The 72,089-nt window shown below is 36.1% G+C and overlaps 1 protein-coding gene across 3 annotated transcripts; it reads right to left on the minus strand.

Annotated features, from left to right (window-relative positions):
• Positions 1 to 22,945: 22,945 nt before the first annotated feature.
• LOC107838999 lies at positions 22,946 to 58,094 on the minus strand. Of its 3 annotated transcripts, none has more exons than XM_016682322.2 (15): positions 57,787 to 58,094; positions 57,072 to 57,159; positions 48,689 to 48,741; positions 48,523 to 48,592; positions 48,312 to 48,442; positions 47,920 to 48,090; positions 47,534 to 47,833; positions 46,593 to 46,640; positions 46,407 to 46,447; positions 45,274 to 45,361; positions 44,998 to 45,193; positions 44,744 to 44,875; positions 33,581 to 34,261; positions 33,254 to 33,442; positions 22,946 to 23,670 (listed from the first exon to the last, which is right to left on the minus strand). In XM_016682322.2, the coding sequence occupies exons 1-13, from the start codon at positions 57,953 to 57,955 to the stop codon at positions 33,664 to 33,666; spliced, it is 2,085 nt and encodes a 694-aa protein (XP_016537808.1). In that variant the 5' UTR covers positions 57,956 to 58,094; the 3' UTR covers positions 22,946 to 23,670; positions 33,254 to 33,442; positions 33,581 to 33,663. The 3 variants fall into 3 exon arrangements, with proteins under 3 accessions (XP_016537808.1, XP_016537809.1, XP_047251301.1); XM_016682323.2 differs by having other exon boundaries at positions 33,235 to 33,442; XM_047395345.1 differs by lacking the exon at positions 22,946 to 23,670 and having other exon boundaries at positions 33,131 to 33,442.
• Positions 58,095 to 72,089: the final 13,995 nt, after the last annotated feature.

Genomic DNA, 72,089 nt, shown 5'->3' on the forward strand with positions numbered 1-72,089 from the left:
TTTAGTAGATATTTCATCAAATACTTTATAATTAACAATAATAATTTTAAATTTTATTACATATTTATAAAGAGAGTTGAATTATATCTTACATCAGAGGATGGACTTCATTTCAATGTTGGGATACGTATTTACACATATGATATTTACTAATTATGTTCAGTTTTCAGTTTTTTATACAAAGTTGATGTAGATTGAATTCTTTGGAAATGGTTATATTCTTAGAATTATATTAAAGTCCTCTACTTCAATACTTTGATACAATCTATTTGTGATGAATATCATTTCTCATGTTCTTTTAGCTTACTTGAAATATATCTACTTTTTCGTTAATTTCCACTTACTAATTTTTAGGGAGCAAGACACATTTTTTTTCATTTCTAAAGTACCATATGAGATGTCAAGTCTATTTTTTCCCATTAACCATAGCAATAATTTTCAAAATAGATTGAAGGGTCCTAGAAAATGTTTAATATAATTTATTCAAGATCATTACTTCGGTATATTTTATTTTACAAGGTAAGAAGCTATATATTAGAAATAGGATCAGCTCGGTAGTAATGTACCAGTATTCTCTAACAGTTAAAATAGCGCAGAGAAAATTTAAGAAGAGAGCTGCAGAATTCGATAAAAGACTATATGTCCATAGAAAAGGATCAACTCTAAAGCTATACCAGGTTACTGCATCTGAAAATGTTCAAGAATTCCTACTCTTCCTTATCCCAATAAAAAAATTAATTTTATGCGATGATGCATACGTGTGTACTATGAAGCTATACAAATAACAGTTACTAACTACCATGATCAATCACCAAAACTAAGCACCCCACGCTAGAGCGACCTTTGTAGCAACAATACTTCTATTTGCTGGACCATCTTTCTGTAACTCAACCCAATAACAGAGAATTTTTTACCAAGTTTCTCATTCCTTTATTTCTGATGTCTTATTTTAACTTTTCCTATTAATTTGTTCTCTTTCTAAATAGATAGGTAGAAGATCTCAAGTTGCCTACATAATTATAAAACACTTGATCCTGTGAAGAACCTTCAAAGTATGTCTTAAATCAAGAGCCTTTTATTTTATTAACATGTTGGGTTTAAATTCTTCTGCTCTCAGAAAATCTAAAAGAGTAGTGTCGTCATTAAATCAGCATACATAAATCATTTGTCCCTTAACATGTTCATTTATTCTTCATTAGTGTCATCTTAGATAGAGTTGAAAATTTACTGCATAAGTTGAATACGAACGGAAGAAAAGTGTGAGCTAAAAAAGATCAAATTATCATATTGTCCAGAGGGACATTTATCCACTAAAATTTTTAGGGACAAATCTTCATTCACCCTTTCTTATAAGATAATAGTTTGTCAATATTCGATTGTAGAGAAGTACTTTTCAGTTGTAATTGCAGCTTCTTCTCCCTGGGCACCCTCTCCAGGAAAACGTACTCTTGATTTTGATTCATTCGATTATTTCAAACTCCATTGTAGTTTTTAATTAAAATTGAATATTTAGGCGATAATGTTCTCTAATACCATTTTTTTGTACAACCTAGCTTCTTCTATTCTTTTTCATATCTACACACTTACTCTATAAATGGTTTTGTTATACCTAATATTTTGTCCAACAAAAACTGAATGAAACTCTAGTTTTGAATTATAGTATCCAATGATATAGCTATAAAAGAAAATTATATGTGCATATACAAAATTCATCAAAATATCTATCTACCTAATGCATCAGTAATATTACAACATAGTGACAAAAATAAAGCATACAACAAAGAACTTAAAACACATATTGAAAAATTCTCCCAACTACAAATAGATGCATGGATAAATTTTTTTGATAATAAACAGATTAAAAGGATAAAAAGGAATTAAATGAAAATTACCATAAACAGTAAATCAATATAAGTAATAATGAAAAAAAAAAATAAAACAAAGAAAAATCAGAACAATAGAAAACAACCAGTACTTCTTTTTCTTAAAATAGTAGATTTAGGCATATTATCAAATACCCTAAATACATTAGTATGAAAACTGAATATCATTACCTGACTGCATGTGAAATCCAATCAAAAAAAATTATGATACAAAAAAACAAACAGATCCCTAAAATTATGTCATAATAATTGCATGTAAGAAAAAATAATGGAGAAAAACTTACCAAAAGCATAGCTAAATGGAAAAAAGCACACCATCGAGACTTTTTTAAACCTAAAATTGAGAAATTTGAAAAAAAAAACTCTCAAATACATATGCATGCATGTGCAAAATTTTTCGCAGGAAAAAAATGGTACAAGGGACGTGCATTATTAGAAAAATAGGAAAAAAGCAGAGAAAGAAAGAAGAGCAAGAATCAAAACTCTAGGATATCACTTGACTTTCAAAAAGCAAAAACTTGCAAATAGCATTTCTTTTTATTCCATCTGAAGATTCTAATATATGTATAATGAAAAACATAAATAAAATCATAAAAAATAAACTCTCCAAAATTGTCCCCTAATTTAAAAGCAAATACATATAACGTTAAAAACGTCAACAATAAAATTCACCAAAAACATCAAACATGAAAGAGGAAGAAGATTGTACCACGTGCTTTAAGGACTAAGAACAGAAATTAATTTTGTAAAAACAAATAAAAGCAGAAAGCAGAACTCAACAGTCACCGAGAACAGAGCGAGCAAGGAAAAAAATGATAGGAGTCAGTTTTTAGAAAACAAAATAATGAAATCAAAATTTGGGTGCACAAGTGTACAAAAAAGAGGTAAAGTTTCCACATAAATTTGGGGTGAAGTAAACACCGAAAAGGCTAGAAAAGCAAAAGAGTATTACACAGTAATACAAAAGTTTGTTCACTGAAATACCCTTAGTAGTACCAAGGATCTTTATTTATTATATATTAGTAATTCATTATGTTCTTTGTTACTTTTATAATCAAAGTCAAGAACATATGAAGAATACATGGATGATCAAAGTGAATTCAACCAGTCTATCAAAATTAGATTTTTGATGGGTTTCAAAGAACATATAAAATTATGTGAAAAAATAATAATTATAATACTTAAAAAAAATTCTTGATTCAATTTGGACTGACGGTGCTGATAAAGAGTTATATTATTATAAAAGATTATCAGTCAAATAATAAAGTTATCTAAGCATCAAATATAATCATTAGACATTTAAGACTTAGTTCAGTCATGTAATTTTCTTCATTATGAATAAATTAAAGATGCATTATTACTGATATTTTCTCTCATATTTCATAAGTTAAGTAGTAATTCTGAAATAAAAACTCATTATTCTCTACACTTTTTATTTTGAATAAGTCAAGCTTTTGATATGTTTTCGACTTTAGTTTTTAAAGTTTAATCCTTCATTTGATATTTAAATTTGAAGCCTTGATTCTTCGATTTAACTGAGTATCCAATTGAATTTGCATCCAATTAATAATGCTTGAAGTACTTTCGGCCTCATTATATTTGATAGAATGAGTTTTGCATAAAGCCAGTATAATTTATTCAATTTATTGAGTTTTTGACAAATTCCAACAATTACTATTCGAATGAAAGAAATTTTAATATGATATATTTGGTTAAATGTTGTGCGAATAAATTTTTAAAAGGCATTTGGATTAATTTTTGACTTTTGACTTTTTAGCAAAATATCATAAGTTACGATTTTAACTTTAGCTTTATTTTTAAGAGTTTTGGCTTATTTATATTCTAAACACTACAAAATTACTTAAAAGTTTTATTTCCTTAAAATAAGTCAAAACATAATCTTATTTATTGATTTTATATTTTAGAATATCAGAGTAACCTTATGTTTATTTCAAAATAAAGGTCATATATACCCCTGAACTATTGAAAATGATACGTAAATATACTCCGATATACTTTTAGGTTATTTATACACTGGCCATTTAACTTTGGATACGTATATATCCCTAAGCTATTGAAAATAATCGTATATACCCTTCAGTTAGATGACCCATGTAACGAGGCTTTATCCTAAACTAATTAACCCATTTTCCCCTATAACTTTCTCCCACGACCTGCCGTCAAATTGTTATGTGGCCGAAGTTTGAAATGAGTTTTGCCCATGTCTATTTCTTAGCGAACCCAAATCAATGCGGTCACATAGCTTTTCTTTAGAAAGAGGAAACGTAGGTGAAATTTGCTTCCAATTTCGGCCATAGAATATTTCGCCGACAAGCCAAGGGATAATTTCTAAAGAAAAATGAGTTAATTTCTTTAGAATGAGGATACGTGGTGTGCGCCATCTAACTAAAGGATATAGACGTACCATTTACAATAGCTCAAGAATATATACGTACCCGAAGTTAAATGACAAAGATACAAATAACCCCAAAATATAATTGGAGGACATTTGAATATTATTTTCAATAGTTTGAGGGTATATATATGAGCTTTTTCTCTCTTTATTTTTTTTTTATATTTGGTAAAAAGAATAAGTTTAAAGTAATATAAATAGTGAAAAAAGTCCTAGAAAGTTGAGTACAACACTTTGAATAGCCAACAATTGGTGATATTAAAAGATGGGTAAGCACTAACAAATCAACCTCAATGGAATCATAGTTCAATAGTGTTGGTTGGTCAGAAGAAAGAAAATCTTATGTCCATTAATTTGACAAATGTGTAAATTTAATATTCTTTTAATATTATCCACACATCACTCAGATACTAATATTAGTTATAAGTAAAACTAGTATACATACCCGCTCGGATAATATTCAAATATTATTTCTAATCATTCCTATTGAAATATCTTGTTCAAACATGTTAAATCATATCACCTTACACAAAATTGAACTATCATATTATATGTCAATGAAATGTGAAAAAAAAAAAAAAAACTACACTCTCACCCCTACCCAACCTCCACGTCCATGTCCATTCCTAACACCTCACCCCACCCTCAACTTTTTCAATAAAAATTCTACCTCCCCCCCAACCCCAAACCAATCCCGTTATCTCAAATTAAATCTATACAAAAAATAGTAATAATCATTAGCCGTATGAAAGAAATTATTTATATTTTTTATTACATTATTTATAATTTAAATCTAAACCCCCCCACCCCCACCCCGCCACCCTCTCAAATCTCAATATATATTTTAAAATTAGTTTTTGTATTACATGCATAAGCAGTTGAATTTTTTTATCTCTTATCTCAAAATATAGAAAGTAGAATTGATAAATTTTGTTATGCATAACAAAATACATGTAGATTAGAAGAAGACTCCAAAATAATCTTCTTTTCAGAATCTGTCTCCATTTAAAATTAGTAACACTTTCACATCTTTCGAAATATAATTTAGTCTCATATTTAATTTTAATTCTTTTTACTCATATTCAGGAAAAAATATTTACTTTTCCTAATAATTAAAGGAATTTCGTAATGATTTTAACATTTATTGAGTATTAATGTTGAATTAAAATCATAAATTCATGAAAATATAAGAGTTTACTCGTTGTAGTTAAAAAAACACTTTCAGAAACTTAATTTATATCTTAGTTTCTATTCATTGCCCATGATTTTTTCGTTGTTAAGATGTATCTTATATTTTATTTTAAATTATAATTTCTTATCAATATAAAATATAATTCCATCTTGTTTCATGCTTTATTGTGAATTTGTTTATTATTCTTTGTCTTGAGCCGGGGGTCTATCGAAAACAACCTTTGTACCTCTCCGAAGGTGGTGGTATGAACTACGTACATTTTACCCTCCCCAGACTCCACTGCGTGGGAATACACTAGGTTTGTTGTTATTGTTGTTGATCAATATAAAATATAAACAAAGATACTAGCTGTTTATTTAAATTATAATTCTATATTACTGAAAATATAAATAAAGATATTGATTAAGTATTACTTACTTACATATTTAGTCTATGATTTTTTTTGTATTTTTTACTTTCTTTATCTAAATTATGAAATTAAATGATGACTAAAATCACTAAAAAATTTATAAATAAATTTAAATTTTCAAGTACAATTAAAAGAGAATAAATCAATCAAAATATCTACATGTCTATAAATTTGTTTTTAATCCTCCTAACAAAATAAATATGTGGATGTGATACTTATTAAATACAAAAATCATATAATCAGAAATTGCATACAATTGAATGAAATATTAAAAAACTATGAAATAAACAACATTAAAATGTGGAACAATAATATCCGACACATATTTTAAAAAAAAAAAAACTTAACCTTTGTCAACTATACCAACAGAACTCCTATTTTTATAATTATATGTCATTTTTTTCTCTTCACTCTCCTTTATCTCTTCTTCAAGTCATAGTAGTGACAAAATTATCACTAAAAATCATAATAAGCTCTCAAGAATACTTCTTCACAAATTAGACAGTAGAAATTGTATTAGTATAAAATTGATTTACCTATGAATCTCTTACTTATCGAAGTCTTTGTTTCAATTATTATCAATTTTTTTTCTTATCTTCTGGGAAGGTATTATCATTTATAGTAAGAGACAAATTACCCTAAAAAGTAGATAGATATAACATCAATGAATGTGGACTGTTGAGGAAGATAAAGATGAAAAGTCATATCATTTCTGCATATAAAAAAGAAAAATATTAAATTAAATATAACTCTTAAAATAAAGAATGTAAACAATGCAGTAAACAAATTCACCAATAAAATTTATGATATAGGGGTACATAAAAGAGAGGCTGAGAAGCTCAAACCCTCTTTCAAATCACATTCCATTCAAATTCAAATTTCAGATATCATATTAATCTGTCAAGAAGATTAGTTTGTTATTGATTCTTATCGTTACTTTTTTTCAAATGTGAGATGCATTTACCTAATAATTTATATATTTGAATTGAGATAATAATTTGAAACCATCGAGATTATAATATATTACTACTGCCACCTACTAATATGTATGTATTATTGTTGTTATTGTTGTTATTGCTGTTGTTGTTGTTGTTGTTGTGGGCTTTACTGGTCAACTTCGAGGCTGGTGGGATAATTTCTAGACGATGATAAACGCGAAGTTATTTTTAATGCCACTAATGATAAACCAGGAAAAGACAATTTAGGTCGACCGCTTCGGGCAGGATGACCAGATGTTGTCTATACCCTTATGCTTACAATTATTGAACATTTTGGAGGTAGATTTACCAATCAGTATGAAAACATTAGAACTCTTCTTAATGGTTTAAAATGCAAATATTTAGGAGAATTTAGATGGTATAAAGACACCTTTCTTAGTAGAGTTATGGATTTACCCGAAAGTAAGTATGACCATTGGAAAGCAAAATTCATTGATGGTCTTCCTCCTTTATTTGCTGAAAGAGTTAGAAAAACACTTAGAGGATCTTATGGTGAGGTCCAGTATTCAGAAAAAACTTATGGTCAGCTTATTGTAGCTTGTACTCAAGAGGGTTTAGCCCTTTGCAATGAGCTAAAATTAGCCAGACAGATTAAGCTTGACAAACTCAAAGAAAAATCTCAATTAAGAGATTTTTGTGAATAATTTGGTATGGATAAACCGTTAGCAAGAAAAATCCAAAGATATTCTAAGCCTGATAAATCCTATAGAAAGAAACGTTCTAGGCATAGAACCAAAGAAGAGCGTGAAACAATAAAATCCTATCGTAAGTCTACCAGATTTATGAAAAATAGATCCAAAAGAGAGTTAGCAAAAATCAAGTGCTATAGGTGCAACCAATATGGTCATATAGCTCCAAACTGCAAGTTACAAAAACTCAAGTCCTTAGGACTTTCTGAGGAAGTGCATGACCAAGTCTATGGTTTATTATATTCCTCTGGTTCTGAATCTGATATGATTCTATATCTGAAAATGATTTTGAACTATCTAATTCTGGTAGTGAACCCGATCAGGTTAATAAATGTAGTGATTGTGATAATGATACTTGTAATTGTGATGAAATGATGTATAAACTTCAAGCGCAATTGGAAGATCTTGATTTAAATATTCAAACTCTTACTGCTGATAATGTCCTTGAATTGCTGAAGAAAGTTACAGATGAAAAACTACCTGAAAAAATCATTAATTTTTCTACTCAAAAAACTTCTACTAATACTGCGAGTATTTCTAAAGATAATTCTTATGATAATTATCATATGTTTTATTCTTTAGCTGAGGTTAATCGACGTCTTGCGTTGAGTCAAACTCCAGGTAGAGATACTACCTTTGATGATTTAAAAATAGAAGTTGAAAAATTAAAGAAAGAAATTAGTTCTTTAAAACAAAAATAGATGATCTCCGATCATAGGATTTTGAAAATTGAAGAAAAGATTCCTGACATTCCTGAAAATACTATTTCTTTTACTTCAAAAGGAAAAGAAAAGGATTTTGAAAATTCTGAAAATTCTGAAATAGATAAACTTAGTCTAAAAGAGGATTTGAAAAGGGATTATTTCTTAGGTATGATGCAACTAGTTACTGCTCATAAATGGTATATAAATTGCACTATTCTGATTAATAGAGAATTTTCTATCACTAATATTGCTATGATTGATAGTGGTGCTGATGTCAGCTGCATTCAAGAAGGTTTAATTCCAACCAGATATTTTGAAAAAACTACTCACATAATTAAGTCTGCATCTGGTCATAGTCTTGACATCAACTATAAATTGTCTTATACTCATCTATGTCGAAATAAAGTCTGCATTCCACATTTCTTCTTTTTGGTAAAAATCAGTTATATCCTCCTATTACTTTAGGAATAGCTTTTATAAATGCTATTTATCCTTATACACATCTTGATGCAAATAGTTTTAAGGCTACCTATAAAAATAAACAAATCTCTTATCCTTTTATTACTGATCCTGTAACAAGAGATATAATGCTCTTATTAGTATGAAGCAAAAGCAGATCAATTTCTTACAATTAGAAATGATGAGTATTAATATTCTTGATACACTAAATTCTGTAAAAGTCCAAGAAAAAATAAAAATAATTTCTAATCAGTTGATTGTTGATATTTGTTCTGATTACCCAAATGCTTTCTGGAATTGAAAGAAGCAGATTGTTTCTTTTCCTTATGAAGATGGTTTTAGTGAAGAAAAAATTTCCACAAAATCTCGACCCTGTCAAATGAATACAGAGTTAGTAGAATTCTGTAAAAAAGAGATTGATAGTCTTTTGTAAAAGGGTATTATAAAACCTTCGAAGTCCCCTTGGTCTTGTATTGCTTTTTATGTCAATAATGCAACTGAAAAAGAACGGGGTATGACTCGACTAGTCATCAATTATAAACCTCTGAATAAAGTTTTAAAATGGATTAGGTATTCTATACCGAATAAAAAAGACTTACTTTCTAGATTATATGATTCTAACATATTTTCTAAATTTGATTTAAAATCTGGATATTGGTAAATTCAAATTGATAAAGAACATACTTCTAGAACTATTTGTAATGTCCCCTTTGGACAGTATGAATGGAATGTTATGCCATTCGGTTTAAAAAATACTCCTTCTGAATTTCAAAAAATTATGAATGACATTTTCAATCCCTATATGGATTTTATCATTGTCTATATTGATGATATTTTAGTATTTTCAAAAACCCTTGAATCACATTTTAAACATCTAAATATGTTTAAACAAATTGTTATACAACATAGTTTGGTCATCTCCAAACCAAAAATAAGTTTATTCCAGACAAATATTAGATTTTTAGGATACAACATTTGTCAAGGTACTATTGAGCCTATACAAAGAGCTTTAGAATTTGCTAAAAAATTCTCTGATATTATTACTGATAAAAAAACAGCTACAAAGATTCCTTGGTAGTCTTAATTATATTTCTCCTTTTTATAAAAATCTGTCTAGAGATTTAGCTCCTCTGTATGATAGACTGAAAAAGAATTACAAAATACCTTGGACTCAAGTCCACACTGATTTGGTAAAATTAATTAAAAAATGAGTTCAATCTCTTCCTTGTACATCTCTTGCAAACCCTAACTGGTTAAAAATTATTGAAACTAATGCTTCGAATATTGGGTATGGCGGAATACTTAAACAAGTTAATCCCCATACAAAAACGAATGTTTGATTAGATTTTATTCTGGTAAATGGACTGAAAACCAAAAAAAATGCCATAGTAGCCCATGAAAGGCTAACTATTGTAAAATGTGTTTTAAAATTTTAAGATGATTTGTATGACCAAACATTCATAGTCAGGACTAATGCTCAATCCGTTAAATTTATGTTTGACAAAGACTTTAAACATGATGCCTCTAAATTAATATTTGCAAAATGGCAAGTTCAATTAGCCCCTTTTGATTTTGAAATACAATATAAGAAGGGTAGTGAGAACTCTTTTCCTGATTTTCTATCTCGAGAATATTTAATTGCTTAACATGAATTCTTACACGTACTTCCTCTCTGAGAAAACTATAATTACTATTATCAAATGCATTTCTTTAAACGAAGATATTTATTTTCTTATCTTAGAAAATCTGGTTCATGGTATAATAGAAGAAGAATTATTCCTTAACCATGACGAATTTCTTGATAATGATATTTATTAGTTTGATATTGACCTAAGTGATTAATATTTATAGGATTAAAAGGAATAATGAAGCTATTTCTGCACTTCTTCTCTCAAAAATTCTTAATCACTTTTATAAAGGCAACTCCTTTAAATGCGGACATGCACATGCTTATATTACGGAAGGTCATTAATGATCTTATCACAAAGGACACACTTTATGAAGATCTATTCGACTGTATGTTATGGTATGCTGATCAAATTCCTGATTATTGATGTAGCATGGATCCACCCTGGAAAATAGCCAGAGGACGTGGCAGAGATAGACGAAGTCAAAACTCTTCATATTACGGAGGACGAACAAACCCTACTTATTTTGGTAATAGAAATAATTCTGCATATAGCTCTGCAAGTTCTAATTTTCTAGTATTACAACACGAAAATAGAACTTTGGTCAATTCAAAAATTCTCCAAGAAGGATCATCATCAAAAACTCAAAATATTGGTTCCTCAATTCATTTGGAAGATATTCCAGAAGATCATCCTTTGTACAAATAACTTTAATCTTATATATCCGATCAGCAAAAAATTACAGATTTATTTGCATCTATAGTCCAAGAAAACTTCGAAAATAAACCCACATATGAGAAATTGGATGCTAGAGAACTCATCTTACTTATTGAAAATCCGCATATTCCTCGACAAGAAAATTCTGAAAAAGCATGGCGATTACTCCAAAAATACTTAACTACTAATGTTTATTTCACAAGAGAATCAAATAAAACACAAACTTTTATGAAAATATTTTCATTCAGACATTCAGTGCAGATTTTGAGCACAGTCCGATGGGAGACACTACCCCAGGTGTACATGGATACTCCAAGATAATTGTTAAAAGGCTTATTTCTATTGAAGAATGAGGAATTTCATCTATGACTCAAAAATCTATACCTATGGGACCAATGGGACAGTCACAGATAAATTTCACATATTGGGCTCACATATTGGGATTATTATTATAAACTTTTATTATTATTTTTTACTATAAACTACTATTGCTATTTTTTAAAATAATAATCATAATCACCATACTACTATTGCTATTTTTTAATTAATTTTTTATTGTCTTTTTTATTGATGCACAAATTAATTATTGGATCATAAATAAAAACATATTATATATAATAATCACATTTACTTTTCCAACAATGACTTAAAACTATCAAAGTCATAACAATACAACACATGACTATTTACTATTATAACGATCATGGAGCATTACGATCTGTGCATGTAGGTCTTTTGTGGCCAATTGAAACATCCTGGGTTTTGACCCTTACAAAATTTTCTAGAAATCCATTCTCCGAACCCAATACGACTCATGAGTACGAGACGTAAGCTGAGGTATGAGTGGTATGATCCTATCGTATGCTGACCAGTGTTAGTGGGTGGGATGGTTTTGGTCACTAAAATTGGTACAACTTAGGGGTATGAGTCGTAGGTCTTGGTACGAGTCGTATCAAGGACTTGTATAGTGGTCAGTATTTGATCCTCCTGGTATTTTATTCTGCCAGGGGTACGGGTTATGGGTACGGATTGTATGTTATGATTACGACTTGGTTGGATGAGTCATATACTGGACAGTGTTAGATCCAAGGGTTTAGTCTTGGATACGAGTGGTGGATACCGATTGTATAGGAGGGTACGACTCGTATGGGTCAGTCGTATCCTTGTGATGGGTTTTAAGGGATTTAAGAGGGGATATTCTGGATATTTTCCTACATAACCTAACTAGGACCCACGACTTCTAATACACTTTGGAGGCTATTTACCCTATTATTCTATTCATTAACACTTAAAAACTATTCCAAAACATCTCATAATTCTCTCAAGAGCTTTTGGGGCAAGAAGTCTATGGTTTCATCTTGTGGATTGCTTTGAGGCTTGTCTTGGTGATTTTTTTTCATCAATTCTTTGATATAAGGCATGCTTCTCTTCCCTCATCATGGTTTATATGATTAATTTTATGGTTTTACTATTTCATGATTATAGTTTCCAACCATTATTTAGGGGGGTTTGACATTGAATGCTTGGTTATGGTTTTACTTATGCTTTTATATGCATCAGTGGTGGATTTGGACAATGGGATTGCATAGTAATGGTTTAATGGTCCTTGAAATTGATTTTGGTTATATTATGCCACCAAGATGTTTGATAATATACTTATAAAGATATGTTCATGGCATTAAATTCTTTTAATGGAACTCTTGTATGTTTTAAACTAGATAAAGGATTTATGCATGATTTAAATGGTTTGAAAAGGATAAATACTAAATGGTTATGATTGTGGAGAACATGGAAGTCTCCCAAGTGGATTTGATATGGTAATTAGAAGGGCACCTAAGGTCTCTTTAACCTAAATGGTTTGGCTATGGATATTACTTGCAAGTAAGGGGTGGTATGACGATACCACTAATATTGACCTTGGTTAATAAATGGCAAATAGATTGTTTGAACATGGTTTTAATTGGGCATTAATGGCAGAGTGTGTAGCTAAGCCATGGAATGTGCTGGTTCAGGGAGGACCAAAATTGAAAACTCATATTTACCGATATAAGGGGTCTTGATGACCGTGTGCGTTTGTCACATTTTATATTGGGGGATGTACTAGTCATCTGATGGGATATTCCCTGATCGTGTGGCTACACGTATTGGGGCCCTTTCAGCAGGGGGGAGTTGAACCCATATGGCCAGTGGGTGGTTAGAACGACAAAGCTACACAGCCTAGTTATAAAGGTTTTAAATGAATGCTAAACCTGGTTCCCTTTTCCGGCACTTATATATGTATGGTTGTATGCATTATGGATGGTTTCACTAGGTTTTATAACTGGCATTATTTTATCCTTATCCTAAGATTCATGATAGCGATCATTCGCTAACCCCGTCTACTGGCGGTTGTATACCCATGCTATGCAGGAACCGGCCATTCTAATACTCTTGTTTACCATGTGAATTCGATATTAATATTTGGACTGAAGTGGTGAGCTTCCATCCATTCGGAAGGCATCATTTCATGTTAGAATTTATTTAGAAATTTTTCTTTTATTTTGGATATTGGTTTTGATCATGGTTGGGGGCATATCCCAACTGAATTTGTTTACTCTTTTGGATAGAGGCTTTGTGGTACTTTTGGGGGTTGGTATCGGTAGAGATGTCAGCCTTAGCATTGGTATTGATATTGGGGCTGGGATCATCAAACATAATTTCTCACTGTTCCGTCATATTATATTTTGGAATTGATTTTCATATTATGTTTTGGTATTCCCTTTGTATTATGGTCTATGGTTTGGTTTGGTATGGTTGGATAATTGGTGTGGTACGGTTGGACTCGGTTGGGTTGGTGACGGTTGTGACCCTATCCCAGAGTCATAATGAGAACAAAATGCTATCTTGTTAAATGTTCAAAATTCAGCTCATATAAGGTTGGATATAGGTGGTTGGGTTAGGTAACAGAAGGCGGTCCTCGGTCTTGGTTGGACTTGGGATGCCCATTACGATAAGGCCCAGGGTCAGGTCATTTTAAGTTGGTTTCAGAGTCTAGGTTCATGGTCAATTGGGAAGTCCACAAAGCCATGTCGAGTAAAGTCTCTTTTAGGGGTGTGAAGTGAGCCACACTTATAAGAGAGGGGTTGCAAGACATTTAGGAATATTTCACTTTCTTGGTATTCTATCTTCAAGCTTGAGTTCTCAATCCTGAAATTTTCTCTAATTATCGTTTGTTTGTCTTTCAGATCAAGCCTCCTAGATCTAGAAAACAAGGAAATTCTTCCATCCCATCTAGGGATAATGCTAAAGAGGTACGTCCTATGTCTAGAGTACAACTTCGATCTCATGGTCCTATTCTTGATGGTGCTGGAATTTCTTCTATTTTGGATAGTTCTCCTCAGGTCCCTTAGGGCAGCGTGATGAATGCAGAATTTTGTCAGTTTATCTATGTTATTTCCCAATTGGTTGCTGCTTAGGCTGAGCGGGGTGCAGCTAGTGCTTTGTCTGCGGAGGTCACAAGGGTTGGTCAATTTATGAAGATGGGTCCTCCAACTTTTACTGGGGTGAAAGTGGAGGAGGATCCACAGGGCTTCTTGGATGAGATAGAAAAGATCTTTCGGGTAATACAGGCTACTAATATAGAAGGGTTAACTTTTCATCTTATCACCTCAAAGATGTTGCTTATCAGTGGTATGAGGAGTGGGACAGGAATAGAGGCGATATAGAAGAGGAAGGGTTGTGGGAGGCCTTTTCTAATGCCTTCTTGGATCGATTCTTTCCTCAAGAGTTGAGGGAAGCTAAGATGGAGAAGTTTATGAACCTCAGGTAGGAGAGGATGTCAGTAAAGGAATATGCTTTGAAGTTCCATCAGTTATCAAGGTATGCTCCTAATTTGGTGGCTGATATGAGGTCGAGAAGGAGGAAGATCGTTTCTGGGTTAAATAGAGATTTGATTCTAGAGAGAAAGATTGTCTTGCTAATTAAATATATGGATATATCAAGGTTAACTATTCATACACAGCGGGTTGAGGATGAGAAGAGAAAGCAGGCGGAGTTTGAGGATAGGCAGGAAAAGAGAAGCAGGTTTTTTTATCAAGGAGGTGTTCTGTCTCAGGGTGGTAGGTATGGTGGCAAGTGGCATAAAAAGAAGTGGGGGAGTTCTAGCTTCTTTTCTGCTAGAGCACCTTATCAGTAGGGAGATAGGCGTCATCAAGGTGGTGACAATTCTTGGGCATAAGTTGCCCAATCTCAGGAAAGCGAAGGTTAGTCAGTTTCTTCGTGTCCTCCTTGTTGATTCTGTGGTCGTCTTCATCGAGGCTATTTTGAGAAAGTAAGGGGAAAATACTTCAAGTATGGCTAGGTAATCCATCGGCTCAGGGATTGTTCGGTCAATAAGGTTGCTACGGGGGAGAACAAGATTCGTGTGGCTTCATCTTCTACTCCTACACCTGATGGGGTGACATCTCCTTCGGTTACTGCTCCTGATTCTAGTGTTGGTCGAAACAGGTTGTATGTTTTGGCATCCTGATAGGAATCCGAGGCATCACCTGATGTCGTTATTGGTATGTTACAGCTTTTCTTTTGTGAGATATATTGTTTGCTTGATTTAGGGTCCACTCTTTCTTATGTGACTCCATATGTGGCTGTGTCTTTTGGTTTTGATCCTAAAGTTATCTCGAATCCTTTTTTTTCTACCCTAGTAGACGACTCGGTTATTGCTAGGAGAGTCTATAGGGGGTGTATGGTATCTGTTGGTAGCAAGAAGAAATTTACGGATCCATTTGAGTTAGATATGGTAGATTTTGATGTAATTTTAGGTATGGACTGGTTCCATTCCTGTTATGCGTCTATGGATTGTCAGACCCGTAGGGTTATCTTTAAGCTTCCTGGTGAACCGGCTATAGAATGGGAAGGTAGTTCCATAGCTCCTAGGGGGAGGTTTGTTTCTTATCTTAGAGCTCGGAGATTAATCTCTAAGGGTTGTCTTTATAACTTGGTCCGAGTTAAAGATTCTAACTCGAAAGGTCCTTCTTTGTCTTCGGTCCCTTGGTTAATGAGTTTCCAGAAAGACTGGATGATCTTCCTGGTGTTTCTCCTGATAGAAAAATAGAGTTTGGTATTGATTTGCTTCCAGATACTTGTTCAATTTCTATTTTTTCGTACAGAATGGCTCCGGCTGAGTTGAGAAAACTAAAGGAGCAACTTAATAATCTTCTAGATAAGGGGTTTATTCATCCTAGTGTTTCTCCGTATAGTGTACCAGTGTTGTTTGTGCGCAAGAAGGATTATTCCCTTTGGATGTGCATTGAATACAGGCAGTTGAACAAGGTGACGATCAAGAACAAATATCCTTTTCCTCGAATAGATGACTTGTTTGACCAGTTATAGGGTGCCAAGTTCTTGTCTAAGATAGATCTTCAAACCAGGTACCATCAGCTAAATATTAGGGAGGTGGATATCCCTAAGATGGCTTTTCGTACTCGGTATGGGCATTTTGAGTTCTTGGTGATATCATTTAGGTTAACTAATGCTACGACAACATTTATAGACTTGATGAATAGGGTAATCAGGTGGTATTTGGATCTCTTCTTCATTGTGTTTATTAATGACATTTTGGTTTATTCAAAGAGTAAAGTGGATCATACTAATCACCTCCATGTGGTGTTACAGACCTAAAGGAACAACAGTTGTATGCCAAGTTCTCTAAGTGTGAGTTTTGGTTAAATGTTGTGACTTTCTTGGGCCATATTATTTCTAGTGAAGGGATCATGGTGGATCCGCAGAAGGTTGATGTGGTGAAGAGGTGGCTTAAGCCTACGACTCCATCCAATACTCAAAGCTTCTTAGATTTAGCCGGGTATTATAGGCAGTTTGTGGAAAGCTTTTCTTCGATAGCTACTCCTTTGACTAAGTTGACTCAGAAGAAGGTTAAGTTTTCTTGGTCAGATGCTTGTGAAGGGAGTTTTGAGAAGTTGAAGGATAAGTTGACTTTAGCTCTAATCCTAACTTTGCAATAAGACAATGATGGGTTTGTGGTTTATTGTGATGCATCTCGGGTAGGGCTTGGTTGTGTTTTGATGCAGCATGGAAAGGTGATTGTTATGCTTCCAGGCAATTAAAGGTACATGAGAGGAATTATCCTACTCATGATTTGGAGTTGTTGGAGGTTGTGTTTTCTTTGAAAATATGGCGGCATTATTTGTATGGTGTTCACGTGGATATCTTTTCTAATCACAAGTCTTCGATACGTGTTCACTTAGAAAGACCTTAATCTCAGGAAGATGAGGTTGCTTGAGCTTCTCAAGGATTATGATATGAGTTTTCACTACCACCCAGGTAAGGCCAATGTGGTTGTTGATTCTCTTAGCAGGTTATCCATAGGTAGTTTGGCTCCCATGGAAGAAGGCAAGTAGAAATTGGTGAAGGATATTCACACTTGGCTAATCTTGGAGTTCATCTCTTGGACTCTAAGGATGGTGGTGTGATGGTGCAAGAAGTGGTTCGATCATCTCTTGGTGAAGAGATTAAAGAAAAGCAAGTGTTAGATCCTATCTTGATGAGAATCAAGGGTGATGTTGGTAGGCAAAAGGTAGTGGTGTTTGAGATCAGTGGTGATGGTATATTACAGTACCAATGGAGGTTATGAGTTCCTAATATCGATAGGTTACAGCAAAAGGGTTTTGGCTGAGGCACATGAGTCGTTCTATGTTTTTCATCCCTGCTCAACTAAGATTTATCATGAACTCAAGGAGATCTACTGGCAGAATAGCATGAAGAGGGATGTGGATGATTTCGTGGCCAAGTGTATGGTGTGTCAACAGGTTAAGGTTGAGCACACGAGGCCAGGAAGATTGTATTAGGAAATTGATTTGCCCGAATGGAAGTGGGAAGTGATCAATATGGACTTCATTATCAGTCAGTATGATTCGATTTGGGTCAACGTGGATAGGATGACCAAGTCTGCACATTTCTTGCCAGTACGAACTACTTTTTTGGTGGAGGATTATGCGTGGTTGTATCTTTAAGATATTGTGAAGCTTCATGGGGTACCTATTTAGATTATCTCTAATCGTGGTACGTACTTTACGTCTCATTTCTGATGATCTTTTCAGAGAAGGTTGAGGACTAAGGTTAGTCTGAGTACCGCATTTCATCCACAGTCAGATGGGAAAGCGGCGAGAACTATTCAGACAATAAAAGATATGCTTTGGGACTGTGTGATTGACTATGGTGGCAATTGGGTTGAGCATCTATCTTGGGTGGAGTTTTCTTACAACAATAGTTATCATTCAAGTATTTGTATGGATCCTTTTGAGGTGTTGTATGGTAGGAGGTGTAGATCCCTTATTGGGTGGTTTGAGCTTAGAGAAGATGACATATTTGGTTTTAATTTTGTTTATCAAGTGATGGAGAAGGTCAAGATAATTCGGGATAGGCTTAAAGATTCCCAAAGTCGCCAAAAGTCCTATGCGGATATTAGGCGTTGAGACTTAGAGTTTGAGGTCAGGGATATGGTGTTCCTTAAGGTGTCTCCCATGATGAGTGTGGTGCTATTTGACAAAAAGGGGAAACCTATTCCTCGATTCATTGGTCCATATGTGATTTTATGGAAAGTTGGCAATGTTTCTTATGAGTTGGAGTTACCATTTAGCTTAAGTTTGGTTCATCCAGTCTTTCATGTTTCTATGTTGAGGAAGTGTCTTGGTGCTCCTTCTTCGGTTGTCTCTTTGGAAGGATTGGATATTTCGGATTCTTTGTCTTATGAATAGGTCCCGATTGAGCTATTAGATAGACAAGTTCATTGGTTGCAAACCAAGGAATTCAGTTAAGGTTTTATGGAGGAACATAAGGTGGAAAAAGCTACTTGAGAAGCGGAAGAAGACATGAAGTCTAAGTATCCGCATTTGTTTTCTGCTCCTGGGATTTGTGTGGAAGGTATGCGTCTTGAACAGATCTTTATTTCCTGAGTTTGTTAAAGGAAAGATTAACATCTTTGCCTCTTTGTTTTCAAACTTTGTTGAAGGGATATTTGATAATACAAATGACTCTGTGTGTGGTTACCCCTACCTTGTCCTTCATTCGAGGATGAATGTTCCTAGTGGGGGATACTGAAACATCCTGGGTTTTGACCCTTAAAATTTTTTATAGAAATTCGTTCTACAGACCTAATACAACTCATGGGTATGATTTGTATGCTGGGGTACGAGTGTTATGGTCCTATCGTATATTGACCAGTGTTAGTGGGTGGGATGATTTTGGCTACTAGAATAGGTACGACTTAGGGGTATGAGTCGTAGAGCTTGGTACGAGTCGTACCAAGGACTCGTATGGTGGGAAGTATTTGATTCTCCTGGTATTTTATTCTTCCAGGGATACGGGTTATGGGTACAGATCGTATGATGTGGTTATAACTTGGTTAGATGAGTCGTATACTGGATAGTTTTTTATCAAAGGGTTGAGGCTTGGATACGAGTGATGGATACTGATCGTATAGGAGGGTACGACTCATATGGGTCAGTCGTATCCCTGTGACGGGTTTTAAGGGATTTAAGTAGGGGTATTCTGGATATTTCCCTACTTACCCTAACTAGGACCCACAACTTCTAATACACTTTGGAGGCTATTTACCCTATTATTCTATTCATTAACACTTAGAAACTATTCCAAAATATCTCATAATTCTCTCAAGAGCTTTTGGGGCAAGAAGGCTAGGGTTTCATCTTGTGGATTGCTTTGGGGCTCATCTTGGTGATTTCTTGCTATCAATTCTTCGGTATAAGGCATGACTCTCTTCCCTCATTGTAATTTCAACTAAAGGCATTGTTTATATGATTGATTTCATGATTTTACTATTTCATGATTAAGGTTTCCAATTATTATTTGGGGGTTTTGATATTGAATGTTTGGTTATAGTTTCCTATGGTTTTACTTATGCTTTTATATGTATCAATGGTGGATTTAGATAAATGGATTGCATGGCAATGGTTTAATGGTCTTTGGAATTGATTTTGGTTATATTATGCCCCCAAGGTGTTTGATAAAATGCTTAGAAAGATATGTTCATTGCATCGACTTCTTTTAATGAAAATCTTGTATGTTTTAAACTGGATAAAGGATTTATGCATAGTTTAAATGATTTGAAAAGGCTAAAGACTAAATGGTTATGCTTGTGGAGAACATGGAAGTCTCCCAAGTAGATTTAATATGGTAATTGGAAGGGCACCTAAGGTCCCCTTAACCTAAATGGTTTGACTATGGATATTACTTGTAAGTAAGGGATGGTATGACGATACCACTAATATTGGCCTTGGTTAGTAAATTATGTATGATTTGTTTGGACATGATTTTAATTGGACATTAATGGTAGGGTGTGTAGCTAAGTCGTGGAAGGTGGCGGTCCCAGGGGACCAAAATCGAAAACTCATATTTGTTGATATGAGGGGTCTAGATGACCATGTGCGTGTCATATTTTACATTAGGGGATGTACTTGTCATCTCATGGGATATTCCCTGGTCGTGCGGCTACATGCATTGGATCCCTTTCAGCAAGGGGAGTTGAACCCATATGGCCCGTGGGTGGTTAGAACGGCAAAGCCACATAACCCAGGTATAAAGGTTTTAAATGCATGCTAAACCCAATTTTCTTTCCCGGCACTTATATATGTTTGGTTGTATGCATTATGGATGGTTTCACTTGGTTTCATAACTGGCATTATTTTATCCTTATCCTGGGATTCATACTGGCGGTCATTCGCTAACCCCTTCTACTGGCGGCTGTATACCCATGCTATGCAGGAACCGGCCATCCTACCCCTCCTGTTTAGCACACGGATTCGGAATCATCATTTGAACTGAAGTGGTGAGCTTCCATCCTTTTGGAAAGCATCATTTTATGTTATGGATTTATTTCGACACTTTTCTTTTATTTTGGATATTGGTTTTGGCCATGGTTGGGGGCATGTCCCAATCGAATTTGTTTAATCTTTTGGATAGAGGCTTTGTGGTACTTCTGGGGGTTGGTATAGGCAAGATTGGTAGAGGTGTCAGCCTTAGCATTGGTATTGATATTGAGGCTGGCATCATCGGACATGATTTCTCACTATTCCGTCATATTACATTTTGGGATTGATTTTCATATTATGTTTTGGTATTTTCTTTGGTTTATGGTCTGTGGTTTGGTTGGTTTGGTTTGGTATGTTTGGGTGGTTGGTGCGGTACAGTTGGACTCGGTTGGGTCGGTCATGGTTGTGACCCTATCCCAGATTCTTAATGAGAACAATAACTCTATCTTGTTATATATTATAAATTCAGCTCATCTAAGGCTGGATATAGGTGGTTGGGTTGGGTAATAGGGGCAATCCCCAGTCCTGGTTGGACTTGAGATGCCCATTACGACAAGTCCTGGTGTCGAGTTGTGTCACCAATGCTCTTACATATGGAGCACTTATTTTTCTTGATGGAAATGATTCTCAGACTCCACGCCTCCTCTTATATAGCCTTCTTCCCTCCAAAAGCTCAGCAAGAACAACCCAAGAATATTCAGGAGGCACCGAATTAATATTCTCAAAATATGCCATTATATCTTTCCACTAAATAATATGGATATGTGTACTCATAAATTCGAGTTCCATATCGTGCATCATATTGGGCTCAAAGCGCTTCCATAGCACGTGGACAACGTATTTGGTCAAAGTCAAAAACTCTACATGTACAAGATTTTCATTGAAGATCAACCATGACAACATCATCATGACCGTCGAACTGAACTTGTAATTTGCTATTTGATGAGCCAATAACTTATTCCCCAAACTGAGGTTCTTTGATATTTGTTTTTCAATTTCTGGAACAACTCTATTTCTTGAGTTCACAAACTGCATACGGCTTTTGTGAAAAAAATTGGCATACCTCTTGATTATTTCATTAAGTAGCACCACAATAAAAAATTCTCTTTCAACGCCAAACATTGAATCCATGAATTCAATTATGTTTGATGTCATAATACTATACCTATACAAAAAATCACTTAGCACGACATATAATATTATAATAAACATGTAACTTAAACAAGACATTAAATTTGTAACAATGTACCTATTTTCGGATAAATATCTGGCTCCATCTCTCGAAACCGACACGTTAGAGATCCCATATCTGATTGAAATAGTCAAAAAAACTCAATTGTATCATATGCTTTAGTTGCTCTATAAAAAGAGACACAACCCTTTCGTTGTGATAGTGTTTTCGAATATTTTCTCCAAGATGCGTCATGCAACAACCAAAGTGGCCTAAAGGGTAGAAAATTGAACCCATCTTTTGGATACTTGGATTCCTATTCAAAATTATACACAACTCATCTGTATCGTCTACACAGCTTCGCATTTAGTCAAAAAAAATATGCATATGAGGAATCACATTCCTTGTCCACTACGCAAAAAGCGATAGAAAAAATGTGATTATTTGCATTCTGTGCCATTGTAGCTAACAAAAATCCTTGATACTTGATCCTTAAGAAAGTCCTGTCGACGGCTATGACTTTTCTCAAATATTGAAAACCAAGAATCCAAGCACCATAGGATACAAAAAATTACTTTAACCTTCCATTTCCATCAACATGCAACACCATCTTACTTTCGGAATTTGTGGACTCAAGCATGTAATGGTAGGCATCAAAGATTGTTGTTCATATGTCCCCCTAACCAACGACTTGAAAATCCTCATGGTCATATAAATCTTCTAATAACTGACCGTAAAATCCAATTTTGTACGAAGTTATTGGTCATATCACTTGTAGAAGGGTCTTTGTCATTGGAAAATCTCTTTGGAAAATATTTACCAAGGACCTTTGTCGTGGCGTGAGGATTATGACTCGTAATATGCTCTGAACCACATGTGATACTTTTCATAAACTCTAATGACGAATCTGTCAGAACTTAAGTATTTCATAGCCCTCAACCACTATTTACAGTCCAGATGAGCACAACTAAAACAATAAACATTTCCCGAACTAATCACTTTATTTAGTCAAAAAAAAATTCAAACCAGCAATATACAAAGAAGTAGCTAGTTCATCCTTATTCTTGAATGTCATTCCCTTGTAAAAACCAGTCTAGTCATCTTGAAGATTGTCCAACTGTCTTGATTGAGAAGAACTGTCCACTGTATTGCTTGCAATAATGGGTGTAGGTGTTTGATCATCATCTAAACTATTCATGTCCAAATCATCCAATTAATCATCAAACATATCTTGTTGTTCGTTTTTTACAGTCTGATTCTCATTCTCTATCGATTTTTCAACCACGCACACCCTTAACATCAGCCTAGATTAATTACTCAGATAAGCACGCAACCGAACCTGATCGATTATCTTGAAAGGTCGTACTCTCTGATTTTCAAAGGAGTTTTGCATGAAGCTGATAACAAGTTCTTTCGATTGACAAATTAGTCCATTCACCATACAAAACATCACTTCGAACTGTCATTGCTATCGTCTCTAACATTTCACCCTCTTTCCAATGCCAAATATATCGATTGTTCTTCTCGATCCATTCACCATGACAATTCACCCCTATTGTTATTATTGATTCCGCCATTAGTGGTACCTAAAGACAGACATTTGCTAAAAAAGTTAATAATAATATTATAATAAAGTTAATAATGATTGTATAGTATATACAATAACATAAAGAATTATATACACTACATTATCATTACCAATGTTGCAACAGATGGGATGTATATTAGATTAAGCTTAAGATTTTTTTTCTCGAAATAGTAACATGAATCCCAATAGATAAGTTATATGTTGCAACATGTGAGTAATAAGTTGCAACAGATGAGTGATTTGTTGCAATAGATGACTCAACTATTGAAAATCATGTTACAATACAATAGAACCTGAAGTTGATTTCAACAAATGAGTCATCTATTATAACAGTGAGTAATCTATTGCAATAGATGACTGATCTGTTATATCATATCACTCACATGTTGGGATTCATGTTACAGAACTATAGAACCTAAAGTTGATTCTAACAGATGAGTCATCTGTTGCAACAAGTGAGCAATTTATTGCAAAAGACTCTATTTATCGAAACAGATAACTCATTTATTGGGGTTCATGTTACAGTACTTTAGAACCTGAAGTTGATTCCAACAGATGAGTTATCTGTTACAACAGATCACTCGTCTGTTGCAATAGATTACTCACCTGTGCAATAGATGACTCATATGTTGGAATCGGCTTCAAGTTCTATGGTTTTGTAATATGAATCCCAATAGGAAAGTCATATGTTGTGACAGATGTGTCATTTGTTCAACAGATGACTAATCTGTTGCTACAGATGACTCATCTGTTGGATTCATGTTCAGGTCTTATCCATTATTGAAAAACCAAAAGTAGCATTGTACATTGATGAGAAATTCAACTAAAAATCATAATTTAACTTACCAAAATCACCTATGAAGTAATGCCTAGGTAATATATGATCAAAATTAACAGTAGCAGCGGTAACAACAACAATGGTCAACAACAAGAAGAAGATAGTGATAATGAAGAAGATGATCATGAATAAAGCAAGCAAAGCAGCAACAAGAAGCAATGAACAATAATAAAGCGAAGAAAGAGAAAACAACAATAAATGTGAAAAGAGAGAAACACACGTTTCCCCCCTTCTTTTCTAGTTATATTAGGATAATGGATCAAAATGTAAATTAAAAAACTTGTAGGTTATTCTCAACTTTCTTAATCAATAATCAAATAATTGTCACCTACAGTCAATTATTAAAACTTGAGTCACCTACACCCCATTTTCAAACTCTTTTATCACCTTTAACTCAAAACTCCTACTCACTGTCCAAAAAGAAATTGGACTTCGTCCATAGTGTCACTGTGCAAGGGATAATTTTTTATTTTAAAAAAAAATTAAGAATAAATGACATGGCATAACAACAATGAATTCATATTGGCTTAGATTGGCCAATTCTTTTTGGCATCAAATGTCCAATTTCAATATTTCTGGCCATTTGATACTAGAAAAATTCTTTTTTTCTCTCTCCTCGTTTAAAATTTATTTTAATTATTTAATATTTCTCTTTTTTTTTTTAAAACATATTTGTTGAGTTTTTATCCCCAAAATTCACTTAATTATGCTTTTTATTTAAAATACATTTCAATTTTAAAATACTTTCTCTCTATCCATTTAAAATATATTTTAAATTTTAAAATATTTTCTCTATATTCATTTTAAATACATTTTAATTTTAAATATCTTTTCTCTCTCTTCTTAATGAAAAGAGAAAAGACATGATTTCCCCCCTAAATTTGGTCGCTCAACTCACTTTAGCACTTAAACTAAACTTCTATTTATTTACCCCCTTAACATCTTTAAAGTGTATTATTTTTATCCTTCAAAACTGAATACCACTCTCACAGCGGAGAGTGTGTTACACTCGCCTACACATCAACATCACATCAATGCCACGTCATTACCACGTAAGAAATTACTATTTTTCTAAAGGAAATTTAATCCCCCATACATTATTTTTATATATTTTTAAAAAAAAGAAAAGAAAAAATATGTATGTACTATTTATATATATATAGGCACCCCCCACCCCCCATTTTTTTCTTCTTCACACACCCCACCCCATCCGCCCACCCCGCCCTCTCTACGTTTTCTCCTCTTCCAGCCCTCACCCCTACCCGGGAAACGGAAGCCCCACCCCTCCTCCTCTTCCAGCGCCCCACCTCCCTAGTTTTTCAATTGAATCTCAATCGTTTTTTAAAAAAAAAAAAATAAAGTCAAAAAAAACTTCATTTTTTTAAGAAGACAGGTGAGTCTTCTTCTTCCATAGTCTTGGACCAAAGCAAACATAGTGGATAAATTGCAAATATAATTTTGATTGTGAGGGCTGAAGATTTGGTTTTGAAACAACATAATCGCTATGATGATCTCAGACCAATCACATAGTTTGTTAATTATGGTTTCCAAAATCAGAAAAAAGCAAAGCCAAAAAAAAACTTCATTTTTTTTCAAAGCTTTCAGCTGAAGGGTGTTTTTTTTTCTTTTTTTTGGTATAAGAATGTTGAATTATTACATCTTAATTATTACATCTTGTGTCTGATTAATTACCATCTTAAAAGTGTTGATGGAGAATGTGTAAGATTGTTAATGGGGAAATTAATGGTTAAAGAAAATGGGTGAAGTTGTTAATGGAGAAATTAATGGTTGAAGAAAATGGATGAGATTGTTAATGGAGGAATTGATGGTTTAAAGAAAATGAGTATTATTGTTCTTGATCAATTGGAGAAGAAAAGAGTGTAGGATGTGGGTGTGAGTTGCCATGAGGGGGGTGGGGGGGGTGGAGCACTGAAGAAGAAGGATATTTTTTTAATGTATATTAAAATAAAAAGTGGGATTATATTAGTTTTTAATTAAAAAGACACGGTTTTTTTTTCTTTTTAATAAATAAACGCGCCCCTTTTTTATAAAAAAAAATCACGTCAGCTTTAGAGGTCAAACAAATACACTTTAAAAATGTTAAGGAGGTAAATAAACAGAAATTAAGTTTAAATGCTAAAATGAGTCTGGAGGACAAGTTCAGGGGGAAAAGATGACCTCTCTCTAATGAAAACTATTTTAAACTTCTCTCCAGAATTTTTTCCCCATCTTTCTTCCTATAATCACACCATAAACCATAATTATCTTCATCACATATCCACAAAATCTTCAATAAGCTTTTAAATATTACTATATTTGGAAAAAAGAATTCATCAATTTTTTAGATTTTTTACTGAAAAATTATAAAGAATATACAAATTGTGAAGGATTGATATCATATAATTATCGTTATCTACGTATACAAATAATAAGAATGTATTCATTGTAACACATACATTGAGTAAGTCAACTTTAAGTACACATACATATATATAAATGTATACACATTCAATTTAAGATAGACAATTTTATAATGTGATTTAGTTTTTATCCAATAATATAAAATGGTGTTCATGTATGCAATAAGCATATGTATAAGTTCGATTAAGCATGTGAATTATTTTTAGATACATGTGATTCTTGTATTTATAAATAAAAGAAACATTGTTAATTTAATATAAATTATTTATCATAGACATAATGAAATTAATATAAAATAGATAAACTATGTTGTAAACTTTAATTCATACATTGATAACTTATATATATTTATTTGCATTAAATTGCAGCAAAAAATAAATAAAAGAAAAACATTAAGGAGCGAGAGAGAGAATGAGTGACAAAGTAACAAAGAGGGAGAGAGATGGAAGGAGAAAAGAATAGAGAGACCGTGTATGTAATTTTATGGGGAAAAGGTGTAAAAAATATTTATACTTTGGCAAAATTTGTAGTTACGCATCCTGAACTTTGCAGAGGTCCTATGATCCCCATAGATTATTTTTTACCGTATTTAACTAATATATATTTGACACTTGGGTCACTGCATGCATTTCATGATATTGAGTGCATAAGAAAAAAATGTTTGATAAAGGACAAATATATGCCAGTTAAATATGGTAAAAAATAGTCTAGAGGGGTCATAGGACCCCCGCAAAGTTCAGGATGCGTAACTATAAATTTCGCCTAAGTACAGATATTTTTCGCACATTTTTTCCATAAAATTGCATACACGATCTCTCTATTCTTGAGCTAATCCATTGATGTAAGCTGTAAATGATGAACCCATTTCGCTAAGTCCTGGATTTCATCTTATTCTAGAGGTCTAATTAGGTGCCACATGTCAAATGACGTGGCATGCCAAGTGCCGTGGTATGTGAAGTCAAGTGAAGGAGCCAATAGAATCATGTCACATGTTAAAATGATGCAGTATGCCCAACCTAATCCAATGCCAATAAAAACATCTCATGTGTGCAAGTTAATGTGTTTCAATCCATCAAATATGATCATGTCACTTCAATCTGATTGGTTGAAAAGGAACCAAGAATTCTAACAAGAAGTAGGAGAGAGCTCGTGGATCAAACACAACAAATTTCTCTACAAACTACAAATCAAGCATTCAAGTTCATATACAACTCAAGATCAAGATGTTTATTCAAGATCAAGCTCAAAGGCCCTTGAATCCAATTTCATAAGTCAAGAATAAATTCATCAAATTTACAAATTAAGTTCAAATTCAAGATCAGGCTTAAAGCCCTTGAATTTATATTTGAAAAGGCACATAAAAAGATTCATAGATATCGTAACGTATTGAAATCAACAAAATGATTGTTGCAATATTTTTCTTGTCCTGACTATAATTTTCTTGACGTGAATTTTATTGTCTACAATATTCTTTGTAACGTGGGGTAGGACATATATATGACATGACAAGCATACATAAGACTGATGCATGCATGCCAATCCGAGCTCAAGGGTTCAAGAGCTTTGCATCAAGTAACTATTTCGAAAGCTTAAAAAAATCTTGGAATGAAAGCTTAAAGCTCAAAAACCTGCTAAAATGAAAGTACAAGACTCCACATAGAGGAATACTTGGAGCAGGGAGAAGGAATCACTAGCGATGTAAGATCCTAAGCTTGATGTGACCATAAATGAAGGAGTGCAATCGTAAATCAAGTCACATTCAGCTGAAAATTCAAGGCTCACTATCTAGAGCAATAAAACACTTGCCAACGCAAAAAAGAGTGAGACGCCTCAAGCTACATCATATACGATACGAGCAATTTGTTTTGGGTTGTTCTTGCACTTATCAGAGTGCCACTTTTAGGCATTTTTGTAATAGTTAAGTTGGATTATAAATAAATGAGAATAACTCATTTGAACTTGGATTATTTTGAAGAATTATGGATATTCACTTGAATACTAATGCTCTTGAAAGAGTTAAGGTCGATCAAGGTCATTGTTACTTGACATTATTGATGGGATTGCTTGCTCGAGGGATCATTCCTCTAAAGATAGTCTTATATAGAGGATATATCTCTTGAGGTTAATCTTATGATTTGGTGCTTGCTTTTGATTTTTTTACTAGAAAATAGTGAAAATTATCTTGTATATACTTATTAAATTGTTTATTACAAGTTATAGCAATATTTTTTCATAATCATTCAATTAAAGATTTAATTGCAAGTTATAACAATTTTAAAAAAAAAAATTCTAAAAAAAATCATTTATTAATATTTATTAGTCAAATTATCTCCTATTTTTTAATATTTAATAGTCTACCTCTCCATAGTAGTAACTCTTTGATAATTATGGTAACAATAAATTTTAATTTCAATAATTATCTTAATTTATGGAATAAGTAAATTTTTGTGTAAAAGTTTTCCCCATTTAATAGGATTCCTACTTTACAGCAATTAAATGATTTCACTTTATTCATATACACAAGGTTCTATTTTTCCCTAGTTAATTCAAACTTCTTTTATTCAAATACTTTCAGTTCAAGAAGAAACAAGAAAAAATACAATAACTAACAAAGAAAAGAAAACAATGTGAAATCAACGAGAATAGATTTCGATTTTTTTAATTATATATATACGGTATACTGATGATGAAAACAACTTTTTCACCAATTTATTAATTTATTTTTTCAAACTACAACATATGCTAAGATTGCGATCAAGAGTTAAATGTTATTGTATATCAATAATTAGATATTTCTACTCTGAATAGTTGTCACTTTAGAGTATATTTCAAAGAATAATATAGTGAAAATTATCTTGTACATACTTATTAGATTGTTTCGTGTATGAATTCTGTGTAAAATCAATATTAAATATTGATATTCCATTCAAGGTTCATTACCAATTTATATACTCATTTCATTATTACATAAAGTAGAGATATTACCTACAAAATTCTCAATAACACATTTTGCTAAAGACCCAATCTTTGAAAAAATATATTACCTGATGCCTAAAATATCATATTACATACGAAATTATCATTTATATATAATTTCCTCAAAATCAATCAAAATCCTCCACAGAAATTGGCAAAAGTCCTATGAATTTCACATACAATACTCAAATTGCTATTTCATATCAATTTGAAGGGATACAGTCTAGACTTAAAATACCAAAAAAATTTGAAAGATTTGAATTGGAAACATAGATGTTTGTTGATATGTTGCAGGAACAAGTATGAAAGAATTCAAAAGAAGTTAAAGAAGAAATACGTGTGTTTTAAAAAGGAAAAAGAAAACGTTTGAGAAATTGCAGGGTGTGATTAGTATCTCTTATTAGCTGTCATCTATTTTAAAGAAAAAGATTATTTATTTTTGTTATACACAATTTGTTATTTCCTTATTTGATTTGTGTTTGTTTGATTTTTTATAAATCAAAAAATCTATTTTTATTACCTTTTTTTAGATAAAAATTACTACAAATTGCAAACTAAAAAGATTTGCTGCATCAAACAATCTAATGATGTATGTTTAGATTCTTTTTTCCTAGAAAATATTAACTTTAAGATAGCAGTTATCATCTATTAGTTCATTGTGTCTTTCTACTTTCTTTTATTTCTTGATCTTAGAATTTAGGATTTCTTTTTATTTCGGGACGATATTACTAGGAAGAAAGCGTAGCTTCATTTTTCATATACGCGTTTTGATATGCTAGGCATATTATCTATGCTTTATTGATGGTTTTGTTGGAATCAAAAATGATAGGACGCCATGCGGAAGCTATTAATTACAAATAATCGTGGTGGTGATTCAAAAGACACATAAAACAATGCTAAAAAGCTTAATATTATTATATAATTTGACAGATTTGCCTACATATAAAACATAATATTAAAAACATAAGAACTAATGAGAGAAAATCTTCCCCTAAACAACACTCTTAATGACCACATCATCAATGCTATTATGTTTTGAAATAAGAAAAAGCACCTTCAATTTATAGAAGTACAAAATCTTTCCTCAAAAAAAGATATCAGCCAAATATTAAAAAGAATAATATTTTTCTAACAAGAAAAATAAATGATTATGTTATTGCTTTCATTAAAAAAAAAAAAAAGTAAAACTCAAATTTGGTAAAAAAAATCAAAACAAAAACCCTACTAAATCTCTCCTTTTTGACTTATTTTCTTGACAATGGCATAATCTTCATTCTTCACATAATCTTCATCTTTGTAACTTGTCATGATTAAAATAAAACTTAAAGTATTATGATTAAAATTAATATTTTATTTTTATTTTAAAAATGCAGCAACAACAATGTTGAAATATATTTTAAACTTCTTTTCCACATGTAGCTGGACAAAATCTTTATCATCAAATTTGTTACATATTGATTTGAACCAGTCTTCAATCTCGTTTTACCAAACCGTTATACCATTGAACCGTAAGACCCATAGGATCATTGGCTTTGATACAATTTATTGAAATCAAAATAGATAGGGAGTCATGCAAAAGCTATTTGTTGCAAACAATCGTGATGATAATTCAAAAGACACATAAAACAATACTAAAAAGCTTAATATTATTATATGATTTGGCAAATTAACCTACATAAAAAATCTAATATGAAAAATATAAAAACTATCGAGAGAGAAAATCTCCTCCTAAACAGCACTCTTAAGCCCCGTTTAACCATGAAAATCATAATTTTCCAAAGTTAAAGTTGGAGTTGAAGTTGGGATTGTGTTTTGTCATGAATATAAATTTGAATTGCTTTTAAAATTTTGTGAGAAAAATAGGAGTGAAAAAAGTAAAAACAAGTTTTACTTGTTTTCACTTTTCCAAATACAATTTCAAGTTGTATTTGGAATTCTCATTTCACTAAAGTGAAATGATTTTTCGAAAAAAAGTAAATAATTTTCATGCCCAAATGGTTGTAAATGCTATTATCTCTTGAAATAAGGAGAATCATCCTCAATTTACAAAAATACAAAATCTTTCCTCCCAGAAAAAAATAGCCAAATATGAAAGAGAATGAAAAGTAAAAGTAATTATTGTATTACTTTAATTTTCTTTCAAAGAAAATTAAAACTCAAATTTGATTAGAAAATCAAGACAAAAATCCTAATAATTTTTTACTAGTTTACATAGTAAAAAAGCATGATTTATCTTGTAACCGTCGAAGTTAATATATCGATAGTCAACAATATCATCAATAAAAGATTAATGTGTGATGAGATGACGCTAGCATTTGCCAATTGCGGGCCGTACTTGGTTAACCCACAATCGAGTAGCGACCACAGTGGTTTGACTGGTGATACAGTGACGAAGTGATGTTCACTATAAATGGTCAATTGAAACACATAATTCAATACCAATAACGAGCTCTATGGACGAGCTGTGCTAAAACAAGATATCTCTTATTACAACTACTATGTAACCAGATATAATAATTGCGTAGATTTGGAAGTGAGTATTTTCAATAAAATTGAGTTGTTGCATTCGCAGGAGTGCACTAGAGATCATACAAGTTGATTGGGCAATTGATAGGTAGGTGTTCATTTTGGTCGATCTCTTGAAATACATAATTCAATACAAGTATGGTGTGCCCTATGGAAGATGCGTTGCTACACATAGGTAAGATCACGAGGTAACTCTTGTTACAATCACCCTGGACAGACTAATAAAAGGCAATTGATTGAGCTATTGACGGGATATTGTGTCCGTAGGACAATCTATTGAAACGACTGATTGAATGCAGGTAACAGCAGGCCTTGTGGATGGTATATTAAAACACAAATGACATTGGGACTTTTAGATGATTGATCATGTATATTATCACTGCCAACATAATAATTGCACAAATTTGGAAGTGGGTATTTTCAATACACCTTCGACAGTACTTTGTCGTCAATGATATTTCCATGGAAGGTTCTACAAACCCAGATACTTCATGCACCGGGCTGAGCAGGCAGTGAAATCATGGAAGGTTCTACAAGCGCTTATGCATCTCTTGTTCGAATATACTGCATTTAACAACTTTATCATAATTTTATGTTCTACTATTTTAGTTTATTCCGAAGAGCATCTTGGTAATTATTATTTTATTAGTTGATCGATCTAGCTGGCAGCTAGATGGAAGTGATAAGTGGACCAAATTAAGTGAATAGGACTTGAATAGGAACTTGTACCAGTGAAAGGAGTTGAACTTACTTGCGGTAAGCATTAGGAAACCTATACCAAATTCGAGACAGGAAACATACCTCAAATCAGCTTACATACCTTTGTCCACAACGATAGTTGGGCAGCATATAAAATGATCCAAAATACATCTGTAACCAGATGGCTTCTGGTTAAAACCTTTGTCTAGCATCCAGACCTCACACTAAAGAAGTGAAGAGGAGTATAGTTACGGAAATGAACAAAGGTTAATCATGATGTTACTGTCCAAAGGCCAACCACTCTACATATCTGTACCAACAAAGCCAACAGATATTGCAAATTAGATCCTAAAATACCTATGTATTTTATAAGTTGCAGAGACCTATATATTTCCATCATCTATAGGGATATAAGAAAGTTACAACAAGACAAGTTGATACAAAGTACCTATTCAAAAGGAAACAGGAGCCTGATTGATCACCTACATTGATGTATGTGCAATTCCATTTACAAGTTTACCAACATTACTCTCAATGAACTCTTTTTCGCTTGAGATAATAACCATCTCTACAATCTTCATAAGAGCCGCTGCTCATCCTTTTCCTGTTGCCACGTACCTCATCAGTGGAGTGTCTTGCATGGTGCCTGGAGTGCTTTGCATCATGCCCAAAACCCCTCTCTTTGAATCGTGCTTTCTGATGCACAGGTGAACTAAGTTCTAGTGCAGAACTTGGGTGATGTTTCTGATGAGAGCCTCTTACATGACAATCAACTCCATGTTTACGATCAGAAACTTGATAGTGATCCAAAGTAGAATCACATTCATGGCGCTTTCTTGAGTCCCGACTATGGTGTTGATGACTTTCTCTCCTACGCCTATCAGAACTACTAGGAAACCCATCATTAGACTTCTCAGAGTGCCGAGACACCTTATCTCTACTACCAGATGAGGAATGGCGGCTTTTCTCCCTTCTTTTCTCAACATGGAGGTGCTTTCTGTGTCTTTTTCGAACAAAGCTATCATCAGAACTGTACAGTTCTCTCTCCTTTTGTAACTTTCCGGTTGCTTCTCGGTCATTTTTTGGGTAATGCTCTTTAAAGGTGGTCTCGGGTTGGCAATTTTGCCCTCTGTACAAGGGTATTTTGATTAAAATTATAGCATAATCAGACTACTGCTACATGAAAAAGAACGTAAATGAACAGAAAATTATACAAGGATGAGAAAGTGGACGCAGGGTAAAGGCAAAAGGAAAATGGCAAGTACTGAAATGAAACTCACTAATGTGTCCTAAATTCTCAACTTACTCCAGAGAAGGAGAAAGGAAATAACAAAGCTCTTCAAAGGAAGCGTGAATAATTATCTAGCATACATTATGTTGTGCCAAAACTATAGAGTGGCAGAAGGAAAGCATTAGAGTACTTGGTGTTGGGCCAGTTCCTTATATAGTAGACCCGACTTAATTGTAATTTGTTAACATTTACTATAGCCCAATACTGGTACCCGGCCCAATATGTATGTATATATAATACTTGTACTTCAGTAAAGTTGACTGAACAGGACAAAAGGAATAACGATATTTTTTCTCATCTTCTCTCTCTTCGTCTCTTTTACATTTGGGTTTCCACCATTGTTGAACCTGCTTCATGGTCAAGCTTCGAATCCAACATGGTATCAGAGCACGGATATAGGAAGATCTGGACCTTGATAGTTCGACAGGTAGTACCCTTGCCGGCAATTTCGGAGCTTCTCAAATTCTTCGGAGATTCTCGAATTCGAAGCTTTTGAAAATTTCTACGTGGCTTTCAGCAAAAATGGTTTTTTTTCTTCTATTCTTTTGATAGCTGAAGAAAGCTGGTAATATTCATAAATCTCAATACATATTTTGTGTACAATTACTGGTTCACTATATGCTTCCGCACTCAACGGTTCCTGTTCACCTTCTTTGATATTAGCTTTATTTTGGTGTATTGTTGTTGTGATTGTACAAATGGGCACTCATGTTAACGATGTGGTCAACGGAAGTCCTTCTTCCACAGAGGGATTCACAGAATTTAATGTTGATCCCTCACATCCTTTTTATGTTCACCCATCTGATAGCAGCCCTGGACTTCAATTAGTTAGTATTGCATTTAATGGCACTGGATTCATTGTGTGGAGAAGCACTATGATTACTTCTTTGCCTGCCAAGAACAAATTAGGACTTGTTGATGGTAGAATTGCCCAGCCAGATGTACACTCTCCATATTATCCCTTTTGGGAAAGAAGCAACCATATGGTTAAAGCCTGGATCATAAACTCCCTTAGTAGAGAAATAGCTATAAGTGTCATGTGCTTAGGTACTACTACAACAACAACAAAAAACCCAGTGTATTCCCACCTAGTGGGGTCGGGGGGTAAGATGTACGCAGTCCATACCTCTACCTCTAAAGAAGTAGAAAGGCTGTTTCCGATAGACCCCCGGCTCAAGTCACGAGATACCACACAAACTCATAGTACAGCACAGAACTAGATTACATAACATAAATACGGCACCCATAAGTATTAGAAAACAGAGGAAAGCACATAGATTCGTAATAAAACATGGAACACGGAATCATAACAAGAATAAAACCCCCCACCAAGTAATTCCCTACACTAGCGACCCAAACCGGCCCTAGTCTTCTGCCCTAATTCGCGTCCTCCAGACCTTCCTATCTAGGGTCATGTCCTCGGTGAGCTGTAACTGCTCCATGTCCCGCCTAATCACCTCACCCCAGTACTTCTTCGGCCTACCCCTACCCCGCTTAAAACCATCCAACGCTAGCCTCTCACACCTACGAACCGGGGCATCCATGCCCCTCCTCTTCACGTGTCCGAACCATCTCAATCGGGCTTCCCGCATCTTACACTCCACTGGAGTCACACCAACCTTCTCCCGGATAGTCTCATTCCGAACTCTATCCCCTCTAGTTAGCCCACACATCCAGCGCAACATCCGCATTTCTGCCACCTTCATTTTTTGGATGTGGGAATTCTTAACTGGCCAACACTCCGCTCCATACAACATGGCCGGACGGACTACCACCCTGTAGAATTTGCCTTTCAGCTTGGACGGCACCTTCTTATCACACAACACCCCCGACGCGAGCTTCCACTTCATCCATCCCGCCCCAATACGGTGCGAGACATCCTCGTCAATCTCACCGTTACTCTGGATCACGGACCCGAGATACTTGAAACTATCCCTCTTACATACCTCCTGTGATTCCAGCTTCACTACTACCTCATTCTCCCGCCTCACGTCATTAAACTTGCATTCCACATACTCTGTCTTGCTTCTGCTCACCCTGAACCCTTTAGACTCAAGAGTTTGCCTCCACACCTCTAATTTGTCATTCACACCCCCTCGAGTCTCATCTATCAGAACTACATCGTCTGCAAAAAGCATACACCAAGGCACCTCCCCTTGAATGCGCCGTGTCAACACATCCATCACCAACGCAAACAAAAAGAGACTAAGAGTAGATCCCTGATGCAATCCTGTCAAGACAGTGAAATGCTCTGAGTCTCCTCCCGTCGTCCTCACCTGAGTTTTCGCTCCATCATACATATCCTTAATTGCTCTGATATATGCCAGTGGTACTCCACTCACCTCCAAGCATCTCCAAAGCACCTCCCTGGGGACTTTGTCGTAAGCCTTCTCCAGGTCGATAAATACCATGTGCAGGTCCTTCTTCCTTTCCCTATATTGTTCCACCAACCTCCGCACCAGGTGAATTGCCTCCGTCGTCGAGCGGCCAGGCATAAATCCAAACTGGTTTTCCGAAATAGACACTATCCGTCTCAGCCTCACCTCGACCACTCTCTCCCAAATCTTCATAGAGTGACTCAATAACTTAATCCCCCTATAGTTATTGCAACTCTGGATGTCACCCTTATTCTTATAGAGAGGGATCATGGTACTCCACCTCCAAGCCTCGGGCATCTTTGCCATCTTGAAGATTTCATTAAACAATCCAGTCAACCACCTTACACCAGCCTCTCCAACGAACTTTCAAAACTCCACCGGTATCTCGTCCGGCCCCGTCGCCCTACCCCTTCGCATCCTGCGAACAGCCTCTCTAACCTCTTCTACCTTAAAACGTCTACAGTAGCTAAAATCCCGACACTCCTCTGAGTGCTCCAGTTCCCCTAACACAATAGCTCTATCCCCTTCGTCATTCATGAGCCTATGAAAGTACCGACTGCCATCTATTCTTAATGTGGCCGTCCTCCACCAACACTCTATCGTCCTCCCCCTTAATGCACCTCACCTGATCGAGGTCACGACCCTTCCTCTCCCTAGCCTTAGCGAGTCTAAACAACTTTTTCTCCCTTCCTTTCCCCTGTAACCCTGCATACAAGCTCTCAAAAGCGGCCGTCTTAGCTGCTGTGACTGCTGACTTAGCCTCCTTCCTAGCTAGCTTGTACTCTTTCCTGTTTACCCGCTTCTCTTCTTCGTCCTTACTCTCAACCAATTTAGCATACGCCCCTTTCTTGGTCCCCACTTTCTTCTCCACCTCTTCATTCCACCACCAATCCCCCCGATGATGCCCGACCCGGCCCCTAGAAACACCCAACACCTCACTTGCATTCTCCCTGATGCACCTAGCCGCCCTATCCCACATACTATCCACGTCCCCCCTACACTCCCACACCCCCATTCCCGCCAACTTCTACCCTATCTCCCACGCATTCACTGGCGTCAAGCCGCCACACTTAATTCTAGGTCTACACTCCTTACTCCTCCTCTTTCTATTTCTTTATACCCAAATCCATAACCAAGAGCCTATGCTAGGTCGAAAGATTCTCACTCGGGATGACCTTACAGTCCTTACACAACGCCCTATCCCCTTTCCTAAGCAACAAAAAGTCAATCTGGGTCCTGACTATCGCGCTTCGAAAGGTGATCAGGTGATCGTCCTTCTTCGAAAAGCCCGAGTTCACCACCACCAGCCCAAAGGACCTCGCAAACTCCAATAGAGTAGTCCCTCTTCATTTCTCTCCCCAAAACCAAAACCACCATGCACATCACCAAAGCCTCCCGATAACGCCCCGATGTGCCCGTTGAAATCTCCTGCTACAACAATCTTCTCCGAGCTAGGCACGCCTCTCACCACCTCCTCCAATGCCTCCCAAAACCGCATCTTCTCCTCCCCCTTCGATCCCGCGCATATGCACTACACACGTTCAGGGTAAACCCCCGAATGACCAACTTAATAGTCATCAACCTATCATTAATCCTCTTCACCTCTACTACCTGGCCTCTAAGCTCTTCATCTACTAAGATGCCAACTCCATTCCTACGCCTCTCGCTCCCAGAGTACCACAGCTTATAACCATCCACCTCCCTAGCCTTAGACCCTACCCACTTGGTCTCTTGAACACACGCAATATTGATCCTCCTCTTCCTAAGAATCTTCACAAGCTCTATGGACTTACCCTGAAGGGTTCCTATATTCCAAGCCCCAACCCTCAGCCTACCATCACTATCCACACGCCCTCCACTACCCCCCCCCCCCCCGCGGCCAAACCTTGGCCTCCCTCCCACTCCCGCCCTTTCCTCATCCCCCGCCCCCACCATGGCCCCACGCCCCAACCCCCTCGGACATGACCCTATCCAACCATTACCGCCCACAGCCACAACTACACGAAAGTATAAGAAAATATAAAGATATAAACGATGGTAGTAGCAAAGCAGCAGCAAGAAATACAAGGCTCACACAAATTCAAAGGAATAATCCAGGAACAAAACTAAACTCAACTAGAGAGCAAACACCACTGGACTCAACACCCACAGCCCCAAAAATAGATTCCCAAGCCGATAACCCAATCCAAAGCAGTGTAAGAAACGACCACAGCAACAGCAACAACAGACAATAGACAATATCAACAAATCCAACGCAAGTCAAGGTACAGGGGCTACTACTAGCATAATACGAAGAATGAAATAACAAAGGTTAGAAGTCACCGGGTTACGCTTGTAAACCAAGCCGGAAACCAAAGCCCAGCGTTGATCAGGTTCCGGGGGATTCCGGTGCTGAGATGGAGTTGCGGCTGCTGGAGACCGAGGGAACTGGTTGTCGTTTGGGTGCTGCAGCTGCTGGCGACCGAGCGGCGGGTGCAGGAGATCGCATGGGTTCAAGTACATTCAAATACAGAAGGAGATCGCTTCTTGTACCCAAGGAGCTTCAGACATTGCTAGCTATTTCACCAAAATGAGGGATCTTTGGGATGAACTTAATTCTGCTTATGTAGGACCACAATGCACATGTGGTGCTCTCTCTAAGTTCATCCAAGATCAACTTCTTTTTCAGTTCCTTAGTGGCTTAAATGGTAGTTACTCTACTGTAAAAAGCAATACTCTTATGATGTCACCTCTTCCTCCCCTTGGTAAAGTTTATTCTTTGCTACAACATGATGAAAGCCAAAAGGATGCAAGGTCCGTCAATTCTGGATTCTCAGGCGACTCAGCCTCCTCCTCTACATCCATACATCAGTTAGGTGGTAGAACTTTTCAGCAGAGAGTGTCTTTCACTCCTAATAAGGGTCCTCCCTTATCCAACACCAATAATCCACTCTACTGCAGATATTGCAGAAAGAATACCCACGCCATTGATACATGCTACAAACTGCTTGGCTACCCTGCTGATTATAGGTTCACTAAAGGAAAGAAATCAGCTTCATGTGTTCAAATGGGAGATATCCATGCTGTCCATCCTGCTTCTCCATCTGCTTCTCCATCTGTTCAGAATCAGCTGCATTGTTTTAACAAGGAGCAGCATGCTCATCCAACTGGTTCTTCTTCTGTTGAACCTCCTAGCTCTGCTCCCTATGCTGCATACCATTCATCTTCTTCATCAAACCATGGTTTCACTCCCGAGCAGCATACTTACCTCTTAAATCTGCTCAAGCACTCTTCTCTTACATCTGGTGCTCTCACTGGGCCAGATACTCCAGCTTTTGCTAACTTTGCAGGTGGATTTTGCAGCACTGGTTTTAGTACTGATGGTTATACTATATGTGCATCCTCCCAGTTAGGATTAAATTCTTGGATACTTGATTCAGGAGCCACAAATCACATGACCCCACACAAACACCTTTTACACAACTTACAACCTCTTTCCATTCCTTTCCTTATCACTTTACCCAATGGTTACAAAGCCAAAGTCATATCTACTGGTGCTTTAGTCTTTAGGGATGATACTACTTTACATAATGTTCTTTTAGTTCCCTCCTTTAAATTTAATCTGATATCTGTCTATCAACTTCTTAATCAACTCAAGTGCCCAGCTGTATTTTCTATTTCTGCATGTCAATTGCAGGGCCCTTCACTGAAGAGGCCCCTGGACATTGGTAGGGAATGGACTGTACTACTGTCAGCTTGATTTCCCAGATTCTCTCCATCATCATCCTGTCCAAGCTGGCTCTCATCCTACTTGTAGTAACCTTTATTCTCAAGTTCCTATCTGTAATGCTCCTATTCCCTTAGTTCCCTCATGTAATTCTACTATTGTACCTAATAAACTGGATCTACTTTGGCATCAAAGAATGGGACACATGCCTTTTAACAAAATGAGGTCTATTTCTTTTATTGCTCTTCAAATCTCTACTAAACAAGTTTTTGATTGTCCAATTTGCCCATTGGCTAGACAACAAAGGTTGCCTTTTTCCCCTAGCACAATTCATACCACTGTTTCTTTTGCTCTAGTACACATTGATGTGTGGGGACCTTCTCATACTCCTACTTATAATGGATATCGATATTTCATTACTTTTATAAATGATTTCACTAGGTTGTAGATGATTTCACTAGGGCAACCTGGATACATTTATTTTCCGGCAAATCTAATGCTTTTTCCATAGTTCAGTCTTTTTTTTCCATGGTAAAGGTTCAATTTAATGCCCTTGTCCAATGCATTAGAACTGATAATGCATATGAACTGGGCAGCAGCATTGAAGCCTCCCAATTTCTTGCATCTAATGGTATTCTCAACCAAACTACTATTCCACACACTCCTCAACAAAATGGTGTCGTGGAACGCAAACACAAGCACCTTCTTGAAGTAGCTCGAGCCTTACTTTTTCAATACAAACTCCCTACTAAATATTGGGGTGATTGTATCCTAACACCACATATATCATCAATAGACTTCCTTTATCCTCCTTAAATAACATTTCTCCCTTTGAAAAATTGCATGGTATAACCCCTAAATATGCTCACATGAAGTCCTTTAATATGCTCACATGAAGTCCTTTATTGTCATGCTGCCATAGCTAAACCTGGTAGAGACAAGTTTCAACCGAGGGCTATTCTATGCATCTTTTTGGGCTATCCTTGTGGCAAAAAGGGCTATAAACCACTCAACCTTGACACTCACTCTATTTTCTACTCACGAGATGTTTTTTATGAACATTTGTTTCCTTTTTCTTCCCCCAATTCTTCTCCTCCTATTTTCCCCTCTCCTCCATCTATGTATGCTGATTTTGATATTCCTGTCAATGTTCCATCTTCAGCTCTTTCTCCTGTTTCAACCACTCCTACCCCTGTTGCTCCCGTACCTGTTACACCTCCTCTTATTCCTTCTAGGAAATTCAGTAGAACACATTCTGCCCCTCAGTTCTATCATCAAGCTGTCTCCCATCCTGCATGCCTCCCATCCTGCATAGCAAGAAGCTATGTTGCAGGAATTTCAAGCCCTTGAGGCAAACAATACTTGGGACCTGGTCCCTCTTCCCCCTCATAAGAAACCTATTTCCTGCAAATGGGTTTATAAAATCAAAGGAAATCTGATGGTTCAGTGGAACGAAATAAAGCTAAATTGGTTATCCGGGGTGATACCCAAAAGAAAGGCATTGACTATCTTGAGACCTTCTCTCCTGTTGTGAAATTTACTACTATTAAATGTCTTCTCACAATTGTTGCCAAACGTAACTGGACTGTTTACCAATTGGATGTCAACAATGCGTTCCTTCATGGTGACCTTCATGAGGAGGTGTATATGAAAATTCCTCTTGGCCTTCAGGTTTCACCTTCTACTTCTACATCTGCTTCTCCTATTGTTTGCAAATCAAAGAAATCTTTATATGGTCTTAAACAAGCTTCTAGGCGGCAATGGTTTTCCAAACTGTCTGAAGCTTTGACTTCCCGAGGTGACGCTTCTAGTAAGAATGATTATTCTTTATTCTCCAAGTTTTGGGATGGCTTCTTGTCTGTTGTGGATGATATTCTCCTTGCTGGAGATAATATTGATGAATTGAATGCTCTCAAACACATTCTCCATGACCAGTTCAAAATTAAAGATCTTGGTAATGTTCACTACTTTTTGGGTTTGGAAATTTCCAAACATTCGCAAGGTTATCTGATGACCCAACAGAAGTTTACTTCTGATTTGCTTGCTGAATTTCACTGTGACCAGTTTTCTGCTGTGGTTGCTCCCCTTGATTCATCTATCAAACTTCTTCCTGATATGGGAATGCCCCATTGTGATGCTAGTTTGTTTCGGAGGTTGGTGGGGAAATTAAATTTCTTATAACACACGAGGCCTGACATTGCTTTTGCTGTCCAGCATTTGAGCCAATTTCTTCAGGCTCCTCAGATTCCTCATCTTACGGCTGGTATTCATGTGTTGCGTTACTTACTCAATGCCCCTGATCTGGGGATTCTATTATCTGGTCATTCTGACTTCTCAATGGTTGCTTTCTTTGATTCCGATTGGGTTGCTTGTGCCCAGTCACGTAAATTTGTTACTGGATACTTCATTACCCTTGGGGTTTTTCCTGCTTCTTGGAAATGCAAAATACAACCTATTGTGTCATTGTCCTCTGCTGAGGCTAAATACAGGGCCCTTCGTAAAGTGGTTGCTAAAATTTCTTGGTTGATCCGTTTATTTAGTGATCTTGGTCTCACTATTACTTCTGTTCCTGTTTTTTGTGATAGCCAGGCTGCCCTCCATATCGCAAAGAATCCAGTTTTCCACGAACGCACTAAGCACATTGAGGTGGATTGTCACTACATTCGTGAGAGTTTGTCTGCTGGTCTGATTTCCCTCCATCATGTCTCTACACATGCTCAACTGGCAGACATATTCACCAAGGATCTACCTGGACATGTTCATCATCATTTCCTGCCCAAGCTTGGAGTGTTTACACCCTTCAGCTTGAAGGGGGATGTTGGGCCAATTCCTTATATAGTAGACCCGACTTAATTGTAATTTGTTAACATTTACTATAGCCCAATACTGGTACCCAGCCCAATATGTGTGTATATAATAATACTTGTACTTCAGTAAAGTTGACTAAACAGGACAAAAGGAATAAAGATATTTTTTCTCATCTTCTCTCTCTTCGTCTCTTTTACATTTGGGTTTCCACCATTGTTGAACCTGCTTCATGGTCAAGCTTCGAATCCAACACTTGGACACATATTAAAGTGGTAAGGAGAACCATCTAAGACCATACTTTGAAGGAAAAGACACCTTTTCTACTTCAGCCGGAAAGCATCAAGAGTATAAACTTGTTGCGGTTTAGACACGAGGACAGATGTCAATGAATTCAATATTCTATAACACTCATATGTGGAGTTTAGTTTCTCAAGGTTCAAAAACCTAATTTGGAAAAAGTAGCAACTTTTAAAAATCATATATTTAGCCTTTGTCAAACCTGCTTTAACTCAAAACCTGGCATCGGGTGAGGAGACAAATTAATAACTGGAGACGTAATCAGCAAAAACAAGGCAGACACTTAGGAGCAACCAAACGAGAGAGATGATTGACTTTGATAGATATTCCATGGTTATCTTGAATTCAGAAATTCCAGAAAACAATTTATACTTAAAAGTACTAAGATCAACACATTCACGAAGCATATTTGTTGAGATGATCCCATTGTTGCTTGTTGTTGTGGATCTATGGAAGTCAACTAATTAAATATTTAATTATATTTTAGTAGTTTAATTTTTAATTCAAGAATAGGGTTTTATGTTTCCTACTTTCATAAGGATTAGATTTTCTAGAATAGGGTTTCATGTTTCCTACTTTCACAAAGATTAGACTAGTTGTAACATGACTCCTATTTAAAGGGGTTTTTGGAGAATAAACCAGGAAGTCGTATTTCAGCAAAAAAGCAAAAAGCAAGAGATCGAAGTTCTTTCTTACAATGAACTCTAAAGTCTCAGCCTCCCTTTAACGAGCTGAACTTATATATCGCCCTGTAAATCGATCCTTCCGTAAAGATCCTAACACTTGCACTATGTTCAGATGATCCCATTGTTTCTTGCACTTAGTGTTTCAGCGCTCAGACAAAAGGAAAAGTGTGCATGCTCAGATAAATCATTTACTATTTACGAATGTGATAATTCAGAATATAAGAAGATAGCAAACGGAGAGGCCCGGAGGGACTAATTTAACCATTTAGCTGAAGATGACAAACCACATCATATCCACTCCAAATAATGCATTAAGTCGAGCTAACATCCAAAAGCAATCTATGCGAGATAAGATTTGGAAGGCTATTTCCTGTTTTAGATTTTGCGAGGACAAATAAACCCATGTCGATTACATTCTACTATTGATTTATGTAGCTAATATTACCTTCCCAATTTTTCATTCTGCATTCTCCTTTTATCTTCAGCAAGCTGGAGACCCATATACTCATATTGGTTCAATGGGAGATCATCTCTGTTTCCAGATGGAAGTGACATACCACCCATTCTCATGATTCCTCTGCAAGAAGTTCCCATGATATCAAACTCATTTGCATCAATTTGAATTTACGCCCATCTATAGATAATGGAGTCGAGCAATCTTTGAGCTACAAAGACTAATCAAACGAAGAACCTACTTACCCATGTAAAGGCATGCCAGCGTGCATAGATCGCATATAAGGAGTAGTAAAAAGTGTTGGAGGAACCATACAAGCACTAAATGGAGAATTTCCACCATTACCATAAACATTTGCAAATGGCCTTAGTGTGGAGTATGTATTGCTATTCCAATAAGGTGATGGATAGCTTGGAAATCCTCCCGAAAGCATGGCGTTTCCTGATTCAAGCACGGCCAAAGCAAAAACATTTCACATATCACACTGCATACAAAGTGAATTAAACAAACAAAAGGTCTACCTGTCCGAAGCATTGGATTTGGATCGGAAGCAAAAGCGCAGTCTCTGATGAGATGGTCAGGAGAACCACACATGTAACAATTACGGTCCTAAGAACCAAAAAACTACCATCAGTTTACGCCTATAGGACCAACACTACAGAGCAACAGAACTAATTAAATACTTATTTTTTTTCTTTCACACTCAGTACATAATGATCGCATATCTTTCTCTTGCTATCACTGATCACATAGACCAAATTTGTAGTAAAATTCCAGCATATCCAAGATATCAGGACCAATGTATTTTTCTAATACTAATTGGTTTCAAGCCCCATAGGATTCACAAATCACTAATAAGAAAGTAATGCTTCTATTTTTCTTAATTAAGCGAAAAAACACAAGTTAAAGTTATCCAGCCAAAGAGTGGTTCTTTCAAGAAAGACAAACAAAAGGGAGAATTATAAATGTGATCATGTGAAAGTCTGAACTCAGGAAAGATGTGTGATGTTTACTCTAAACCAAACAAAAGATACTACACACTTTGGGAGAAGTTCAAAAGAATGCAGATGTATAGGGTATAGATCATCTCATTGTTCCAAGACATGGACATGATAATGGACGCCTTAGTACTATTGCGCATGTTTCTGATGATTCATCATATTATTTACACTTCAAGGCATCTCAATGTTCTGTGCCTTCAGAGTTCTAATAGGTTTGAAAACATGTACATGCACAGTAAATAATTTGTTCATGTTTGTAAAATATCAAATAATAGTAATAAATGTCATCCAACTAGTTTCAAAATCACCAACAGTGCATCATTTATTGTGGTCAAATGATCCAATAAATAATCACAGGGAAAGGATCATATTCAAACTCAGAGAGAAATTTTTCGTAGTATATTTCTTGCCTAAAAAAATAGGTGTTCTTCGCATCCCAAAGAAATATCAGATTGCCAAGAGAGAACATTTCCTTCTCATATTTTCCTATTCTCATTTTTATCTAATACACATGCTACACCCATATAGAGAAATTTAACTTGTATACACCCCTGACAGAAGGGTAATTTAACCTGGATTCCAGGTTACATGTCAGGGGCTACCCTAAAACCCATCAAACAGTACTAAGCATGCTGACAAAAGTTGCATAGGACCTTTATAACTCTTCCAGCAGGCAGAAAATTCATGGCGCCACCTGCATTAAGACAAGTTTCCTAATCAGTAATAAGAGATTTGTTATTTAATGAGTAAAAACCAGAATTAAGATAGCAAAAGTTCCAGAAATAAATTCATAATGCAAGTGCCACATGTAAAGAGCCAGTGAAAGTAGTAAATCCTACCTCTTGTGTCACACCACAGACCTTTATTCTTCTTGATGGAAGAATCGACTGCAATCAAATAGGCAGTGAGTAACTACATGAAAAACACTAACCCAGTAGACTAAGCAAATATGAAGACTACAAAAAGTAGTACAAATCTCAACCTTTTACTGCAAGCAGTGATACAGCTTGGTTTATTCAAGAGAAATCAATTTGAACAGAATTTAGTTCCTTTTTACATTTTTTTTTCCCAACATAGTAGGTGAGGATGAAAACCTAAAATATCCAATGCTCTAGAACATGGAAAATTTAATAAAGATAACCAGATAAAAGAAAAGATAATGGGTTCAATCAAATTTTAAATTCAAATCTACGTAAGATACAGATTGTGAAAGAAAATCAAATTACTTGAGTAATGACTACAAACAAAAATTAACTTTGCTTTTCCTTTAATAGGGAGGTGGGGAAATGGATGGCACTTGCAAACACTGGAGATTGAGATGTTCACCAATAAAGAGAGCCATATAAACACTTCAGTTTCCCCTTCATCTCAATATGAAGGACAAAATAGGCAAATGAATGATGAATATAAAATTTGGTATCATTCAGTTACTGATATTTTAACTTTTACATCAATTTGAATGTTTCACAAATCTACAAGTCAGCGAATTGAATGAACTGTATGTTATGGGCAAAGGTTTTGTAACTCCATTAAGAGCTCAAGTCTAACATTCTCTTTCGAAGAAAAAAAAAGTATTGACAAATGCATCTCATCAGTAATTTCCCTCAAGAGAGAAATTCTAGTGACAAGTTGATTCCTCCAATTCCACATGTATCCAGGAAGGACATAATGAGGTTCAGCCAATCGATAAACCAGAATACATGCCAGTACTTTCCACTGGTGACATATGCAGAAGAAATAGGCAAATAGCTAAGGAAAATGGTCAGGTATGAGCTAATACCTTCATTTTGAAAATGGGAATGAAGCAACTTAAGAGGCTTGCTTTCACCCGGACAATCTTCAGGGTAATCAGGTACACTTGGAAAATTCCAATGATTAGTAGATCCATCTCTTCCTCCATCCATTTGTTGCATTGTCCTTGACAATGATTTTCTCCTAATATATGGGTCATAAAGAGATTCTGCCATAACTTGATTGGATCCTTTTCCAGTAGCTGAGGGTGAATGAGGCATCTCCATTTCCCGTTGCACAACTGTTACAGCACAAGAAATATCTTTCACCTGAATGCCAGATTCACCATCTGCATTGAGAAACAGGTCAGTCATATCTCATTCACTTACAGTCTCTATTCAAGATTCACAATTCTCATATAGAAATCATTTGCACCTGGAGCATATTTGCGTAAATCACTTTCTGACAAAGAGGTATCTATCTGGGATTCAAGAAAATGCTCAATTGTTTTCCTGAGAGATAAATTTGGTAGAAGATCTTCCACTCTACATCTGCTACAAAGGCATTTTGGGCACATTGCGTTTTCTTGAAGAGACAGACAAATGCCTACAGATACATTCAATCAGAAAATGTAGAAGTATATTCTCAATGCTCAAATCAATATTATCCAAGAACACAAGATGCTCAAAAAGAGATCCGGTAAGTATTAACAAATGCAAAGAGTGAAGATAATACACATAATGCGCGCATTTCAAAGAAATAAATGCATAGTGGAAGCAGGTACAGATGAACAGACAAAATTGCACAATAATGCATAAACTACTCACATTTCTCACAAAAACTGTGGTGGCAGCAAGGTATCATCACAGCATCCTTAAAGACGGTATTGCAGAGAGGGCATTTCAACTCTACAGGCAAATCAATATTGGGAACAGCTGGAAAGTCGGAGCTTATCACCCTTCATCCATAAGACAATAAACATCAGCTGTGCTTGTGGGCTAAAGGAATGACCAAAATAGAAGGTAGAGAATGCAATACTTATGCAATGCCGGCGCATCAGGAGTTTTTGGTTCAGGTAACTTAGTTGGGATCTTGCTATGATTAGAACCTGATCCAATCATTCAACCAATTTGTTTCAAATGAGGGGAGAAAAAGACAAAACAAGAGACACCCTTTCCAAGAGATACACGGCAATAAGACCAACCTCTTTGTATAACCTGATTTAAGCCGCTTGGATCACGCTTTTGACACTGAAACCTGGATGTGACAAGGAGAATTGCATTAATCACACACCATGTATTCAAGCAAACATTTTTTAGCATGGCCCATGACAAGATTGCGAGAGTAATGAAAACTGAAGACCGAAGCAAGAGGGGAAACGAATCAGAGAACAGTCAACTTAACAAAATAGCGCTATGCATCAGAAAATAGAGGGAATGAGAAAGGCTGTGTATTTGCATTGTTTGGCATGACAGACAGATAAGCATTTTTAAGTTTACAACCTTAGGAACCAATATTCAAAATCAGGAGAAGCAAGAGTAGGTGAACTTATCCATCTGCTTACGCGACAAAGTTACCAAGTACCTTTGCTGGTAGGAATTAGCGAATATCCAGTGAATTAGTGCACAACACGGCCCAGACACCACCTGTATCTCCCCGGGCTGGGGGTGGGGTGGGGTGGGGGCGCGACTATGCCTCCTTAGGTTAGATAAAAGAAGCCACCAATCATAAATTATGGTGAAACTATAAGCATAAAAATAATAAAGATTCTTCTCACAACACAACAACAACAACAACAACAACAAACCCAGTGTATTCCCACATAAGGAGGTCTGGGGAGGGTAAGATGTACGCAGTCCATACCTCTACCTCTAAAGAAGTAGAAAGGCTGTTTCCGATAGACCCCCGACTCGAGACACGAAATACTAAACAAATTCATAGTAAAGCATGGAACAAGATGGCATAACATAAATACGACACCCACAAGTAATAGTAAACAGAGAAAAGTAAACAAATTCGTAATAAAGCATGAAACAAGGTATTATAACAAGAATAATACCCCCACCAAGTAATTCCCTACACTAGCGACCCAAACTGACCCTAGCCTTCTGCCTTAACTCACATCTTCCAGATCTTCCTATCTAGGGTCATGTCCTCAGTGAGCTGTAACTGCTCCATGTCCCGCCTAATCACCTCTCCCCAGTACTTCTTCGTCCTACCCCTACCCCGCCTAAAACTATCCAAAGCTAGCCTCTTACACCTACGAACCGGGGCATCCATACCCCTCCTCATCACGTGTCCGAACCATCTCAATCGGACTTCCCGCATCTTATTCTCCACTGGAGTCACACCAGCCTTCTCCCTGATAGTCTCATTCCGAACTCTATCCCCCCTAGTCAGCCCACACATCCAACGCAACATCCGCATTTTCGCCACCTTCATTTTTTGAATGTGGGAGTTCTTAACTGGCCAATACTCTGCTCCATACAACATGGCCGGACGGACTTCCACCCTGTAGAATTTGCCTTTAAGCTTGGGCGGCACCTTCTTATCACACAACACCCCCGAACCGAGCTTCCACTTCATCCATCCCGCCCCAATACGGTGTGAGACATCCTCATCAATCTCACCGTTACCCTGAATCATGGACCCGAGATACTTGAAACTATCCCTCTTACATACCACCTGTGATTCCAACTTCACTACCACCTCATTCTCCAGCCTCACGTCATTAAACTTGCATTCCAAATACTCTGTCTTGCTCCTACTCAACCTGAACCCTTTAGACTAAAGAGTTTGTCTCCACACCTCTAATTTATCATTCACATACCCCCGCGTCTCATCAATCAAAACTACATCATCTGCAAAAAAACATACACCAAGGCACCTCTCCTTGAATACGCCGCGTCAACACATCCATCACCAAAGCAAACAAAAGGGACTAAGAGTAGATCCCTGATGCAATCCTGTCAAGACAGTGAAATGCTCAGAGTCTCCTCCCACCGTCCTCACCTGAGTTTTCGCTCCATCATACATGTCCTTAATTGCTCTGATATATGCCACCGGGACTCCACTCACCTCCAAACATCTCCAAAACACCTCCCTGGGGCCTTTGTCATATGCCTTCTCCAAGTCGATAAATACCATATGCAGGTGCTTCTTCCTTTCCCCATACTGTTCCACCAGCCTCCGTACAAGGTGAATTGCCTCCGTCGTCGAGCAGCCAGGCATAAATCCAAACTGGTTCTCCGAAATAGACACTATCCGTCTCAGCCTCACCTCGACCACTCTCTCCCAAATCTTCATAGAGTGACTCAATAACTTAATACCCCTATAGTTATTGCAACTCTGAATGTCACCCTTGTTCTTATAAAGAGGGATCATAGTACTCCACCTCTAAGCCTTAGGCATTTTCGCCGTCTTGAAAATTCCGTTAAACAATCCAGTCAACCACCTTAAACCAGTTTCGCCAGAAAACTTCCAAAAATCCACAGGTATCTCATCAGGCCCCGTCGCCCTACCCCTTCGCATCCTGCGAACAGCCTCTCTAACCTCCTCTACCTTAAAACGTCTACAATAACTAAAATCCCGACACTCATCTGAATGCTCCAGCTCTCCAAACACAATAGCTCTATCCCCTTCGTCATTCAAGAGCCTATGAAAATACGACTGCCATCTATTCTTAATGTGGCCTTCCTCCACCAACACTGTACCGTCCTCCCCCCTTAATGCACTTCACCTGATCGAGGTCACGCCCCTTCCTCTCCCTGTAGCCTTGGCGAGTCTAAACAACTTTTTTTCCCCTCCTTTCTCCTGTAACCCCGCAACAAGCTCTCAAATGTTGCCGTCTTAGCCGCCGTAACTGCTAACTTAGCCTCCTTCCTAGCTAACTTGTACTCTTTTCTGTTTACCCGCTTCTCTTCTTTGTCCTTACTCTCAACCAACTTAGCATACGCCCCAATAAAATCTAATTTACTTACCAAAAGAGAAGGTTAAAAATCTTGAGTGAGCCATTACCTAATATGTAAATAGCTTCCTTTCATGGAATATGAACAAGTTCGTAACTTGTTCCTTAGTCTAAAATAAAACTTAAAGAGGTATGGTTCTATAGGGGTTTTATACCAATATACTCTTTAACATTTTACTAGGAAAGTTAGTTTTATGACATCAAGGTTGAATTCTAACACTCTCTTTTCTGGGTTCAAACAATAAGGGAAATTCAAATGGCTTGAACAGCACAGCTACCAAAAAAAGATTCTTAAAAATTATACTTTTTTCCTGAAACTTGAGTCACACAGAAATTGCAAATATAACAATATATAGAAAGACGATGATTAAGTTTTATTAGCAACATACTATTTAGCATTTTACTAGAAATGTTAGTTTTACGACATCAAGTTTGAACTCTAACCAACTCTTTTTTGGGTTCAAACACTTACGAGAAATTCAAATGGCTTGAACAATACAGCTACCAAGAAATGATTCTTAATACCTTTTTTCTGAAACTTGAGTCACACAGAAATTGCTAATAAAACAATATTTAGAAAGGCAATGATTAGGATCGCCAAATAGAGTGTTCCAATCACTATTTTACCATTTGCAAAATTGTGAAACACCATTCACGTTCACTAGAGAATATGAATCATGGTTATATATTTTACATACAATGTAGGCTTTTGAGTATGTTTCATGTTAAGAATGTTTCTCCAGAAATAAAACTAGGAAGAATATACTTTGGAATAATTTCAGGGCCATACGTCAAACATCGGTAAAAAAAAATTTTTTGTAAGTCAAAATTTCCATCAAGAAACACCAACCGGAACGAAAAGTTTGCACATGTTGTCTATAAGACTTGACTTGAGTCATACATAGGTTATCTATGAAGTTTAGAGGAACAAAAGTAGTAGTACTAATCTTTTTTTACTTTTTTCTTTTGTTCACCTTACTTTCCTTTGTCCGATAAAGATATTATGGACAAAAGGAAACTTACAAAAGATGAGCACAAAAATTGTCAAATATTGATCAAAGGGTTCCTCTTTGTCATGCCTGGGGCTTCAATTAAACTGCTCGCATCCCCCTATCCTCTCCAATATTCAAATGGCCTCCAAAACAAACTTTCAGCTTATACAAGCTGCCTAAAATGAAAATACAATATTCTATTTAGTCTCTCAGATTGATTAATCCAGAATATCTATCTTATCTTTCATTGTTTATCAAGATCTTGAAGAATTGATAAAATTATCATTCAACTGCTGGAACCACAAAAAAGCATAAATTTTGCAAAATGTATATGTTTGTAGGATATTCACAAGACAGTACAATGTGACACACTGATAAACAAGCTATCATTCAGCTTCCTTTTCAGCCCAACATTATTTAATTATAAAGAATAAGTAATCCACGACTAGCAGTTACTTATGCAGTGTGGCTGAAATCGTACAGAGAAGCATATATGTGAAGCAGTAGGTTTCCAAGCTGTTACTATTTAATTTTTATAAAATATTTTCCTGTTGTTGGGTTGGGGGTGGCTAATCTTACTAATGTCACTCAATGAACCAGAGGTATGCTCTTTTTGCTGAAGAGAAAACTACTCCAAATTAATAAAGAGAGTCGGAATTAATTAATATATCTTGGACCTGAGAGGTTCTCTTTCTCAAAGTCCCAGTAGTTCTTATGACCAAATCCTACATCAATGTCGGGAAATATTCCCTCAGTCACCGGACAAATGTTAGCCCCAAAGTCAAAGGCATTGATTTGCCCACCCTGTAATATAAGCAGGCCATTAGTCAGGGAGACACACAATAAATACTGTGCAATTAGTAATCATAATTTCAAACAAATAAATACAGACTAGGCAGAGAGACACACACATGCAAGGGAGAAGGAGCCCAAGAGCCAGGTCCCTACCCCGCCGGCAACAGAACTATTCGTATGTAGGTCCTCAAAGCATGAATTAAGAACTTTAGATTCAGGAGAAAGAACAGAGGGAGGGGAACATGATGACAAAATAGACCATGGACATATGTCAATTTAGAAAACCGTGGAGCTCTATGAAGAGTAGTTGACCAAATTTGACTGCAGGGTTGACCATAGGTTGATTGTGTTTGAACAGTATCGGAGACTCCGAAGGCATTCTTCATACATGGACCATATACACACCCCATTTCCACACGGCCATATTTGTTAAGTTTAGGTTTTTCCTTGTTTGAACGCATTTCGATATGGGTCTTAGCCCGTTAGTTTACTTAGACTAGCACTATAAATAGAGAATCTTTTAGTTTAGGTTTACTTTTTACTGATATGTTTATGTGAAGCTTTATTGCGACCTTTGGATTCTTAAAGAACTCGTTGGATTACCATTGGAGGTGTAGATCTTCTTTAGTAATCTTCTTTCCTTATCTTTAAGTCATTTGTTATGTTACTAATATTATATACTATTTGTAACCTAATTCTATCAATTTGGTTCCCTAGATCCTATCTCCTATTCTTCCTTTAATTCTATTTTCTTTTGGAATTTATTCTGTCGTCAGAACACCACATACATAATAACACCTCTTCAGTTTACTGTCTGGTAGAATTCTTATGGAGTGGAAAACTTTTACAAGTGCGTCAGATGAAAATGGCAGAAAGCGAGCTTTTGGGGACAAGTAATGGTGTTGCAGTGAACCTTTATCAAGGGGATTTACGTTTCTCTTATTGCACATGATAAAGATGCAATGATTTTCAATGTGAGCTTTATGAAATGATGTACAAAAAAGAAGTCATCCATTCAGTATGGGAGAGAGTGCTGAATAATTGGGAGATTGGAGATCTTCAGCAATTATTGAACGCTTTGCATAATGAAGACTTGAAAATATTGAGAGGGATAGAAAAGAAGAGGATAAACAGGGACCTCATTGTCAAGCCATTCTATGATTGTTACTCATCTTAAAAGTGAAGGTTTCTCCCACATGGGGCAGTCCAGATGCCACACTCAGAATAGGATGCTCTCTTACAACTAATATTTGTACACACTTTCTATACTAGAGAAATTGCTCGGGGTGCAGCAACAACAACAACAACAAAAAACCCAGTGTATTCCCACATAGTGAGGTCTGGGGAGGGAAGGGTAAGATGTACGCAGTCTATACCTCTACCTCTAAAGAAGTAGAAAGGCTGTTTCCGATAGACCCCCGGCTCGAGACACGGAATACTAAACAAATTCATAGTAAAGCATGGAACAAGATGGCATAACATAAATACGACACCCACAAGTAATAGTAAACAGAGAAAAGTAAACAAATTCGTAATAAAGCATGAAGCAAGGTATCATAACAAGAATAATACCCCCACCAAGTAATTCCCTACACTAGCGACCCAAACTGACCCTAGCCTTCTGCTCTAATTCGCGTCTTCCAGATCTTCCTATCTAGGGTCATGCCCTCAGTGAGCTATAACTGCTCCATGTCCCGCCTAATCACCTCTCCCCAGTACTTCTTCGTCCTACCCCTACCCCGCCTAAAACCATCCAAAGCTAGCCTCTCACACCTACGAACCGGGGCATCCATGCCCCTCCTCATCACGTGTCCGAACCATCTCAATCGGACTTTCCGCATCTTATTCTCCACTGGAGTCACACCAACCTTCTCCCTGATAGTCTCATTCCGAACTCTATACCCCCTAGTCAGCCCACACATCCAACGCAACATCCGCATTTTCGCCACCTTCATTTTTTGAATGTGGGAGTTCTTAACTGGCCAACACTCTACTCCATACAACATGGACGGACGGACTGCCACCCTGTAGAATTTGCCTTTAAGCTTGGGCGGCACCTTCTTATCACACAACACCCCCAAACCGAGCTTCCACTTCATCCATCCCGCCCCAATACGGTGTGAGACATCCTCGTCAATCTCACCGTTATCCTGAATCACGGACCCGAGATACTTGAAACTATCCCTCTTACATACCACCTGTGATTCCAACTTCACTACCAATGTATAATTGTTTTTAAATCTCAAAAATTTAGTTCTTAAAAAAGTACAAACGTAAATTCAATTATGTTATCAGCGGAGAAGCATTACTCAAAACCAATAACATTGACTAAAATACATCACCACAATCAATGATCACCCAGTGCTATCAAAGGTGAAAAAAACTGAAGCCAACTGGAGCTTTAAGCGTTGATAAAATGTGGGATTTAATAAGAAAAGTACCAAGTTTAGGGGAAAATGTGTTCAAGAAAAATTATTGTAAGCCCGCACAACAATTATGTAAGCAAAAATTGGAAAAGATACATTAGGTGAAACATTAATTTCTTGTTTCATGCCTCCACAGTCGTCGGAGTTGTCGCCTTCTTCAAGATACATCCTACGAGCAACGAGGCTAAGTTACATTAGGTGAAACATTATTGCCTTGTTTCACGCCTCCACGATTGTCGGGTGTTGTCTCCTTCTTCAGTAAACATCCTATGAGCAACAAGGTGCATGCCTTAGCGCCTTGGTAATACTATCACTTGAGTGAGGCGAAGCACACAACCTATTTTAAACCTAATTCCAGGGTTTAAGCATGCCTTAGTCAATCCTTTGACATCACATCAATGCAATCATTGATGAAGCAATTGAACTTCCCATGGTGATTCCTAATTGACACCCTAGTGTAACATGTGATTTTAGCCGCCTATGCTTGAAAACTAACCATTCAAGACAAATCCTTCGCAATTACACATTATAAATGCAACTATAACAAGTCCACTTCACCACGAAAACCACTTTTTGACGAGTAAAAAACTGCAACCCGTCCAACACTGCAAATAGCACATACACTACTGTTGGGTGCTACGTTGGTCTCAACGAATATCAAGAAAAACCATGACATGTCCTACTGCGGTCTTTTATAACTATGTGGTACTTACAATGGCATATGCAAGTGATTTTCAGCAGCACCAACCTTCAGACAAGGTTCATTGTTATACCATATCACTTCAGATCATGGTCCTTACCACTAATGATTCTAAATACGGATCCAAATCGCCCGGCTCTCTTTTTTTATACTTGTGATGCCCAAACTAGCTTACATGCATCTCGACTAATTCATAGGATACATACTACCAGCACAATCACCGAGTAACTTTGTCCACCAAAGTTTGGACAGATGTGAAGAAATCACCTAGTGTTTTTGCCTCCGCTAGGATTTGAACCTGAGCCCTCATGGTTCTTAACCCACTTCATTGACCGCTAGGTCACACCCTTAGGTGCAGCACATCAATCTCATCTATTATTAAATAATCAAGTTCATGTATAATAGAATGTCCTCTTTCATTGACATCCATAAATAACTCAAATATTTACCCATAAATACCAAGTGAACAATATGAAGCCCACCCAATATTGAACATCAATTTCTTTCATACAGTTCACAAACTAATCTTACCTCATTAAATACATTCCCGTTAGTCACTGCATGTAAAACCTCATAATCACACTTTCACAGCAAAAGATGAAAGAATCTAAGTTATAAAAGGAATGCAATTGAACTAATACCTAAAAAAACATATAGTAGTAAAAGTCCTCAAAAGGATTTTGCATTTGCAAGTAGTAAGAACTCACTTAGCAGCTGAATGCATCGTTCGAGCAGGAACTCTCTTGACAATCACACTTGACCCACTCGCAATCTGAAAATTTTCGTCTTTATACTCTGCAAAGACGAATACCAGAAATGTAGCTCGAAATTAAGATAAATTTCAGGTTTGGTATTCAGATATATGTAGAAAAAATACACATCTAGGAATGCAGAGATATATGTTACTCTGATCAGCATAGGAAAATCAGAAAGTCACTAGTGTCTCTTTGGCCATGAAATTTTTTTACTTTTTTACAGAGTTAATAGCCACCAAAAATTAAAAAATAACTCTAATTTATTTTATGTCCAAACACTCCTACAATTTCCAAAAATCATTTTTCAATTTTAAAACAAAAACTACTTTTTTTCTATTTTCACAATGAAACATGACCAAACGCCTACAAAATTCAGGAAATAGATACAGGAATGTAGAGGTATATGTTGCTCTGATCAGCATACGAAAATTAGAAAGTCATTAAATATCAGGAAACTGTTCTCTCTCTCTCTCTTTCACACACACACTCTAAAAATGCATTTCAACATTAAAAATAAAAAGTTATGAATACATGCACGCTACCTATACACTGATATATGTAGCTCAGAATTAAATACAAACTTCAGACACACACACACATAGAGAGAGAGAGAAGGCCTTGGAGTAAAACAAAAACAGAAGGAATAAAATGAAAAGAAATGAACGACCTTCGCCAGAGAGTTCATCGGAGAAAATGAGATCAAAGTCCTGACAAGTGTCGAGATGTTTTTGGTGGGCGATCTTCAACCTCAGCTCTCGCAGCGAGATAGAGGACCGGCCATCTATATCAACAGAATCGAAGTTTTGACAGCTCCTGAATTTGAAGCGAATTGACATTCTTTCTACCTCACACCTAATTCAATCCAAAGAGAGAGATTATAGACAGCAAACGAGAGATTCCAGGGTTCTTCAGAGAAGGGGGGCTAAGATAAGTAACGGAAGTTGAAATACAGAATGCACAACTAATGGAACCCCCTTTTACATGAGACTGAAAAAGAGAGGAAACGGTCACGTGTTCTGCGCATGATTATTACGTGTTAGCTGTTAAAGACAAATGAACATCAAAAGCATGCATCCACAGTGGCTAAACGGTCCCGTTTGGGTAAAACCCAATTTAGTATATGCGTGCTTTGGTGTGTGTGTGTGGCCGCATATTGTTGGGTTTGAAATCGAGATACGGAAGCTTAAAATTTGGATTTGAGACGATAAATCAGATGATAAAGAAAATAATACTAAAAAACATAAAATTATTATATGTTTGGTCAATCGGTCTACATATTATAAAATCTAATAGCAAAAACATTAAACTTATTGGGAGAAATCTTCCTAAACAAAAACTCTTCAATGATTACATTGTGGATGTTATTATATTATGGTATGAGAAGGGATCTTCTATTTATAAATGTACAAAATCTTTCCTCTAAAAAATAGGTTTGTCAAATATAAAAAAAAAATTATATTTTTCTTTAAGGAAAAGTAAAAGTATTTATGGTTACTTTTATTTTCCTTACAAGAAAAAGTAAAACTTAAATTTGGTAAGAAAATCGGGGCAAAAATCCTAACAAATCTCCTTTTTTGGCTTATTTTTTTTGACTTGATCCGTCTTCGTCATGTCATATGCATAATTTTGGTTCTTTACATAATCTTCATTTATCTCTGTTGTTTGTCATGCTTAAAAATTGAGCCTTTTTGGGTTAAAAATATATTATCCCTTTTGGGTTAAAAATATTGGAGCCCTAAATAGGGTTAAAAGAGAGCTTTATTTTCAAAGTGTGACAGTAAGATTGTTGAAAATATGATTAAAATATCTTCTCCACATGTAGTTGGACAAAATCTTCATTATCATCCAATTGATTGCAAATTGATTAGAACTGCCTTGGACTTGTCTTCAACCTCGCTTTACCAAACCACTGGATCTTTGAACCATAGGCTCTGATGCCACTTATTGGGTTCGAAATCGAGAGGGCATCATGCGGAAGCTTAAAATTTGTAAATCATGAGACGATAAATCAGATGAAAAAATAATACTAAAAAGGCATAAAATTATTATATGTTTTGGTCAATCGGCCTACATATTACAAAACCTAATATCAAAAACATTAAACATATTGGGAGAAATCTCCCCCTAAACAAAGACTCTTTAATGACTATATTGTGGATGCTATTATGTTATGGTATGAAAAGTGGGTCTTCTTATAGAGGTACAAAATCTTTTCTCCAAGAAAAAGGTTTGCCAAATATGGAAAAATTTTATATTTTCCTTTAAGGAAAAGTAAAAGTATTTATGGTTACTTTTATTTTCCTTACAAGAAAAAGTAAAACTTAAATTTGGTAAGAAAATTGGGGCTAAAATCCTAACACATATATCGTTTATTATTATTATTATTATTATTATTATTATTATTATTATTATTATTATTATATTTGCTTATATAATTTTATGCAAATTCTTTCTTGACTATTCAATTTTGATTAAGAGTTTTTAAAGATAAATAAATGTCACTAATTATTATTATTATTATTATTATTATTATTATTATTATTATTATTATTATTATTATTATTATTATTATTATTATATTTTCTTGTATAATTTTATGCAAATTCTTTCTTAACTATTCAATTTTGATTAAGGGTTTTTAAAGATAAATAAATGTCACTATACAAATTCGGGATCACGAGGGAATCTACTGCATTCACCGGAGTAGGAGCACCCTTCACAATACCTTAGCATAAAGCGGAAGACCTTAAAAAAAAGGGTCAGTCAGATGCAATAAAGCTTTCGCTATGCATAGGGTTGGGGAAGGTCCCCACTGGCCATTACAAGGGTGTAATGTACCTAATCTTACCTTGCATTTCTGCTAGAGGCTGTTTCCAATACTTGAACCAGTGACTAGCGAAAGACCGTAATTAAAATATATCATTTTCAAAATAAATACAGAAGAAATTTGTTTACAATTGTGAAACTTTGTAACAAGGAACTCAATCTTTAAACCAACTCTACTTCCTAGGATCTAGTCTAACAGGTATAAGAGCTTCTAGACAAGGGAAAAAGAGATGCAACGGTATAAATTCCACCATGAATTTGGAGTAACAGAAGATGGAGAGGAATATTAATCACTATTATGGAAGGAGCTCAACTAACCCTGCATTCAGACTATAACTCAAAATAATATAACAAGTGTAGCGTCAGTTCAACCAATAAATATTGGTAGGCATCATTGACTGACCACAACTAAAATAAGTAACAAAGCATAGAAATAGAGGTATGAATACGAGACATTTTATTAATAATTCATTATGCTAACAACATTAACTAAGTTAATTATCCACCGATTCATTCAATCGAGAAGTCGCGTTATCAACATTAGCTAAGTCCATCACAAGCTCATTTATCACATTCATTCTTTCCTTAACACCTCTAACCCCTTTAGTTTACAAGACTGACTTCATTTATCATTCACCTAGACTCATATAGTCACCTCTTTAACCATCTATTTTGTATACTCAAAATCATTAAGGCTCAGTTAACAAATGATTTACCAACATAGCACCTTAGGCCTAACTTAACATTTAGGCTATTGATCACCCTAAAGTATCACACTATATAACTTTTTACCATTAACCATTAGATTATTATTTAACTAACCACACTCATGCCAATTACCCAAATCACTGACTGAAACACCAACACTTTGAACCATTGAAAAACAATAACTTTTGGTGTCTCTGAGTTGGGTATGACTTGGAGCATTGAGTCGTACCCTTGGTCATGATTCGTACCCTTATCCCCCTCCTCATTCGTATCCTAGTCAACATGTTAGGGTAGTATACTGCCTTTTATACGACAAGACCATCCCTTGGTCGTAACCAGTGCATACGAGTTGTATGCTACCGAACTGTATGAAGTGAAAGTCTCAAATTATGTGGACTATTTTGGTCATAAGTGGAGCTCACGATTGGGGCATGAGTCGTACCCTTGGTTATGACTCAAGGGTGCCCTTTCGTACCCTACAATAGTGCAGTTGACCTAGTAAAAACCTAAGGTACGAGTTAAGGTACCACTCGTACCCTAGGTCACGATTGATCAAGGAACCATAAGTGGGAGTCGTACCCCTACATGGGTGAGCTTTTCAGCTTTTAGCCAAGGACCTTTTGATTATTTCCCATGCCTAAGACCCTAAACCCTCTCACAATATGAGGCATTGTATCCTTCTAAGTCTTCATTTACAAGGCTTAAATATTCCAAAACACACTAAAGGCTTCTTGGAGCAAGATTAGATGCTAGGGTTCGGAGGTGTTCATCTATTGCAAATGAAGAGTTAAGATTGTTGGTGTGTCATCTTGTTTAAGGCATGTATATCTTCCTTTCCTTAAATATATCTAAAACCCATGTATTTTACACTTGGATTAGTAAGTGTACATAATGGTTTCAAATGAAAAGGGTTTTATTACCTAACAAAATGATAATTCTTGCTTATATATGTATTGATACATGTTATTGATGGTAGATTGTATACATGGGTGATTTTTGTAAATTGTTTAACATGAGGGTATTGAGGAACCCTAGTATTGGTGATTTTTACCATGAGAATAGCCTTGTTAGAGATATACACCCAAGATGTTTATAAAAATGTCTAAGAGAAATGACTAGTTATATGTTGACAATGTGTTGAGCTAGGGCAATGGCCCAAATAAGTATGAATGATTGTTGAATGATATTTTAAAGGTATTATGATCCATGTATTGTATAATTGATAACATTGTTAGGAGATAGCTAATGAAAGGATAAAGCCCTAGACATGAAAATGAACTTGAATTGTGTATGGAACCAAGTGTGGTAAAAATGTGATGTAATATTATTAATAATATGTGATAGTTTGTATAGGTATTGAGGACCACAAATTGAATTGTATGATGAAATAAATGAAGGCATTGTCCTATTGAGATGGTTGAGCAATGGAGACTCTCATAAAGACTATGTGGTCATATATGATGATTGAATTGGCTAAATAAGCCTAAGCCCTTAAATGTGACATACATTGTATGAATGTGAATGTATAAGCTAATGGGTCCAGAGTTTAATGTCAACCAATGATGCCAATGAAACAACGAGTGATTCAAGTTCTTCATCTAATGATATAATTAGTGATTCAATTTTTTAGTCCCATGAAAAAATGAGTGATTCGAGTTCCTCTTCAATGACACGGCTAGTGATTCGAGTTCCTAGTCTGAAGAGATCTCTTAAGGTTGGAATACCTCGTCTAATGACACAACTAGTGATTTGAGTTCCTAGACTAATGATATGACTAGAGATTCGAGTTCCTAGTTCAATGGAATAACATGACTAGTGATTTAAGTTCCTAGACCAGTGAGACTACTAACGATTAGAGTTCCTAGTCCAGGGAGATGGAATTGAGGTTGGTTGAATGGGCTAACTTGGTTGAAAGTTCTTCACTATATGTCTTACGAATGAATGATTTGAGAATACATGCTAAGTCGTTTTCCTTGTGGAATAATATGATCATGATATGTATATCCATGTGTATGAGCATATGGTCAAGAATGATGTTGAGCCTTGGTCTCTTGATTAGCATGCGGAATACCTATGTGTAAGGATAAGTATATGAATATAAATTATGATATATCAATATTGACTTATTGTTAAATGATGATGTTATTTTATCCTTACCCTTGAGTTACATGCTAGCGTTACCAATAACCGTCTTCGGACGCTACGTCCCCATGCAACGTAGAGGCTGGAGCATCTTCTTATTTACTTACACAGTGATTAGACAATCAAGCGGTTCGTGCATTGACTTGAAGGGGTGAGCTTTCTTACATGACATTCATCTCTTAGTCCTTATCTTTAGACTTAGTCTCTTTAAGAATTGGTTTGGCTATAGTCGGGAGATTGTCCTGAAATATATACTTATTGACTTTGATTTTGTATAAAGGTATTGTGAACAATTGTGAACTTGGACGTAGTTATTATAATGAATCTAATGTTGACTTATAATATTATTCCACGATCATAACCTGTGAATTAAAGTTCCTCCGACTCTTATATTGTCATAAAGTGTTTAGGTTGGGTTACGGGGCGACCTCCGATATATGTGTGCTTGAGGTGCCCATACGACATGGTCTGAAGTTTGGGGCGTGTCACTGATAAAGAACCATATAGGGATTCAAATAACATATATCAATCACCATATCATGTATGGATCCCAAGAGAATTATATCAAGTCACGTTACTTGACCACATAAAGATTCTAAAATAGAATATTATGTCACTAGATCACGCAAGAACCCCAAAATAGAATATCATGTTATTGGACCACATAAGAATCAAATCAAGCGATCAACCCACAACTTGTTCACAAAAGCCTCTAAACAAAGAATACCAAACTAAGTCGGGAAATTCCCCCGACTATAACAAAAAAATCCAAAATAAAATACTAAGGCAACGCTGAAAATAATAAAATGATTGGGCCTTCTGAAAGATGAAGGCTCACCACTTCATAGCAGATCTACAGGAATTCCAAATCACATAACATTGCACGGGAGCAACAAAAAGCCTTCGAACCCTACATCATGAATGGTACAGCATCCACGGATAGTCAGTCGGGCGAGCAATGACATGTAACTCAGGGGATGGGGATATAATAATCCAATTACCAAAATCCAATCATAAATAATATGTATAGGATGTTGGGATAAGGACAAGGGTCATGAACATAAGAGTTTAAACCATTAACCTAAACTATGTAGCTCACTCCGTCCTAAAAGCACCATCGGCTATATGGGTCCAGCTTCCCTGCTGGAAGGGCCTCAGTATGTGTTAGCCACATGAACCGAGGAAAAATTGAGAAAAGGCTAAATATACCAAGGCTATAACCTTTCCAATATATATATAATGCGTGCACCAAGCATATGGTCACATGGACCACCAACACCGACAAATGTGGTTTTTAGTATTGATCCCCCTAGGACTTATACCTTTATAGTGAGCTACATAATTCCCTTTAAGCCTACATTAAAATGGTTGCGCATAAACCAATTATCAACCCATGAGTCATTTATTAAGGCATTTAATAATATGGTATCATCATACCGATATGCTTGCAAGCTAAGTCAATTATGCCAAACCAGTCCATATAACCAAACTGACTCCCAAGTTTGATTTAAAATCCAAGCCATGGCCACCAAGGTCATCTAAATCCATTTATATTCGTTTATCCTTTAATACACTGCAATGGGTTCAAAAATAAGTTAAAGTATGCAATTATACATATTCAAAACTAGGATTGTATTGTGGGTTAAGGTTAATGCCATTATCAAAGTCAAAATTTTTATCAATTTGGGGAAACCTATCTCCCTAATTTCAACCATTAAAATAATGCACCAATTCAGTCCCAAAAACTATAAATTAAAGCATGAATAATCCATTTAAACCATAGGAAAAGAAATTCAAGTAATCACAATCAAAACCCTTCAACCCAATTTCAAACCCATCAATTAAAACACATGAATATTGATTAAATAGATGTCACGACATAAAAATACAAGTTACGAAAAGAAAAATATGCCTGAAATATAGAATAATTTTAAAAGAATTCAAAGTTTTGAGCTTGAATAGTGAATCCTCTGCAAAACCCTTGAACTTTATTGGGTTTAGAGTTAGAGAGAAAAATGATGGTGTTTGGTCTTTGATAACTAAAGGAAAAAAGTCAATTGGGTGTTTAAAAGTCGTACCAGGGGTAAAAAGATCAAAAGCCCCTCACCCTAAGTGAAAAAATAAAATTAAATGAATTTAACATAGCATCGTGGCATACCACTATCGAGGAGGGTAGCCTCCATGCCACGCCCTTATCGCGGAGGCTTACTGCCTTGGGGTTCCAAAATGATCCCAAAACCTTTTTGAGAATTTCAAAACTTTTTAAAAATACCTTTTTAATACCCCTAAATATAATACAAGTAAAAAATTGACATTACGCACATGGGAGGGTCAAAAATTGTAATACCCCGTATTTTGCTAGCCTAGATTAACCCTTAGTACATAGGTTATCCTAAATAAAATTTTTGAAATACTCAGTAATTTTTAGATTTGAACCTTTCATTACGTAGGAAATTCAGTTAGCTTTCCAACAATATAAAATTTGCCTAAATCCGACAACCGGGTAAGAAGTTATGGCGATTTTAAGTTTCAGTCGTTAAACATCGTCATTCAGTCCAGTAGCACATCGCGGAGTGTGTTAAAATAACAATTGTCAATTTTCAGTGTTACTCCATGATATTAGCGCCTCGCGCCATAGACCCAATTCACAATTGTCAATTTTCAGTGTACCAACGCGATTCCACCGCACCGCGGTGCACTTTCAATTCATAAATAAAGTGGTAACGCGATACCACCGCATCGCGCCACCATGCAATTTTCTGGTCGTTATTTTCCAGTGCCTTGGCGCGATATTAGAGCATAGCGCCAGGGGTCCAGATTGGGAAAAATTCTCGAAAAATTAAAGTTGCACTCAGGGTTAAAACAGTCTTTTACCATGATTTTACTCCGTCCAGATGTGAGATTTAAGCTCTAAAAACGTGTAAAATCCTTCATTATTCATTTTTCCCCAAAATCAAAAGATAATTCTCTCTCAAGAAATCAAACCCTAGCTTTCAACAATCAAGGTCAATCCTAAGAATTTCTCCAAGAACTCATCAAATTAAGGTATGTTAGATGTTCTTTCATGGATCCTTACCTGCCATGGAGCCCATGAATCCTTTTTCAATATACAAGATTTATGATTTACAATTTCCATGCTTGAATTAGATTGAATTCATGTTCATGGTGTTGTTTGAGTTTTAATCCATGATTTAGATTATAAGTTCCAAGAATTGATTCTAGTAGGTGTTGAATTACATGATATTCATGATAAACCCTTCAATTTGCAAGTTGATTGTTGTAACCATGTTAACCCTAAGTGTTTATGATTTAATGAACCAAGTATGCTTCTTATCTATTTGATAAATTGTCTATGACAATGAAATAATACCATTATAGCATGCTAACATGTATTCCCCATTCATGTACAAGTTAATGCAGTACAAGTGTTTGATGAAATGTCTCTATGAATGAATTATGACCAAGTAAACATTGTTATATTATTCAAGATTATGCTTTTCTTTACTTTTCATTCTATCGAGTCCTGGGGTAATTAATACCCGACAACTTAGCTGTTTATTTAGAGCCAGTGTCAGTTACAGAATAGTATCAGTTATGTCACAATTAGTAATACCCTCAGTCCATTACAGAACTCAGTAGAACTAGTCAATTACAGAACTTAGAAAAACTCAGTAAGCTCAGTGAATTTAGTCCAGTTCAGTCCAGTATAACAATTCAGTATCTTTCAGTTGAGAGTAGTATTCAACACTGAGTGAACCCAAGGATGAGGGCTCACTTGCCAACAGAGGGTGTGATCCTTATAAGAAATCCTTGCATTCCAGAACTACGTAGCCAGCGTAGGGTGAGACATCAAACCTTTCAGTTAAGGGTTGATGAGGTGCTCTACTTTCCAGTAGATGGCACCACTATTCTCATTTAGGGAACCTACCAGAAGAGGGTTACTCTTCAGCTTATTTTTACCCATGGCACAATATGACACCCTTCCAATTGGAGTTACAGATTGGACCTTAGCTCAGTTATCGTATCTTATTTGGGGCATGTCGGTTAGATGATTACCTCCTATAGTTTCAGTTTTGGTCTCATTCTTCAGAATATAACTTAGTTCAATTCTACAGAATCAGGACTGTCAAATACAATCACTCAGTTAATAGTAATTCAGATTATCAATGATTCCAGATTATCAGTATATTCAGTTATTAGTTATCAGATTCAGTTCCAGTATGCCTAGTCCCACTATGCACAGTATGTTCAGTAGTTACAGATCCTTCTTGTATGCTAATCCAGCTCTTGCATATCATTCAGTTAGTTATTGTTCATGCATATGAACCCATGCATTCAACCTTACCTCATTTAGCATACCAGTACATTCCCACGTACTGACCGCGTACCCATTTCTTGCGCTATGATGTTTCATATTATAGGTTCGGACACTTAGCTTTCTGACCGCGCTTAGCCAGATTCAGCTAGCAGTAGCAGATTTAGCAGTGAGTCCTCATCTATCGAGGATATGCTTTTATTTCAGTACTTCATCTTAGCAGTATTTTAGTAGATTGAGTTAGTTAGGGGATTGTCCCATCAACTCCACTTTCAGACATATTCAGTTAAAGGCTTTTTCAGACTAGATTTTCAGACAGTATTCAGTTTTGTAGATGTTATATTTTATCAGTATTTTAGATGTTTTGAATCTTATGATATTTCAGCCCATTATTCCCTATTTATGTCAGTATTATTGTTCAGTGCTCATAGTAGATATCATTCATGGGTTAGATTGTGGTCCTTTGGGGTCGTAAGCACCGTGTGACGACTATGGAGTAGTCCCAGGTCGTTACAAAAATAAAATGTTTCAAAATTTTATGGGGTCTCACATTATCCCGCCCTTAGGATCATTTGTCCCCGAATGATAAATTAGGATATTTTTAGCTCGATAATAGCAAGAGTACATCAAAACAAAGTGACGAATTCAAAAAGCGACAAGAGGGAAATGAACTCATACCATAAACACCTTCATCCAACCCGGGGAATAAGAATGGGTACTTGGCTTTCATATCTTCGTCAGCTTCCCATGTAGCTTCTTCCACCTCTTGATTCCTCCAAAGAACCTTCACCGAAGCTACGTCACTTTGTTCTCAATCTACGAACTTGCCTATCCAATATCTCAATCGGAACTTTCTCATAAGACAACGAATTCGTAACACCAACTTTCTCAACTGGCACTATCAAAGAAGGATCACCCACATACTTTTTCAGCATAGAAACATAGAAAATAGGTTGAATAGAGCTCAAACTCACAGGAAAATCCAATTCATAAGCGACATTCCTGATTTTACTCACAATCTGATACAAACCAATGTAATGAAGATTGAGCTTCCCATTCTTCCCAAACCTCATAAATCCTTTCATAGGAGACACCTTTAAGAATACCCAATCACTTACTTCAAACTCCAACTCCCTTCGCCTCACATCCGCATAAAACTTTTGGAAACTTTAAGCAGCCTTAAGCCTTTATCTAATTAGCTTCACCTTCTCCATGGCTTGGTGAACCAATTCAGTACCAAACAATCTCATCTCACCTACCTCGAACCATCCAATAGGAGATCTACACCTTCTACCATAAATAGCCTTGAAAAGAGCCATTTGGATGCTAGAATGATAGCTGTTAGTGCAAGAAGACTCAATAAGAGGCAAATGGTCAACTTAACTACCTTTAAAATCAATCATATATGCCTGTAGCATATCCTCTAAGGTCTGAATAGTATGTTCCGTTTATCCATCCATTTGAGGGTGGAAAACGGTGCTATGATTTACCTGAGTTCCTAAATTTTTTGGAAATGAATGCTAGATATGAGAAGAAAACTATGTACCTTGGTTTGAAATGATGGACACCGATGCCCCATGCAACTTAACTATCTCCTGAATGAATAACTTTGCACAATCCTTTCCTGAGTAGTTAGTTCTCATGAGCAAGAAATGAGGTGACTTAGTCATTCTATCCACAATGACCCAAATAGAATTATACTGACTGCAAGACCGCAAAAGACCCACAATGAAATCCATATTAATCATCTCCGACTTCCATATTGGTAACTTTATCTCTTAAGACATACCACCAGGCCTCAAATGTCCAACCTTGACTTACTGACAAACCATACACTTAGCCATAAAATTTGCCATATCTTTTTTATAATATTCCACCAGTAGATTTCCTTCAAGTCATGATATATTTTAGTCGAACCCGAATAAACTGTATATCTGGACTCATAATCCTCAGTCAAAATCCTTTTCCGCAGTCCATCAATATCAGGAACACACAAACTTCCTTGATACCTTAAAATGTCATCTCCCCTAATCTCAAAAGTCATAACTTTTGTTGTCCCACATCATCTTTAATCTGCGTAAGTATGGGATCCAAAGCCTGCTTCTTCTTTACCTCAGCACCAAGAGATAATTTAACCACTTTCGAAATAATCACTCCCACATCCTCAGAGTTCAAAAAGCAAACTCCCAAGTTATCCAACCTATGAATATCCTTCACCAGCCTTCTTTTCTCCTTATCAGCATGCTGTAAGCTTCCCATAGACAACCTACTAAGAGAATTAACAACAACATTATCTTTACCTGGATAGTAATGCAAATTCATGTCGTAATCTTTAAGCAATTTGATCCACCGCCTCTACCTAAGATTCAATTCCTTCTGCATAACCATATACTACAAGCTCTTGGGAATATCAACATCTCTAATTTTTAGTTGATGGTGGCATGAACGAAGATCAATCTTAGAGAAACACCTAGCACCATGAAGTTGATTGAAAAGATCACCAATCCTAGGAAGAGGATACTTATCCTTTATTGTAACCTTATTCAACTGACTATAGTCTATACACATCTAAATAGACCTATCTTTATTTTGCACGAAGAGCATCGAAGCACCCCATGGAGAAACACTAGGATAGATAAAACCCTTATTTAGAAGATCCTTTAACTACTCCTTTAGTTCATTCAGTTTAGTTGGAGCTATCCTATAATGCGGAATGGAGATAGGACGGGTATCCGGTAAAACATCAATTCTAAAATCTATCTCTCTATCGAGAGAAATTTCAGGAAGATCATCGGGAAGAACTTCAAGAAATTCATTAACCACAAGGACAGATTGTAAAGAGGGACCCTCAGAGTTAGAATCCTTAACCCAAAATAGACGGTACAGACACCTTTTGGAAATTATTTTCTAAGCTCTAATATAAGAAATAAACTTCCATTCAAGGACTAAAGAACTCCCTACCCATTCAATCACCGACTCATTAGGAAAATGGAGTCAAACCATCCCAAAGATTACATCAAATTCCACCGTATCAAGTTTTATCAAATCCACCAATGTGTCCCTATTAAGAATGGACACCACACAACCCCTATAGATTTTTCTAGAAATAATAGACTCACCCAAGGGAGTAGACATAAAAAAGGGGTTGGAAATATTTTTAAGACCAAAACCAAAGTATACAACCACATAAGGAGTCATATAAGACAGGGTAGAACCCAGATCAAGCAAACAGTAAACATCATGAGAGAAAAGTTGCAACATACCAGTAACAACATCTGGGGATGCCTCGGATTCCTGATGAAAATCAAGAGTATAAAGATGATTCCGGCCAGTGTCGGTACCCAAAATGGTGCCGTTAGGTACATGAGCTGAAAAAGTGGCGACTAAAACCTTATTAGCTCTAGTAGAAACTCTGGAAAAGGATAATCTCGCTGCATATGACCAAGCAGACCATAATTATTGCACTGATTTCTCCCCTCCTTACAATATCCACGATGAAGTTGCCCACAAAAATGGTAAGGAGGATAAGGTGGGGTTGACTGAGCTCCACTGGCCTAATACTAGGCACCCTATGCCTTAGGACTACTACTTGACTAAAAACGGCGATCACCCAAAGGCTTAGGATAAGGAGCACTAGCTGGTGAATATGAATTGCCCAATTCTTCTTCTTAGTTCGCTATCTACTATCTCTCACACTATTCTGATGATTTGCACCCTTCTCTAAATATCTAAACTTCTTGTTTTGCCTCTTTCCCATCACTACTTACTTCTTTTTCTCATCCTCTACCTGTTGCATATAAACCACTAGTTTGGATATGTTCATAACATTATTTAATATAGAAGCCTTACACTCTAACACCAAATCATAGGCCAAACTAAAAGCAAATTTCCTCTTTCTGGACCTCATATTAGAAACCAACTCTAGAGCATGATGGGCCAACTACTGAAACTTTAAGACATACTCCTTTAACTCATCTTACCTGCTTCAATTTCACAAACTCTTCTTCAGCCTTAGCTTCTCTTAACTCCTAAGAAAAAAAGTGATCAAGAAAAATATCTAAAAAGTCATCCCACACAGCTAGTTTAACATCATCATCCCTCATCCTTCCTATTCCTCATACCACTAGTAAGCCATATCTTTCAATTGATAGGCAACAAACTCTACACATAACCCTGAAAATCTTCTCTATCTTATCTATAAACTCTTGAGGATCCTCCTCAACCTTAGAGCCTATATAGGTTTAGGGAATTTAACCTCATAAATTAGCTAACCTAAGTGACCTCAGATGAACTAATAGTAGAACCAACATGATCAGACCGACGAGACTGTAATGCCCCAATTGGGCAAACATATGAATAGACTGATAGAACTATGATTTAAGATATCTTTTGAGCTGACTGAGCATAAGTATCACCAGGATAAGAAGCTCGATGATGACTAGTAGGCATTGATCGAACCCTATATGGAGCAGTATAGTCAGGAGCAGGGACCCTAGACGGGGTCTACACTTCATAAACAGGTGAGTTCCCTCCATATCTTCCCTAGGTGGGACAACATTTCCAACAAAATTTCTACGACCGTCAGATTTTCAGGGAGTCTTGATCTGAAACACGAGTAAGCCAAGAGTTAGAGAAGTTTCACAACAACTAGACTCTATAGCCCAAAAATAGAACACAAGAAAGGAAAACATTTCTAAATGCCTTGTAAACTCCCTCTTATAAGTGTGGCATGCTATACACCCATAAATGGGATGCTACTCAACACAGCTTTGTGGACACCCAGCGACCCTGAATCGTGCTCTAACACTAAGCTTGTCACAACCCGAAGTCAGGCCTGGCCGTGACTGGTATCTTAAGCCTATCATGGGTTGGAGACCACCTCCCTTAGCCTTACCTTAAGAACACAAAAAATATAAATAGCGCAAGTGAAATAAATTAGTAATGAGAAGGATAGATAAGTCAAATAAAGATTCTAAGAA

Source organism: Capsicum annuum, chromosome 8 (assembly GCF_002878395.1).
Source record: "Capsicum annuum cultivar UCD-10X-F1 chromosome 8, UCD10Xv1.1, whole genome shotgun sequence".
Classification (NCBI taxonomy): Eukaryota; Viridiplantae; Streptophyta; class Magnoliopsida; order Solanales; family Solanaceae; genus Capsicum; species Capsicum annuum.

Excerpts from the sequence above, each read along its gene's own strand:
- LOC107838999 (XM_016682322.2), bottom strand. The coding sequence starts at position 57,955 with ATGTCAATTCGCTTCAAATTCAGGAGCTGTCAAAACTTCGATTCTGTT. Across the intron at positions 48,443-48,522 it reads GATGCGCCGGCATTGCATAA|GGTGATAAGCTCCGACTTTC; the intron begins GTATTGCATTCT and ends TTATGGATGAAG. Across the intron at positions 46,641-47,533 it reads TTCCCATTTTCAAAATGAAG|TCGATTCTTCCATCAAGAAG; the intron begins GTATTAGCTCAT and ends ATTTGATTGCAG.